Source organism: Ischnura elegans, chromosome 4, assembly GCF_921293095.1.
Source record: "Ischnura elegans chromosome 4, ioIscEleg1.1, whole genome shotgun sequence".
Lineage (NCBI taxonomy): Eukaryota > Metazoa > Arthropoda > Insecta > Odonata > Coenagrionidae > Ischnura > Ischnura elegans.
Genome location: NC_060249.1, coordinates 105,298,050 through 105,370,138, shown reverse-complemented (window position 1 = coordinate 105,370,138; position 72,089 = coordinate 105,298,050). Strand labels below are relative to the sequence as shown.

Below are 72,089 nucleotides of genomic sequence, written 5' to 3'. Positions count from 1 at the left end.
TGCAACATGGACATACATTTAGGCTGCTTGCCTGTAGCATCTGCGGTTTAAAAAAATTTAATGCCATGCGCTTAGAACTTCCATGCATGTGAATTCTCTCTTGTTGAATGATTTTTCCGAGAGAATTATTTTCGGATCGCTGTCATCTCGTTGAAATTAGTATTTTTACCGGCATAATGACCAGTATAATGACCATAATGACGATTCAGTCAGTTTGAATTCACCTCGGGTGTGTTATTTACAGCGAGGTCAAAAAAACTCAGTGAACCAATTTCTAGCCAGTTTCAACTTATAAATGGTAGATAGGATCATTCCCCTTTTTAGCGTAGAAAATTTCTGCACCAATTTCTCACCTCTCACGGGTGATTTGGTTACTTCCATTACCCTTCATAGGATATATTCAAAACTCCGATTCTAGTATGATTTTTTAGTAATTATGCATAGGATATTACTATTACAAAAACTTAGACATTTACTGACTCATTTATGACATTCCCTGCATGAAGATAAAATATATATATTCAACTGTTTTCCTGAATGTTTTCTTCCGAACGTGTCCTCTTTTCCCCTTTTCCGCAATGCTCTAATATCTCATGAGAACTTAACATAATCAATAAAATGTAACGCTTCAAAAAACGAGCGAGAATTCACTCATAAATTTCCTCCGATTCCCGACCAACACAATAGAGTTACTGATTTAAAGAATAGACGGTAGTAATTAGTACCGTCTCACACATCCTACCTTATTATTCTTACAGTCAAGAAAAATATAGCTAGATAAGTCGTTCATACAGTCGAGAGACTGAATAGCATGTAGATTTAAGTACATCATCATAACAAAATGATGAGAGGTAACAGCGCTGAGACTGGGAAATTTGATGCTCCAATTGTTTTCAGGATGTTAAGAAACAGGAGATGTACTTCTAAAAGTACACTGAAATCATGAAAGGCATCCACTTAATGAAAAGTCTTGCCGAAAGACATTTTATATTGAAGATACGTGACGTTAATAAGGATAAAGAACTAGGAACGAAAATATGTACTACAAAACTTTCTACCCGTCATTCTGACGGGTTTTTTTCCTCACAGGCATGTTGGTGTTAACATTTTAATTTATGTTTGCTCTAAATGATTCATTTTTAGGCATATATTGCATCCGTTACCTTCATTGAATAAATAAAAATTTGAGTATAATTTAAAGTCCTAAATGACGTGGAGGAAACGTTCTGTCCTTCGTGAAACATTAAGGCACTAGATACTTAATTATTTTTCGATGTCGTGATTCTTGGAAGTCGCTACGTATTTTCTTGGCATAGAAACAGTTTCAATGACTTATCGTGAATATCTAAAAGTACCTTGGGTTTTTAAAACCAATTTTATTTTGCATGAATTGCGTTACATACAATGGTTTTAGTAACTGTATTTGTTAATTTTAGGCCTATATTTTCTAAAGTTATTTGAGTTTCTGTTGGCAACCATAAATATTTTTACAGAGCTATAATAAGCCAACATTAAATCAAAAATTTCAAAGAAATACCTTTTCAAAATAAAATGACAGATACCTTTGATTAACTCTATAATCGTATATTAGCCTGAAAATTAATAAGATTTGGTGGAAAGAGAGTTTATTACAAAAAAGATTCACCGCAACAAAATCTGCAAGCATACGGAAAATAAGGAAAATTCCTTGTGCTAAATTTCCTATAACAATGTACACCCTTCTAAAATTAGAACAGAAAAGTTTACCCTTTGGAAGTCGGATGGATGAAATGTGATAGGATATGAGGTAATTGTCTTTGCCATGAAGAGGTCTAGCATACTCGCTACTTAAGGATTTTCATTATTTTTTCATATTTTCGTCAAATCCTTCTGGTTTGCAACCATGTAAATGTGTTAAAAAAGGAAACATTATTTTATCAGCTTCTTTCAGTATTTTTCTTTACTTGTATTCTTATCTGTTTCCTTGTTGGGGATAATTTAGGTCGACAACTTTCTTACCTTTACGTGAGTCGTAAGCACCTCTTTGATGATTTTCTTATATTTGATGGTAAAAAAAATTAACATGCATCTGATATTTGCGTCAAAAAGCTGAAAGCAGTCCTCATGGGTTCGCTTGTGAATTATATTTGTTGAAGACTTGTTGCTTTCCAAAAAAATTGAAATATCAGAATTATTGGCACTTTGCCCACCAACCTACATAGTTTACCTTCATCAAAACTTTTGAACATCTAAATTTACTCCTTTGTTCACACAAACCTCTCAATTGTTACTTAAATTACAGCGACTGTCAGTCACTGAATTACAGCGTTTCTTTCTTTTCAATGGATTCCCTAGAGTTATCCAGTTTTAATTAAGAATTCGTAAGCTTCCCAATACGGTTATACTGACACGTTTGAAATTTTACCGGGACTTACGGTTCCAGTAAGAAGGAAATCAAGATTACATCGAGTGTTTTGTAGCTAAAATGCTGCAGTTAACAACAACTAATTGGTCTCATTCAAAAAGCCTGTTTTGTATCCTTTATTCATAGCGAATTTTATATTGACTAAAGGAATAATTCTTGGTTCATTTGAGAGCCGTAATTTTAGTAAGTAATATAAAAATACTTGAATATAAAGGTGGATTAATTTTCATCATCATTCCAGAATTTGTATGGATTCTGCAGAATTGATTATATTTCCAAAACAAGTTATGAATCAGGTGTTTTTTCAGCTCTTGCCTGATTATTCCGTGGGGTTTAGATATTAGTTCTGCTGACATACCCAATAAGGGCGCCAGAAATAATTAATTGTTATTTATTCAAATTAGGTAGATAATGTATATTAAGGTATAAATGTTAGAAGCTATTCATAGCGTAAAGCCAATCATATATTTATACATGAATTTAGTGAACGCAATAGTGCTCATTTTTAAGATGAAAATCATCAGGGTTTAGCTGATCAAATGATATTCATCGCTCGGATAAATCCATTGGACGTATCGTGACACTTTTTTCCTATACTTGTAAAATTAGCGTTATCACTAGTTTTAATATTTTACAAAATCATGTAGGACTTGCCAGAGTTAATTATGAAAAAATGTAATAAACAATAAATTAACAAGCACTAAAGAATAAGCGCAGATAGGTACTACATGATTTAGGTAATAAATAATGAAACATCCGTAACCTTGCACTTCATCGTTCCTGGTCACAATATGTCCATAGATTGGTATAACGCAACTGTTTACTCAGTGTTATTCCTTGTTTAAAATTTCACACTTAACATAGACATTTCCGCTCGCTTCCATCATTGCCTGTACCACATATTTCTTCCAAGACGTTCATTTGCTTTACAAAATTGTCCCTTCTCGTTTATATGCTGGTTCAGATGTAGAAGATACTAATTGAAGTTTTTGAGAAATTGTGGAGGTGCACGGTAAATAACAATAATTCATTTATTTATAAAAATTAGCCGCATGCATTACATTAAATTGGCAATAATACCATTTAAGGAAAATAAAATAAATAACTATAGTTTTCACTGCAGCAATTAAAGCTCAACATTTATTGTACATATGAATTTTGCACGGGCAGAAAAACTAACCTTTCAATATATTCTAAAAATACAACCATTTCCTTTGGTCCACGAGGTAGAAAATTTGTATGCATGTAAAAATTGTTGTAAAAAAATAGTTGCTACTTAACAAAATAGTAAAAATATAGCGATCAGTCAGTTATGATTTCCCGATTCTCTAATTTTAAGATGCATTCTTAAGTCTTTTTCTGTCTTACCAGATGAGCACATAGGCAGTCATTTTATTCACAATAACTTGTTGATTGAATTGACGAGTAACCTGGATGTGACGAGGGTAGCCTTTTAAGTGTCGGTATAGAACGTATCTTATCACCTAGCCACTATAAATGGTGTTTATTAACAACGTTTTTAGTTGGTTAATGTCCATGCAGAGTTTCATTGAGATCAAACTGATAATTTTAAAACGGTGGCGTGTCAAAGTTCCCAAGTCGCTGTACGAGATGGAATTAAGTCATGAACAGTACCGATCCATAGTTTTCTACGACTTTCGACGAATCCTTACCCAGCAAGAATGCGTTGCTGAACTTTTTGTTGCTTTTGGTGAAGAAGCATCATCAAAAAACTACCGGTTATCGATGGTATGCAGAGTTTCAGCGAGGACGCTCTAGCCTCAGTGACGAAGCGCGTGAAGGGCGACCAAAGACCGCCGCGGCGGCGCGCCGTCACTCAAGAGCACGTGGATGCTGTACGTAACATGGTTATGAAAGATCGTCATGTTACATACCACGAGATTTAGGCATCATTAGAAATCTCAGGGACCTCAGTTTAAAAGATCTTTCACGAAGAGTTAGGTGTTAAAAAATGGATTCCCGCTGGATACCGCACCTCCCCACAGAGGAGCAGAAAGCAGCTAAAGTCAAATGGTGTCGAAATTCTCTACAGTGATTCAACTCAGGAGCATCAAAGCACGTCCACAACGTCTTAAGTGGTGATGAATCATGGATTTATAGGTACGAGCCTGAATAAAAATGCCAACCTTCAGTATGGGTCTTCCAAAGTGAACTTAAACCGACAAAAGTTGTTCGCTCTCGCAGCGTTTCCAAGAAAATGGTCTCATCGTTCGTACTCAAATCAGAGCATGTAGCGACGCTAGCTCATGAAAATCAAAGAACAATTAATGCTCAATGGTATACGACCATTTGTTTGCCGGAAGTGATGGCCGAGCTTCAGAAAGATAAACCAAATCGACGCATCATATCAATGCAAGCTCACGCACTGCTTGTGTCGCAAAGTCGTTTTTGGAACAGCAAAACGTCGAAATTCTTGATCATCCTCCATACAGCCCGGATTTAAGTCCCAATAATTTTTTATTATTCCCCAGAATCAAGAATATGCTACCAGGAAAGCGCTTCCAGACGTCTGAGGAAGCGGTTGATGCTTACAAAACAGCAATTTTGACTACCCCTACTTCGGAATGGAATTAATGTTATTACGACCGGTTACATCGAATGCAAAAGTGTATTAAATATCGTGGGGAGAACTTTGAAAAACAATAAGAAATTGCGATATTGTACCTCTTATAGTTTTCTTCATTCCCGAAACTTAAAAGGCTTTTAGCTTTCTTAAGGGTATATTTCCACCGTATATTATGTGTTTCTCTTGATAAATCGCCATTTATAGTATTCCTAAATATTGAAGTATAATACCGATCCAGCCACAGTGTTGGAATAAAAAAATTGCCGATACTTACTTTTACTGAGATGAGAGGGGATAGATGATAGATATTCTCTTTCTTGACATAAAATTTGATTATAATATGACTGAATAATATCCTAAACTTTTCAAGCATAAATATATGCAGGTGTTATATAAGATGAACGATCTTCTTATATTTTATATTTTATTTACTTTTCGACTATGTTTCAGTCGGAGAACAAATGCCTTCGTATGCTTTCATATTCAGCGCCATTTATATTACAATCAATGTGTTTGCGTGAATAGCCGCTTTTGGCACTCAAGGAAAAAGCTGCAGACTAACGAGCGGTTATTCTCTTAGGAGTCACTTGCTAGTTTACCGAGAGAGCGGAAAGTCCACAAAAGAAAAATATTATCTCTTCGCCGTAATTTGAACGAGCATCGCCCAAATTTTCTGAGAAAGGAGATACCTTGGCAGTCAAAGTGGTATAAATTCCTGATGGATTAGGAATATCCATTTTTGGGTCTCGATAAAGAAAAAAGATTTTTCCTCTGAAAAATTATTACACATTATGTACTTTTACAATCTAATCATTTTGGAAATTCAGTGCAAGTTACAGCTGACGAATTTAACTTTTCAGTCATCTTATAGGTTTTATTTCAAAGCAGTGAACTGTAGGAACATCTTGCAGTTTGGTGATTATATCAAATTTTGTATGCTGTCAAACACACACGACCACTGTAGGATGTGACGGAGAAAATGGACGCGTTTTTTTTGCGCGAATCTTCTTATATATAAAAATGAATCGCAAAATGTGTTGGTAAGCGCATAACTCAACAACGCCTGGACCAATTTGGCCAATTCTTTTTTTAAAATGTTCGTTGAAGTCCAAGAATGGTTCTTACGGCGAGAAAAAATCGAATAATTGCCGGGAAAACCCAATATATATATAAAAGAAAGTCGAAAATCGTGTTAGTTAGAACACTTATAACTCGAGAACAGCTGCACCGATTTTAATGAGATTTGGTTCTTTAGATTCGTCTCAGGCCCGGATAACATATAGGCCATTAAAAAAGGATAATTTCACAAAAAAATCATCTCTTTCCTATGGACATGCTGTTAGGAGTTATAGTAACACAACAATTGATAAGTCGGTCAAAACTACAAATTAAATAATTTGTTTTGTTTTTACCACTTTAATAACTGAATTTAGTAACAATATAACATTTTAATTACTAAATATATTCAAAATATTAATTAAATTGAAATAACATTTAAAAAATTTAATTCGAGCTAATTGTAAGCCCAGCCGTGGCCCAGCTCGATTTGACACTTCACTACCGTGTTTGTAAACAAATCTCCAAGCAATTGTTGACAAACGGTAATGTCCGTGTTCCTGTCGAGGAATCGAGTTTTAACTCATTTCCTTGGAGTGATTGCAAATTAGTTTCAGTGGAAGGTGAGCTCATCAACAAAGAGTTCCAGAATATGATTGATCACCAAAAGAATCAAAGATGGTTAATTTAGCGAGCAAGAACGAAGATGTGGATGACTAAAACGAGGTAAATTCAAATAGTTCGTACTCTGCATGAATTCGAATCTTTTAAATGTGTAACAAACGAAGACAAAATCACCAACTATCTATCTGAATATTTTAAGTCCTTGGACGTACCTGGCTTACCAAGGCACGATTTACAGAAAAATGTAGTTTCTGTATTCATGATCTTTCGATGCCTAAACCAACCATAACTATCCAATGGAACGTGTTTGGCGATTAAAAAAATTGGTAATGAATATGATTCACGCAACTTTACTCAAAGGAAAATTCAAAGGTGAGGAAGTCCTCATTCCGTAGATTCCATGATCTCAACTCATATTCCCTTTTGAGCTTGAACGTATTCAATTTTCAATTCGTGTTGCATTCGTGATAACGATTAAAAAATCGCATGGTCAGTATTTCAGTTTCTGTGTTGTTTGTGCTCATGTGCTAATGAAAACCCATGATTTTCTCATGGTCAATTTAACGTGCTATGTTCACGAGTCAATAAACCATCCTCTGTATTTCTTCCTTCCCTTCAAGTGCGTAGCTAGAATAGGGGGTTTTGGGCGCAGCTAATATTGCGGGTCTGTAGGGTATAGAAAACTCGCTAAGGTAAGCGGGAAGTGTGGGGGCACTTCCCCCAGACATTTTTTAAGATAAATGGTTCAAAATAGTGGGTTTTGCGGCTGTGTGAATAGTTAAATATGTTTTGTTTGTTAGTCATCCGTCCCCCTAATATTAAAAACAAAATCTTTCATAAAAACATTCTCTAAGCTCTTGGGGGGGGGGGGGGGGGTTATCCCCCAAAACCTCTCCTCGCTGCGTCACTGCTTTGCTTCGCTATTTTTATTTAGCTTCATCCGCTTCATCTTGCGCCTGATAACAAAACAAAAACTGCTGTTTATCAGAAGGTGCTTGCCGCAAGACATTAAACCCGAATGTGTAGGGCTCACCGTGGTGCGTTTACGCATGCAGTACGTTTACGGAGTGCATTTTTTCCAAACAGAGATACTAAAACTGGCGCGCCTTAAGTCATTTAATGCGAATGCTGCTTCATAGGGGCTTTTCTTGCACGATTTTGAGCATCAGTCAAGCGTCGGTCTGGTGTTATGTCAACCTGCCTCCTGAATCGGCCAAGTGTATGCAACAGACTTGGATCTAAAAACATTTTTTAAAGCTAATAACGCAAATAGCCAACAACTGAATGCGTATAATTTTTATTTCATGAACTGCTTTATTAAACCACAATGCCCAAAATTTCTTAAGCTAAAACGTAAGAAAATTTGTTGAAAAAAATCCACGTAAACGTGCTCCGATCCACCCTATGTAGATTCAATAAAGAAAATGTCTTTCTGACAAGCAATTTTGGTACTCATTTACGTAGTTTTATTGAATTTGTATCCATATTATATTATAATAAATTGAATATGATTTAAAACGATACAGCCGCTCTTGATTTATAAATGGTGTAAGTAAACTGTAAGTTCATTGATTGTTAGGCGGTACGAAGTTCGCCGGGTCAGCTAGTAGATTTATAGAATTGATGCACAATACAGTACATGTACCTACTTGGTATATCATTCTTCGACTTGACCATGTGTTTTCCGATTCTGAAGAATTGTGGTGAATCATATTTTCCTAAATGGAGAAACCTTGAATTCAGCTTAGGATCAATCAAGCTCGCCAATTTTTGGTCCCTATCATTACAGCTCCATGAGCCAACATCACTATCGACCTCGTAAATGCTTTCTATCATTGCAAGGTGTTGTGTGGTTCCTCCTGCAAATCAATCAATCGTATCCACTATTGTTCTTTACTAATAAGACTATATTAAAGTTATATAGGCTGAAAGTTTGTGAAATGGATTCAATTAATTTAATGAAAGCTATTGTAAGAATTAAAAATATTCACATTACGAATTAACCCATTGCTCTTTAGAGTGGTATCTTTACAGAAAGAAAGAAAACTATTCTCACAGTAGTTAATATTTTTAAGTTTTAGCGCACTTCGCATCCGTCTTGAGCGTTGAACAATAGAAAAGGGTTGCCCAGAAAGTAATGCACAACATTTTTTTCTTACACATTTATTTATTGCACATACTGAGAATTGCACACATAAAATAATGATGTTTCAGCTACACCCCTTATTTTTCCTCATAATCTCCGTCTCTTTCCATGGCTATCTTCCAGCGTGAAGCAGGGGCGTGTATGCCCTATTGATACCAATCCTTGTTTTGACCACGGAGCTAATTCTTCACTGAGTGAATCACCTGCTCGTCCTTAAAACGTCTTCCACGAATGGCATCCTTTAGTGGCCCAAACAAATGGATGTCTTAGGGAGCCAGGTCAGGGCTGTCGAATGGATGCGTGACCTTGTCCAACCCTGTTTTGCCATGTGTTCAGCAGTTCTCAAACTTTTACGGTGCCTAGCGTTATCGACTTGAATCATAACATCTCCTAGGATGGTAAGTGGTATTCCGGCGAAGTCGCTGGAATCATCAATTTCCTCTGCTGAATAACAGATTCAGCGGCAATTTCCGAGTCCTAATGCGTCTTTATTCGCAAATGGCAACATAAGCTCACTGCAACATGTCAGGTGTGACAGCCGTGGATGATCTCCCTGACCGCTAAAAATCTTGAAGTAGCGCCAAACCGCCTTTTGCTCTCCTCTCTCTCTCTGTCCAGTGATTAACTGTACTCTTGTGACAGCAGATAGTCCATAGACTTTGCACAAACGTGTGTGAATATTTTTCACATTTTCTTTCTCTGCATTTAGTAATTCATTGACGGCACGCTGCTTGTTACCTACATCACTTACAGACGCTATTTTGAAATGCTCCGGTAGTTAAGCTACCTGTCGGAAGACCTAGAATGTTTGCATGCGCATTCATAAAAATTCAGATAATGCATGCGTAACGTTTTGAACTCGCACCATTGTTGTCGGCTGAGAAAAAAATGTGGTGCATTTCCTCCTGGGCAGCCCTCTTATGTTTCCACAAATAGAAGAGATATCATCTCCACATCCATGTGCATTTTCTTTCTCACGTATAGCACTTTGAGAACTCGCAAAAAGTCCCACCAAATTTCCTTCAGCGAGAAAGTGCTTCCATCTCATTACCTCTTCCTTCTTTCGCCTATACGAATGGTTTCACTAGTAATACCATCGAAAGCGCTTTCTTCTATTACCCCAAACAAAGTCCAAACCATTTCTTGTCCATTGGCATATTCCAATAAATAGAGATTGCATTTACTTAGTATTTGCCAAATTGGAAAAGTGTCATGTATTAATCATTAGTGCTCTACGCTTGCTGATTATTCTTTGCGGCATAGAAGTTCTCAGGAAAAAACAAAGGATAGTGCGTCCCGCGCTGATTTTGCCCTTCTCTCTCCACACTCACTGCAACCCCCATGGCCCTGAGACTCATCAACTCCTGAAAATTCCTACCGAGATCACCGCACGTATTTTTTGGCTCTTTCCTTTTATTTCATGCTCAAGACGACTAGCCCTACCGCTCATTCCTGTCCCTTCCCTGGGTTCACAACCAAATGTGGTGTATTAACAGATTAAAATCAATTATTTTTCACAGATCTGCCAGCATGACTCATACTTACAATGCTATGCAACGGCGATTTTTGTTAGCCAATCTTCTGAATTTCAGATGCATTTTTCATCTGCAAATACCCAAAAAAGTCGGAGAGTACGAAACAATTTGGTGGCATAATAGAAATTTCTACCATTCATAATTAGAAATATTTCTTTGAAAACAACCAGATGCTCTGTTTTAGTCAACAAGAACACTTAAAATTTTGTAGAATGATCCGACTAATTTAAAGAATTTACGCAAAACAATGGCAGAAAACAGATTAGAAAGTTATGACCGCATTGATAGAAGCGTTTAACAGTGAAAAGCTTGCATATTTCGTAACGATTAAGACATGCTCAAGGAAACTAACGCCACAATTTTTATCCACACATGGTCAGCAATAACGTTTTATCAAGAATAGGAATCCAAAAATACTGCACTGTTGTAGCTCACATATACGGGTATTGAGTGGCTCGTTTATTTCTAAATTTAAAAAAATTCATTTGACTAACTTCATCTCTCTATTGTCTTTATATCAATGAATCCGCAGGAACCCCCCAAAACCCCGATATTACTACTTATTAAAATCACAAAGCTCGGAGTGGATATCACAGCAACATTTTGCGCTGTATAAGAAATTTCTAGATTATAGTAGTAGTCATTGTAGATATAACAGTAGGGGAATTTAATGCCAGATTTGTTTTCTTTGCATAATAATTTTAAACATGACCAAGTTTTTAAAATAAGGTATTTGCTTAAATCTGTGGCAATTGATTTGGAGACAGAGCAAAGGATAAATATATCACAAAAAATTGTTCCATCATCACAGCTGAGGAATAGGACGTAAGAATTTTATAAGATCACTAATAATGTATCAGATAAGTATACTATTACGTAGAATACACCTAATAGTTCACCAGAGGAGGTGAGAGAGAAAGAATGGAAATTTTGCAGCTCGAAAGAAGTATTTCATGCAAAGTAGACAATAGAGTTATTTAGTAACGATTAAATGCAAAAATTGTGAGAATTTTGCATGAAGGATTCAAAGTAATTTGTGGATTTAGTGCAAGTAAAATATACTGTAATGATATATATTTAAAGTAAAAAAAAATGTTGCAAAGGTGCACGAACCTGTAAACTTTACCTATCGATAAAGTCGCAAATTAAACTTTCTTTGGACAATTTTTAACATCTGAAATAAAGCTTTATAGCATGCTTCTTGCTAAATTTAGTCAGAGCCAAATGCCATCTTTGAGAAGCCAAGTGACTAATTGTATCGAAACAGATCGCAACTGACGAGGGTGAAACATGAGTGGAAGGAGGCAAATTTTCAGCTTTTAACGCTAAAATATTTACCTAATATGCACCAGTCCCGTAGACCCAATGAATTAGGTACATCTTTGACATTAAATCAAACCTTCTTGGTAACCGAAGTTTCTAGCATCGTACTCTTCCTATGCCTGTATTTTGATTGCTTCAGAAAAATCTTACATGCTGATGTACCTACTTCAGAAAATATTCGTACTAACTTCATGAACTTCAGCAATGCTGTTATTAAAATGTATTCGCTGCCATAACTATAACCATAATTATTAATGCTCTTATAAATCCCATTTTAGTCGTTTCTTCACTTTGATTTATTATCATGTTGGCATTTTTAAGATGGGAAAATTATCCTTATACTATTTTACTTATGATTGTATCTTTACTTTTCAAATCAATATATTTATTGACTCATTCAAATATGAAACGCGCGAGCTAGATGGCACTAATCACCAATAAGCTGTAAAAGCGGGCATAAGCTGGATAGAAATGGATTAGTAAGCCAACAAATGAGGTTGTTGATTACACCATTCCTTAAATTTAGCTTTTTTGGGATCGAGCATGTGACATGTTAAAATTAAACGTGCAAACTTCGTAACAAATTGAATTGGTAAGGATGCCGTTTCAAAATTGAGAATTAGCTTAAATATATTCCATTCATAGTTAATACGAAGCAGTGTCATTAGAGTTTTACTGTTTACTGTGATTCTGGAAACTAAATAGACATTTTAGCTTGTCATATTCAATTGCTATATGGGATAAGTTCTGCATTGAAAAGGGAAAACTATCTTGTGAGTTGTTTGCTTTGGAACTTATTTTAAATTTTGGAAAATATATTTGCATTTATCGTCCAAATTAAACATGATTATAAAATTTCAATGAAATAAAACTGTAAGTAACGCCAAAATAAGTTGTATTTAGTCTTTTATTGATAAACATATTTCAATCATTGTTATGCATAAATCTGTTGTCTATTCATGAAATCAAGTGTTCAATGAATGATTTATTGCTGTTAAAACAGTTATTCCTACTTTCATGCATTTTGTTTAACCATTCCAAAGTGGTATCTGTGAGATGCCACGCGAAGAACAGCGTTCCAAAAAGTGACGCGACTGACGTAGGGTTAAGTATTATATTGGTTAGGTTAATATTTCATGGAACATTGGAAATACTCGGGTGGTCTACTTTCCCATCATAGACCTCCCTCTTTAGTTCTTAATGAAGCTTATTCCCTTCCATCCCGTCTATAATTCATGTAAATTTCCTGACTTCAGCCCACCTGCCAAGCTATTTTCCTCTAGCACGCTTAAAACATGCATTACCCGTTCCGCACTCGTTGTTTCTAAGACTTATTTTTATGTTATCCACAAGATTTCTCTCCAATCCCACCATATCTGGCACTTGGCCATTCCTTTTATCTTCCTCTTTGCCGCTTCCTATTTGATCACTTCCTATCTGTCCACTTCGCCTTCCCAACAACCAATGTCGAACAATTCTAGTCTTCTTTCGTCGTCAACATTCACGTTCGCGCAGCGTAAATTTTTAAACTTTAGACTCTTCAGTACCCTTTTCTTCAAAATTTTACGTAACTATTCTCTCCTCATCTCTTCCTTGTTCTCGAACGCTCCCTTTACACATTGAAATCTCTTATTTATCTCCTTAATGCAGTATCTCTTTTCCTCGATTGTGCTGTATAAATAGTTGAACAGCTCCACCTATTCTAGTGCATGACCACCTACTTTTTCCCTAATTCATGGATTGCAATGCTTTACAAAGCCCCATAACTTCGGTATTCTTGTGATTAATCCTCATTACGTATTCCTCGAAACGCTAGTTCAACGCAAGCTGAAAACAGAAGTCAAGAAGCAAACGAATAAGGTGTTAGATTACGCCTATTTACATAAAATATTTATATATTTATGTACCATTATTTTTTTAATTAGCTCCACAGCCTGCAGTTGACTGGCTTACCGTCTGATCATCCGCCAAGCTGGATAATTTAAATATAAATCTCCTCATTTTAATTCCTGCTACCAAGTCATGCCACGCCTATCTTACCATTTTATCAGTGTAAAATGTAAATGCTTAAAATCAATGCAGTTAGTGGACTTATCACACTCCTCAACTAACGCCTGCCTATCCTGATTCTCCCGCGGCTACCCGTGCTTGTGCAGTCAGATAGCAGAGATTACAAACGAGTCACCCATCCTTCCAATCTACGCCTATTTTCCTGATAATATCTGTAAACTGCAACCACTCCACTACTATCAACAATCAAATGCTTTTTCAAAGTCTACCATGTAGGAATACACGTTTGCCTGTATATTCCCCACAACAGGGATTCTCATTACCGCTGTTGCATCACGCATTGAATTCCATATTATGCAACGAAACTGGTCGTCAAAATTGACATGCTCTTTAGTTTTTCTTCTGTTTATTATTTTTTTCCATGAGTCTGTTTATTGTCCTCACTGTCATTGGAAGCGATATTAGGCTAAATCTTCTGCAGTCTACGTCTTCTACGGATATCTTATTTTTCTGTGGTGGAATTTGAACTGTAATCACAAAATTCTCTGGCCAAGATCCTTCATCATTCTATTCTGCGTAATAGTGAATAAAATTTAAAATCCTACCTTTTCCTCAATTCTTCAGAAGCTCACACGGGATATTTTCACTCTCGAAACACTTTCCTAACCTCAAATCGCGAAGGGCTCTCTCGAATTACGCGTCTAGAATCCCCAGTTCAAAATTACCGTCCACCTCTACACTTTTTCCTTCCATCTACTGTGAACTTCGTCTTACTCAGTTAGCATTTTTCTTTCTTATCCTTAATTTTTGACGTGGTTTGCCTTCTTTTTCTTGCTGATACTGACTTAGCCGTCGCAGTAAACCCACGTCTCCTCCTTTGTGCAACTTTTCATTTCCATGACACTTTCTTTTTCGCCAATTGATTCCCCCGTGCCTTCTTGGTTACCCGCATTAATCGACTGCAGTACTTCAAGCACTTCCAATGCTGGAAATTTATCAATATATATATTTGGTTAGCGTACAAAAATGATAGGGAAAACAGACACCGTTTTTGCAGGATATTGCCACGAAAATCTATATTTTCCTATTACATTCCCATTTTTTAATTAATTAAATGGCGTAATATGTCGCCCCACGAGTACCTCTTTTATAAACAAGGCTAACGGAAAACAAATTCTTCACTTTTTCCGAAGACATAGCCTATTGAAGGCATATTTTTCATTTGCTGCCGTAGATGTATGCCAAAAATATGTGGGTTACAGCGACTCCATGGAGAAGTTACCTCATATGCCATAACTGGTTGCTCGATTTTCACTTATTCCCATATTTCAGTCACAAATAAAACATAATCAACATTTTTTTATTCATTTATCTTCTCAAAACATATACTACTTCAACCTCATTCAACCAAAAATTACTTGGTTAATAATGTATTGCAATATCTACTTAATGTGCATCTGTGCTTTTGATTCAATTAATAATGAATATTTTCTGCAATCATCCTTAGCTGGTCAACAGTCTCCTACATCAAAAATTTCCTATTCCGTTTGTTGTTATTGCTCGAGATAAACATATCTCTTCCTCTATTACAGCCTGAATGCTACCTGAATATATCATCATAAATTGTTCCATTGAATAAATTTATTAGTCTTGGTTTTTATAAAAGAAATCTGTTTATACTTTTGAAAATAATTTCAGGGAAACGCATGTTAAACATTATAAAGGCTTTATTGATCAATTCAAAAGCATATAAATCAACCAGTTGTATTTTGTGGGAGTATATTTTAGTTTTATTTCTGCGGGAGGCCTCATATTGCACCTGTTAGCCTAACCATAGCCATTTATGATATCTCAATTGAAGTCAATGTTTGTCAATGCTTTCATATTTTAATCTAATATGCTTCCCTTAAAGAAATCAGATATTAGGCATTTCCTTGGGCGAGTTGATTCACAAAGGTTTGAAGTGTTTTGATCATACTCAGGAATAGAGTGGATCTCGTTGTTTTGAGTCTCGGTCGTGACGATACTGCTTTCTTCACCTATTAATTCACCTGATATACCGCATTATTATTTAATTTCTCTGCGAAAATGCATTTTTAATTAGCGGCCTAATGGCGCAAATTAAACCTAGGCTAACAATATTGTCCTTAGTTGTCTCTGACAAACATGTAGCAGTCTAAATTCCTGGATTTGAAAAAGCAACCACTTTGACTTCATCGTTTCAAGTTTTACAGTATCACTATCGTAAAATATATTCACTTTTGTGTGTGGATAAAGTGAAGAAATGTGTATCTTGCATCTATGCAAATATCGCATACACTTTTACATGGTATAATCATTGATGAAAAGGCTTAGGGCTATCATGGAGAGAGGATATAATTTGTAACAAAAGGGATGTTGTTTATTTTTTTAAATTTATTACCTAGGCATTTATTTCTTAATTTGGAGAAAAAAATTTGTGAAGTTAAATAAACCAGTTTTTTAATAATGACCAGGAAGAGTCACTGCCTTCAGTCGAAATCCCTGGATGAAATTTTATTCTTTTGCCCACATACTTCGTTATTGTGTGATGCAGAAGTTTCCTTTTTCCTGTTTTGATATTCAGGGAAATTTTAATCTTAATGAAAATTTATTTTGAGGCTAAATTGTATTTTAAGGATCGTAAAAGTAAATAAACGAGAAACGATTAGGACAAAGACTTGAATGAGCCACCATATAACAATTGCACGAGAGCGTAAAAAATAAGTCATATTTACGAAGGGTTGGGTGAGACAATAAGATATAGGAGAAACGGTTTCTTAAAAAAGTTTAAGGAGGTAACTGTGCAACTATACGGAAATACTACATTTCGTCTTTTTTTCTCGCATGTTTCTACATCTTTTTCCTTTTATAATCATTCAGTTGCGGCCAGTCTTTGTGTATCACTCAAATGCTAAATAAGACAAATAATTGGCTGTGATCACGAAATTTGGTATAGTGACAGCTATCAGGGATATTTTTGGCCTAACACAGTTAACTGAGGAAGGTTAAAGAAGTAGCACTAACATTGTAGTATTTTCAACGGTCGTTCTATGCTTTATAATGAATTCACCTTTCAATATGCATTCTGACTAGTAATCAAGCAACAATCCGGCATCAATGCCGACTTTTCTTCCCCAATAACGTGATCGAAAAAAGAATAATGGTTTACTTGCATTTTCTCATGCAAATTTATGCCATCTTTTAACCCACTGTTCTCTATCTATACTGCACTCGGATTGATTGTGATATCATAACTTATCATACATTTTTTAGGAAAAAGGAAAAAAATAATAGCATGCAGATAAGTTATTCCCTAATTTAATCATTCAAAGCTACAAATATGTGATGCATACCGATTACTGTTCCTTGTCCCAGATTATTCCGATAACTTTCAATTAAAAAAAATTATTCCACATTTTCTACTCTTTTCTCTTTGCATTAATCAATCAATTTAGTAATTACAGCCGTTGACCCTTCACTGAACTTTGTATCATACATGATACACTACACTAAGTTCCTGTTATTTCTTAAAGGAACAATTCTTCCTTTCTAACGCATGGTGTATCAGGTACACCCTGTCGGTATACTTGGAGGATCTCAAAGCAGTCAGTGGGTGTTAGAAGTGGTCAGCTTCTCATTATGTAAAATGAAGTCAGCTCTCCGCGTAAAAAACGAGGAAGAGGATTTATCTGAGTAATATCATAGAATTAACTCCAAAAAGAAGGATATAAATAATGTAATTGCTACCTAAACCTTATATTATAATCTGAGAATTTATCGTGATTACTTATGCATACGTTTTAGCGTGACAAATAAAAATGCGTTTTTATCATGCATGGTGCAAAATGGCTGTGTGATCAACTGACAAGACGGTACACATGCTAGATAAATTTTTAAAAATAGAGGGAACATATTTTAGGTGTTGTCCTTCCGATGTCTATTTTACTGATTTTGTTAAAATAATTTATTCGACGTTAAATTTGCCATGAATGCATTGCATATGTTCCAATATCTAAACGTAAATAATGCTAGCCATCAATAATGTTCTGTTATAGCACTTCTTTCATCTTTTTCCGATGAAGATATTGTCATTGCATTAGGACGAATAAATTTTCTAGCTTGAAATAAAAGTAAGGCTTGTTTTCAGAAATATGAGCTCTCGTAACCCTTTGAAAAACTACATATCATCACCCCTTATGGAGTCTGACAGCGAAGTCGATGTTGATAGATGTGATGATGACAGTTTATCAGATTCTTCTCGCACTTATTATATGAGTGACTTTCCATCAGACGATGAGTGTCAGTATGCAAGATCAAGGAGAAATTATGGCGATTGTTGAAAAAAAAGAAAAATAACCAATGAAAACAAGCATATGAAAATGAAAATTGCTCGAGGTGAATTATTTCCTAAATTTATTTGCCTTTAGTTATTCTTAGCGGATAGATTTAATGCATCTTATGAAATACTATTAACAACTATTGGTGAAAATGTGTAAGGGTTTATCCTCCGTGTGTTCTGTCCAGGCGCAGAAAGAGGCGCATCTACTGAAATAGTTGGTACTGCGGACAGGTTTGAAGTTTCATGTGTGGCATGGAAAGACAATATAGTATTTGTGCTTCTGTCTACTCTGAGTGAAGAATTTTTCATTTCCGATACCATTAGATTTGATCAGACAGAAGGTTGATAGAGAATGTGCCTATAAAATGCCATAGCGTTATCAAGCGATGCAACAAACAAATTGACTTGCTTAATACCTTGCTAAGTCAGTAGTGAAGGTAATTGCTAAAGGTTTTAATAAACGTATGGGCGCCAATGAGAATAAGAATGATGATTATGTGTATCTTGTGTGAATTATCTTAAAAATTTTCTTAAAAATTGAAATGGAACAGAAAAGGTTAAATAACTGTCGTAATTGAAGCGTTTCTGGTTTCACAATTTATATATAAAACATGTTTTGGCACGTTTTCAGTAATTTTTCAAAACGTTTTTTATTTAACATGACGAGTGCCTGCGAAATCTTTACGAAGATTTTTATGCAATGGTTATAAAAATCAGTTGCATTCGAATCTACTGGAATTGGGTTTATATATTATTTATTGGAATTGTTAAGCAATTGATAGTTCTGTCTTTTTTATTTACTTTTTTAATTTATTATTGTATCCATTCTTTTCAGGTTGCAAGTAATTTCATGCCTCCAAGGCTGATAGGGGTATTCAAAAATGGTGAACTGAGATGGCTACGGTGAATCATCGTTTTGTTGGCTCCCACCCTACTGTAGCAGATGAAGGACCAGTAGCAGGTAAGCAGATATTTTAAAGGTTTACTTTTATGAGTCATCTAATCGCCTTTTAAACTTCTCCCATCTTTATTTTTTATATTTGAATATTCTGTATTTGAAAATTTCTTGAAATATTTTTCCACCTTAATATCAGATGTATTCCATACACCTTTCAGTGGGTGAAATATGCTTCCACTTTTTTATACAAAATATATCTTGAATGCCTGTCACATGTCTACTTCATGGCTGCAATTTAGTACTTTATTTTCTCTAAACATTTATCTTAATTTCGTAGATTACTCCATTTGAATTTGGCACACTATCAATGTGAGGTGAAATAATTCATACTTATAATGGAAATATGGTTAATTTTCAGATTTGGGAAATGGAAATTGTCAAGCATTTTTGCATTGAGTTGCAGATGATATATCAAATGTAAAAGCATGCAAATATGCGGTTTTGTTTTTTATAAGGAAATTTCGTAGCTTATGGCCTGGTTTTAAAATGTTTTAGCAATGTGACCCATGGAAGAAAAGGTAACGCTCTAGTGGATTTGCTTGCCTTTGACTAAATTACTCTTAGCCAAACTTGCATTTTTTTAGCATCCATTATATCTTTACCAGGTTCTATAGACAAACATTTATGAGAATAATGCGGTGCCCAAACAAAGCAATTAAAAATAGCCATTTTGCATATTAATCCATTTTTAGTCCGTGTTCATTGTCACTTATAGTGCAGTCTCTTCTTTCCTCCAAAACATATTGTTTTTTATGCAGCAAATACAAGCCTGGTGGAGAAGCCTACGTTGCAGCACGGCAGAAACTTACGCCGCGAAAATTCACCATTTTTTCGTTTTGTTTGTTTCTCCAAGAAATGGAGGGGAAATTTATAAACTTACCGCTTAGGTTTCAAACGGAGTTCTGAACTATTCCGACATTCTTCTCACCTTAGCAAAGTGAAGTTACGAAGCAAATATCTCGGTGGTGAAAGCTGCCAATTGCATATCTTAGAAGCCAAGAGGTATAAGTGCATTTTTTTATTTTTGGACATAAGAACATTTAATGGTTGGTGGGGTACACAATACTGAATGGTAAAGGGCTAAAAGTGATTCATTGATAAGCATATGCCTATAGATTTGGTGATTTACGTGTATGTCATTGTTACAAGAATACTGTGTACCCCACCAACTATGATCTGCGATTCTCTCAAAAAGAAGATATTTCACTTATCTGCCTTGGCTTCTTAGGGCCTCAATTAAATTCGAGCAGTAGAAATTATCATTTAGCCACTTAAAATTATGCACCTATGTGTATTTACCCAGGTGTACATTGCTTTGGAAAAGGCAAATGTATACCTATCCTTTCCGTTTTGCCTCAACCTTTGCTTACACTCAGTTGAGCATTATATAATTACATATCGTGAAGAAAAGAGTGTTAATATTGTGATTAATATTCAGGTAATTAATCCATCATCGGGACAATTCAGAATACTTCTGAAAAGAATATTAATGAGCAAAATTATGAAACTCTGGACTATAAAAAAGATTTATATGCTGGCATGAATCCTGCGGACAGAATGATATTTATTAATCCTCATTCACCGGTTCACCTGTTATGTAGGATTGGCTATTATTACTGTTTGAAGTTTGTGTCATGTTAATAGGTTTCAGTAAGTCTTACCGGATATGACAATTTTACTTTATTCCGAGTGCCACGGATATATGCAAATGTAAATTTCAGCTTCATTGCCGTTAGTCATTATAACTTATTTATAGCTTAGCAGAAAAAAATCTATCGTAAATTTACATTATCCGTTATTTGAGGGCTCTGTATCGGCAAATAGTGATAATGTAAAGCCTTATTTTGCGCATTAATTTTCAAAATTTACTTGCATATTAATTCTCTCACAAGGCAAAAATAAAAATTAGTCAAAGGCGGAGAGAATATGGCAAGCATTCAAACATATTACTGTCTTGTTTTCAAATACAAATCTAGAAAAAGGAGAAAATTTAAACGAAAATTAACAATTATTTATAAGCCTGAGTAAATTTGTGAATATATGAAGTCTTCCATAATTCTATCGAAGTTTCAGTCCTTACTGATTTTACAACTAGCATTAGCGTTAGTCAGTATGTGCCAGCTCAACAAACAATTTTTGGATTCAAACTTAAAAACATCGTTGGATATGCGCAAGGAAAGTATTTTTCAGTCTTATACGTATGAAAATATTTGCTTGTGCTTGCTTAATGTACTGATATATTTAACACGGTTTAGGTAATTTTATAGATGGCATTTTGTAGGCACTGCCTCTTTTTTCAAGCAAAAATTTCATTTTTTTAATTCCTCAAAGCCAAATTTTATGAAATATCAGCAATATCAATAGTAATCATCATAATAAATTTATTTTTCCGCTGGCAGTAATGTATCTGTGTGATTAATATCAAAGATAGAATTAATAATAATCACATATGTACTTATTTAAAAAAATGAACACAAAGTTCAAAATTTTCCAAAATAGTATTAATTTAAATAATACATAAGATTAAGCCGGCCACAGAGAACTTACGCGTGGAGCAACTAATTGCAGATATATTGAAAGTTAGGAAGATTCCAGTAACATAGCACAAATTTGATTGAAATGTATTATCCAAATATTCCACCCCACAATATTGTGGCATTTTTCAGATAGAAAAAGTTTGAATTTATTTTTAAAACATAGAAATTGGGGTGCTACTTTTTTATTATTTAGGAATTAAATTCTATAGGACAAAAGCATAGTGGCTGGGATATTTTCGGTAGAGAGAGCTGGAGTACTGATTTCAGTGGACATTATTTCTTGAACGGGCGAGGTGATCATGGTAGGAAATTAAATAGGATTTACTTTGACGATGCAGGCACATGTAATAACATACAAAGAAGGAAAGAAGAAAATTTTAGATTTGGAAAAAACATTTTACGTAGGGTACTAATAGAGACTTGATATATTGCTTTGATTTCTGTTTTTGAGATCAAAAAGCTGTTTTTGCTATAGAGTAGTTTCGCCCATTACAAATGCCATATGAAATATGAGGATGAATTTTTAAATGGAAAAGCATTTTTAAGGTATCAAATGAAGCTATTGGAAACAACCTCCAGAACACATGTACACCCACGGAAATTTTAATGACCACAACCTGTATTTGAGGTGGATAGAAAATAGGAATCCAAAGAACTTTTTAATCGTGTATACAGGAGTCGAGCGTCTCACATAGCAGTTTTGATTTGGAAATGTCAGCAATAAAATAATCAAAAAGGGACTAATATTTATGGGTTGTTCTTTTGGCATCAGTGTTGATAACTTCCAGACCAAAAGGCGATATCAAGTTTTTAAAAGCCAACTTAATGCAGCAGTCCGCTTAGGAATTAATATTAAGATCCCCAAATATCAGAACACCATCCAAAATTCTTGAAAACATATGTAGGTATGGGAAAATTGTTCTAAACTGAGAGAAAAATCATCAATGTTTCTACTTGCGGCTCTGTACATAGACAAAACAGCAAGTTTGTTGATTGACTTTCCATAAACCTGCAGCAAGCTCACATAGTTTATCTGATGAGTAATCAACTTTAAGCCCAGTAATATTAACCTCAGGTCGACAGTGCCTCACCACAATTTTTAACTTTTTTCTGCTGTAGGAAGACCCTAGATTGAAACCGTAATCGTACAAGTGGATACTTTTACATAAAGAACCAGTGTTTTGCAAGAATTAGCATATCATTATCTAATTCATTTAATAATATCATACATTCAAGCTGTTTGTCTCTTAGGAATTGTATGATAACAAAAAGAAACTTTATAGCTGCACAATTCATCTTTCCACCTAAGGTGAATGGAGTAATATTTTAGTTGCTGAGTCAGCATTTTTTGTGGCTTTTTTACTCGATCTACCTCAGTTACATCTAAAAACTCTATCGTTCTTGTTTAACTAAACTTATCCAATGGAAGCCTCATATGGCCATATGTTTGGGTTTCATGCACATTTTATACCATGCTTGCCACACCATGTTCGGTTTTTTAGTTTGAAAGCAAATGTAATTTTGAAGGAAATTTTCTCACCCCTGGAATTCAAAGCCTCTACTTCTGAATATGTTTCTAACTTTGTATCGACATATTTTTTCACATCTACCACCTCAATATTTAAATCAAGGTTTCATGCATGGACGTATGCCTTTCTTATTGAATCTGACCTCGCACGGGCAGCGCATACCTGGCAGTCGGAACTTCCTTTGGCCATTATCTTCTTCTTCCTAAGAAATTTTCGTGACGGGAGATCAGTAAAATTTTACCCGTTTTCTTGTTCTTTGTCCATTGCTAGATCAATTTATTTGACACTAGAAAACGGCGTGCGAAAAGAAGGGTCATGCCGAGTGAAGAAAGCGTTGTAGGAACTATAGACACGTCAAGGAAAGATTTGGGCTCGGTTACAGTTTGGCTGTTGCTAGCCAGCATCAAAGAGCTGAAATAAGCACTGGAGAGAGGGAGAGTTGTATTTTTTAAACGATTGAGTAGTTTATACGCAATATGGAAGACTAAAATTGCTGTTTTTTTCACATCGGTATATGCTCGATCGGCAAGAAAGTCACAGCTAAAAGACGCTTTCTGTACTCATCTTGTACTGGAGATAATTCAAATAAATTTGCCATAAACATGCATAAGAACTGAACATAAAGCGATTTGTGTTTTTGCAGCATTTCTCACTACATAATGGCACTATTCTGCGATTTTTAAACAATTTATGTTATTTATTTATATATGACAGTACAGTATTCCATCCACTAAACTATACTCATTTATCTTGCTATTTTGTGGAAACGATAGGAAATCACTCCAGAATGAAGAAATTCTCGGCTTTCTAAGCTAATAATTGTTGAAATGATAGACATTTCATATTGTTTGTTCCCCCTAGCTCACCAGTTTTTCGACATTTTTTGTGATGATGTAAGTCGCTGCAACTTCATGTATATATTTCTTCGAGAATTAATCGTGGCTGATTTGTAAATCATTCATATTTGCTTTCTTTGAGTCCACTATAAGGTTTTAAAACTTAAAAAAAAATCTGGACGTAAACGTGGAGAAAAAGAATTATTAGGTGAATCTAAATAAACGAAATTCTAGACAGATATGGAATAAAGCTCATACCCGAGATAAATTGACAAAATATCAATTCAAGACTCCCCTCACTCAATCTCTGCCACACAGTGAAACAGCCATTGTATCGAAGGCACTAAATTCCATTTCATGCGATCTGCTGATGCGATTGGTGGATGTACTGTTTACATAGGCACTTTATTATTGACAGTATGTTATTTTGGCAGATGGTCCGTGACCATCATTCTTTATTTCATCAGAGACGCTTTGGAAACGAAAGACTGGAATCACTCTAAGGGACTTCTCGGGGAGGGAATGGAACACTTTGGCGCGGCCATCTCGGCGCAGCCATCTCGGCGCGGCCGTTTTGGCGCGAGCTACCTTGCCAAGAGAACATCACGGCGCGGGTCGCCTTCGTGCGAGCCACCTTGCCACGAAAAAGGGCACACAGATGTTACGTTTTTGGTGGTGTACGATGGTAGCTTGTAGTTTTGGCTGATTAAAAGCAATAAAAATATATGTTAAAAGAATTTTAAGGTGTACAATGTAATGATTAACAACGCGCCAAAGACGGCCGCGCCGCTTTAGCCGCCACATGATGTCCTTGACCCCTTCGGAAAAATAAAACATTAAGTAGTCATAATGAATTTATGCTGGAATAAGATTTAATTGATTAAGTGGATTGTTTATTTTTTGTTAAAATTTATTAGTCTAAAATTGTCCCCCGAAATGTTAAAACCCTCCTTATAGGTGTATAAATATTATGTCCCTTATAGGTGTATAAATATTATGTCCCCCCTTACTCTCAGATATTGGTATGTTGAAAATAAAATATTAGGGAATAAATATAGCAGGTAACTCAGAGCCGCGGACATTCACGAATTATATCGACACCTTTCGTTATGAGTATTAGTTGCAAAACGAGGGTACATCATGAAAATTCAAAAAGAATATTTGGCAAATAAGCATGTAAAAAATTGTGAGAACTGAATGCGAATATCTTTGCCTCTACCTCACTGCTAGTGTTAATTTGGTATTTCAGGAAAAGAAAAGTAAAAATGCTTGTATGTGAGGCATATAGTCTAGTGACTATGGCTACAGACTTTTCTAACGCGTCTCCCAGGGTTCATTCAAAATTTATTATTAAGTATTTATCGATGAATAAATGAGTGTGTCATAGGGGCTACTCGTGTTTCGCCTAGAGGCATGTTAACTCTAGGTTTAATTTATCCTCATTGCCTATTAATATTTAATCATCATTAATAACCTTTGGCATACGCTTTGGCTCCCTTTCCAATAATGTTTTTAGGCTGAAATATGTCCACTTCTTTGAGTTTCTAATGATTAATATGCTTTATTACCAGCCTGACAATCACATTGAAAATACCTTACAGAGACGGCCGCGCCGCTTTAGCCGCCACATGATGTCCTTGACCACTTCGGAAAAAAAACATTTGCTTGCTGTCATTTCATTGATTTCAACGGAAAATGTTGGGAATAGTAATTTTTTTCTCAATATTCTTTTTCGTCTTATTTTGTTTCAGACGCATCATTCAGACCTTAAAATTCTATGATATGAAAAGTATTAATCCGTTCAAAATGTTGTATAAAGGAAACGAAAAAAGTTTTTTAAAATTTGATTGGAATATTATTTTCTAACACAGCGAAATGGAAAGAAAATATATTATTTTGTGAAATTTATAATTTTACCACAGTCTTAAGTCGTAGTTGATAATTCCATTGGTCTTAGGCACGGGATATTGGTCCGTTTATACCGTAAATTACAGTAGTGATCCGAATATTCATCCCGATGAACTTACTTGCCATGAATTCATTAATAACTCAAACGAGGCCCGGTTGATTTACGGTCTCCATGTATGGGCACGTGTCCACGGTAAACATTTTTGTTTCCCCAATAATGGCCGCTTTCGTGGAGCGATGTGGAGAGGTGGGAAAGGGGAGGGAGAAAGCTGTCGCATCGGGGTGAAGGGGGTATCGGCGACCGGGGGTCGTTCCGGCGGACACCGAGCGAACCCCGTCCCCGGCACATTGAAGCCGCGGGTCCGTGAAGGGTAAAAAAGGCAAAATAAAAATGTGCGCTCACGGTGTAGGTACCTATAGTAGGCGCCTGGCGCCTGCGCCTGCTTCTTCCTTCCACGCCCCCTGGCGCGCAGCCGAGTTGAGTGATGGCTTCATCGCTAGCCCGCTTTCGTTTGCCGGAATACGAGTCTACACCCCACTCCACCAATTCACCTCCTCCTCCTTCTCCTTTCTGCTTTTCTCCCCTCTACCTACAGCACTCGTAACTGCCCCTCCCATCTGTCCCTCCGACCGGTGAATTAAAACTGCACAGGATTACCTGCTGGGTAAACTGAAATATTGGTGATGCGGAGTCGGGGATAAGAGAACCGTAAACTGACGCCCTTGCACGGTTGGCCACGTTAGATACCTGCATTGTGCATGCGTAAGCTTTCACTTCCGAAAGGGGTAACAAAAGAGAAATGAAATGTTCAGCTCCGGACTAATGGCTTGGAGCTTAAATTCTGTTGCACGACCTCGTGGAAGCTCCTCACAAAAGCTGATAAAATGGTGAGCGGGAATGGAGGTGACATGTCTAATTATATTATTGAGGTGCAAGTCGTGTACCCATTATAATCTTCTCAGAATTTGCACTTGCCCAACGTGGAAGCGTTTCCTTTCACAAGGAATACATTTACCCTCTTTCCTCATTTTCCGTTGCCTTTTCCTTCATTATTTATAATACAAATATCCCATAGTAGTCACGATCCCAATTCATTAGCTATATTCAAATATTTTAAAGCATAGATATAACATCCCGCAGGGTGGATATCTGGGTATATGCAAAAGTAAGAGAAAAATTATTCTTGGTAGTTAAATTTTTTTACTGTGCGTTTTTCCCATTTATTATACCCTTCATTGTATAGACAGCTACTTATTAAATTACCGTTACAACTGTCTGAGGAAAAATAAGTATTTTCAATAGAATGTATTAATATTTTAAGCCATCATACTCATCGTATATGAGAAAATAGTTATTCCTTACATATTATTTCCGCATTAGCGTTCTTATTGGAGGACTTTCTTTCCAGAGCAAAATATTGCGGAACTGAATGGCCGTAGTCAATCCTAAGACAATTATTAATGAATTTTATATTGGGAAAAGTGTATTTATCCCTGGAGACTTTTATTTTATTTTGAATAAATAGATTTGATAAATAGTATAAGATTACAATCACGAACCATGTGAGGACTGAAATGCACAATCAAATAATTTTAAACGAATTAAATATTGTTGCACTTTATCCGGAAGTATATGGCATAATTTATTTTCATAGTAAGATTTATAATAATGTCTCAATCCCTGCGTTATTTTAGGTTTTTAGATAGTATATTCATCCACTTTCTATTATAATAGAGTCCTAAGAAGGTTAGTAATTATTTATATGTATATGTATATTATATATACATTATATGTATGTTATATATATATTATATAGGTTATCTATTGCTACCATGCAAGTTCTTTCAGAGTCTAGAAGTTCTTCCTCTTTGCGTCAAACTTAATCCGTGTTATGCGTTGGTAAAGTAGTTGATTTTGACATAGATAGACCGAGATTTTAGATGTTGATGTTGAAATGTGAATTACATAAACAATTTCTACTATTCTCTGGATCCACTTGACTTATTCTTGTCCAACTCAAAAATTGCCTTACATTGGCATTAGCCACAAATGGTGATTTCAGTCTAAGTTTCCAATATCTTAGGAAATCAGTGAGGAACTATGGAATGACACATTAGTGACCCATTAGATAAAACAGGGTTTAGAAGGCTAATATCTTTCCGATTCTTGTATAAAAATTGGGACAGGTCTCCTTTTTTCATACTTATCTTTGAGATGCACGGAATAAAAAATATATGGAAAAATATTCCCTTACGAATTAGGACAGCATGGAGGTTCATTGGAGTCTTGTATGTGATACCGATTCAGTGGAAAAAACCCTTCTTCACCGTAAAAAAAACTTCTCGGTGGGTATAGCTTTCTCCCATGCACATGTTTATCTTGAGTAGTACAAGATAACATACTAAAAAGGTAGTAATTGATTCTTCCGGGTTTCCGTCCACGTTTATCCTTTTTCCTGGGCAATATCTCTCTAACATTCCCTTTGCCTTCCACAAGTCCACTGAAGTGCTGAAGCAGAGTTAGGTCTTCTATATAAGCACTCTGTTTGGCACCTCTTTTGTGGAGATGTGTTCTAATTGGTCGAAGTCCACTGTAGAGGCGTTTCTAAGCACTGGTAAGGGGGCAGCCGTCCTCACGGTTGAAGTTACTCGGTGTTTTTGATGTTTCAATTGCCTCTCTGATGACCCTTCGGTAGTAGTGACCTTCTTTATTCTATGGAATGGCGTTGTCGAAATCAATGTCATGGGTAGATCCACTGCAACCGTGTTCAGTGGCGCCGACTCCATGGGGACTGGGAGGCCTGAGCCCCCTCAAAAATTCCTTATGGGTGTAAGGAAAAAATGGGTCAGCCTTGTCGATTTTCCCCGGAGTGTCCAGATATCGAGATTCAAGTTATCAGGGTTCAAATGTTGATCATATGACTCTTCTAAAATGCTTGAAAAACTTAAAATGTACTACTTATAAAATTTCCCGGGGCATGATCCCCGGTTGGGGCCCCCCAATATTTTTTGTAAGTCGGCATCCCTGATAGCGCTCAGTCCCCGCTAAAAGGTGGAGTTATCTCTTTATTCGGCCCTTCTGTGCCCTAAAACTTGGAATTTCAACGCTCTTGATGTCTGGCCTATGTAGGAGTTGCAGCAGCTGGTATTTTATCTGGTAGAATCAAAAAATGTCTTTATTTTTGGGGGGGGGGGCTTTATCTTTCGTATCGACGAGAATATTCACCATTTTGGTAACCCAATTGAACTTAGTAGTTATGTTATATTTCCGGAGGGCTTGCGTAATTTTGCTGTGGTTCCAGTGACGCACGGTAGGGTAGCGTGTGCTTTCGTCTTTTCCGTAATAGGGCTCTCCTCGTGTGTCTTCTCCAAAGCCATCAGCTCCATTGTTCCACCTTTTGGATTAACTTAGGGATGTTGTCCCGCCGGAAGCTATTCATCTGGAAAGTTTTTAGAGGATGCTGTTTTTCTATTCCAATGTAGGTAACGTCAGAGACAGAGAGAATGATCGGGTAATTAGGTTTCAAATACTCCGGATTTCAGTTGAGGGTGGTGATGGGTGTCTGAAAGGAGATTTCGGTCAATGGGGATCTGAATGGGTGTCCCAAAAACCTATTTTCTTTTTTCTCGACCAGGACGTCTAGGAAAGGCAGGCATTTACCCGCTTCCATCTTCATGGTGAATGTTATGGCAGCATTTTGTGCGTTCAAGTGGCGCAAAAACTTCCAGACTTTGGGGCATATCTCAAATGTTTCATCCACTTACCTCGCAAAGAGTTTTTTGTGGAAGGATTGCAAGGATTTTCCTTCAGTCTTTCATGAAAGTATCAGCGACCTACGGTGAAAGTGGGGACCCTCTTGCAGCGTCATTTCCTTTTCTGTAAAATTTTCCGTTCCACGTGGATTGATAGTTTCCAAGTGAAGTAAAAGTTCAAAATCTCCGTGAAAGCCTAATTGGAGGCTAAAATGGTGGTGCACCTTCTGAACTGCTACATTACTATAAGTTCCGTATCACTCACCAAGTTCTGGTATTTACCAAGGGTTCATCAGCTCGGATTTTTTTCCAATAACATCGTCTAAGGTCTATTTCTCAGACCATTTTGAATTGAGAAATATTTCACCGATTCCAGAGAAGTTTCAGATAAATTAACTTATTCATTTATATTGGTATACGATTCCCCATGAACACATTCGTGCAACAATGCCGGGAATAAGGTGCAACAACCGTAGTTAATTCCAGTCCACTGACAAGATATTTGGAAAGGTGTCTTCTTACAGATGTGCATGGAAGACAATAAATCCACTCCTTTAAGACGCGGCTTAGAATATAAATATATAGGGTGAAGGAATTTTATATCATGAAATTGCAACCCTAATGCACAACTGATAACAGCAGGAGCCGAAATTGCGGATGACTTTTAAGTCAAAATAGCAGCATTTTTTAACCGCAGAAAATTTATGCTCCAAATGGCCGCGAGTTAGCCCTGCTGCCGAATGGTCTAGACAAAGGCAAAAAGGAATGCTGGCAAAGCATTCAAAGCCATGAGCTGTTCTGAGCATTCGGCAAATGGACATACTTGCAGCCAATCGGAATGATTGCCTCGAAATTCCTGTGGTTAAAAAATGGTGCGTTTTTGACCTAAAAATAATTAGTCATTATTTTCTGTTATTTGGGTACAATATAATCGGCTTAGTGGAATTGTAATAAATTTATTAATCCAAAAATACATTGCTATACTATATTCCTTAAAATCTGAAATTCATGAATAAAAGGTGATTCTTATCATAATTAAGGAAAAATTATATTTTTGGCATTTAGATCATAATATAATTATTGCTGGTTGTTATCGTTGCTAACATAAAAATGTTACTACGGGAATAACGGATTTACCACCTTCGTTGCCACCATCTGAATTCTTAGTTTTCGGCTCGACAAAAGAAAAATCTATACTAATGAAATATTATATTGCCTTTACTATCTTGATGTCTAATAAAGAACTTTTCTGATAAATAGAAACAAATAGCATCCTCGGTGTTGACTTCGGATGAAATAGGAACGTAATTGCTGACCATATACCTTTCAATGCGATCTGGACCTACGACTTTTTCAACTCGATTCTTCCTTAGTGAGCTTTAATTCCCAAATAATGGTTGATTCTGTAATTTTCTCGTCATTACTTGGTATTTAGCGAAGTGAAATCGACACAAAATACAAATTGAAGAGGAGATCGCGGAGATTGTGGCGTTTATACAGAGAGGAAGTTCATTTTTTATCTGGCGAGATTTAAGTTGCTTACAAAATAAAGAAATAATATTACTAGGAATCACGTATGAGATTATTTTTAGATAATGAGCAGTTTGATATGCTAAGAAATAGAAACCAGTATTTGGTACCCACATCCATCTCACTAAGTTGCATGTGAAATGATTATGTCCGATACATTTTCGGCACATGAAATTCTTCATTAGTCGGCACTTCCAATTGTAGGTAATAATTAAACTCACTGTAAAACATGAATTTACTTTATATTATCCATTATTACAATAATTAAAGGTCTGAGGATCATCCTATCTCTAATTCTCGTGTATGTAAATTATTTCTGTTCAATTGTCACAGATATTTACACAGTTTCCCAAAAATAAGTTAATGCATTGATAATTGAAACAACACTTTTTTTGGTACAAGTGTAATTAAGTCAACGATTTAGACTTTTTTGCCAACAAGGGGTCAGGATGTTGTATATATATATTCATAAGTTACAAGGATATAAGACACATTAGAATTAAAATTTGTGGGAACTATAGAAACAGAAAATTGTTGAAAGGAATTATGTGTGAAATTTATTTTACCCTTTTACTGTTTCAGGGTGATTAATTTCTAAAGAATTATAGTACTATTAAGGGTAGATTTCTATGAAAAGATGTGTTGACTATTAGCTTCCTTTACCTTTCAATAATTTTACTTAATACATACTCGACTTTCATACGTTAAATCACATCTCACGATGGCACTAATTGTTTTTTTATGGTTAATTCTATTTTCTAGAAATGAATTTTTATGGTTCTTTGGGTACTTATTCCTTCCCATACTTTTAGGTTTTTTTAGAATGTTCCCTGATATTTTCCATAGAGTTCTACAAGTAAATTTAGATTTGTCTGGAAAGATGGGTTGACTATCATCTCTCTTTACTATTGACCGATGAACAACCGATTTGGAATTTACCAATTGGCAACATGAGCTCTAAAACTATGCGCCAGAGTCTAACCAACCAGCGACCAAAACTGGGTTCCGCCATAATTATACCAACGAAGTGCGAAGCTCTCATAAATCCGCGTTGTCACTATCTGCTATATCATTACTATTTACTAAGTGTTACTCAACGAATTCTTGGCAGTTTTCTTTTTTGTGTGACTTAACCCGGCAACGCCCGACGTCACCTACAGGTGACACACTTTTGTGAACACACAAAATGCAACAATGTAATCTTAGGGGCACGGTATGTTTTCGTTATGTTTCTTTGTGTCTTTCTGCACCACATATTGGATTATCATATTGTTTTGGCGACAGAGGAGTCTTCAGTACGCCTTTGAATAGAAGATAGTGAGGTTGTGTGTTGATTTTAGTGACCAGACCTACTGTTATGGCCTGTAAACTTCAGAAGAGGTACGTAAATGATATTATCATTTTAGTTTTGATGACTAAGTATATGTAAGTTCTTACATAAAATAAAATTCATTGAAAATTTTCATTCCTATAGCAAATGTGGTACTTCGAATTTTTGATGTCACCTACAGGTGACGTTGGGAAGTGAAGCATCTTGATAGGCTGTATTTATGGGAAAGGCTGCACGGAACATTTTCAAACTCTTCATTTCAATCAGATTGAACTTCTTAAATATTCAAGCAGATTTATTCCCTGCTAATAGTTTTGTAAACTATTTACTGTAACTATGAACTTGATGGCACATTTTCATGTCAAACATTTTTAGTGGTACTATTTATATGTACGGATTTTTTTTTATTTCTGTGCTTACTGTTGTGTGTAGTGTATTCTAAAATTGTGGGTAAAATATACGGACGTTCATGGTATTTTTCATAATTTAATATTCTGAATTTTTATTTTATAACCGTGCATATGGTATTAATCAAAAATATTTTAATCAATTTTTTATTTGCATTGATAATATTTCATGTTGCTTTTAAGCTTACAACTGCACGAAATTTTTGAAGAATTGCAGTCTGATCTCCACAATGATAATTTGGATGATGCTGATATTATTTTAATTCCTGAGGAAGATGGAGACGTTACGGAAGAAGAGAGTGGTGATGAAACAGTGGCAGATATGAATAATTTGCCGCCTAGGATACTTCGCTCACAAGTCGAAATAGGCACTCACTCGTATACTTCTGTGAATGATGTGAGATTATATTTATCTAGGGACTCTTCTGAAATACATCGGTAGTAAATTTTTATGAATGAATATTTTAGCTTACGTTGTTCATTAAATATCACCAATACAGGATTCGGGAGAATCTTCAATTGAAAGTGTACCATCCGATGTTGGTGGAACAACAGTGGAGCGAAAGCCACCAAAGAAAAAAATTAAAGGCGCACGAGTACAGAGAAATTGGACCAGCGTGGAGAAAAACTTTGTCCCAAATGGTAGAGGAGATTCAGAGCAGCAGGTGAATGAAGTTCACAAATTTGATATGTCTCCAGTTCAGTGTTTTGAATCCATGTACGGTGACGAAATCATTTCATATATTGTTAAAATGTCTAACTTGTACGCCTTGCATAGGAACCATACTTTAAACTTGACGTCAGAGGAATTGAAAGTATACATTGCTGTCTTACTACTAACAGGCTATCTAACACCGAAGTACATTCGAATGTTTTGGGAAACAAAGTCTGACACCCACAATAATCTTATTGCAAATTGTATTCGGCGCAACAGGTTTTTTGAAATCCAGAAGTATTTACATCTTTGTGATAATATGAACCTGCCATCAGGAGATAAATTCGGAAAAGTGCGTGAATATTTTAGATTCTTGAACAAAAATGTCATTGAAAATTTCAAATATGTTGCATCCTCACATATTTCTATAGACGAAACCATGGTGCCTTATTACGGACGGCATAGCACTAAACAGCATATGCATGGAAAACCGTTGCGGTTTGGCTACAAGTTGTGGTCTTGTGCAACGCGATTGGGGTATTTAGTTTCCTTTGAACCCTATCAAGGAGCAAAAGCTGCGCAGCATCCTCTGCAACCGAAATTTGGGTTGAGCGGTGCTGTAGTTCTGGAAATGCAGAGTAGATTACCTTCAGATTTCGGACCATACAATTTGTACTTTGATAATTTTTTTTCTAGCTTCCCTCTAATATCCAGGCTAACAGAGCTCAACACAGGTGGAACTGGCACTATAAGGGAGAATAGGCTAGATAAATGCCCTCTAGAACCATCTCCTATGCTAAAGAAAAAAAAGAGAGGCTCGTTCTCACTGAAAGTCACGTGTGATCTTTCTGTCGTAAAGTGGCATGACAATAGCATTGTCACCATTGCATCCAACTGCCATAGCGCAAGTCCAGTGAGTGCAGCGGACAGAGTTGGCGTTGTTCAAGGAAAAAGATGAATAATTCAAGTATCCTGCCCAAATGCGGTTAGAAAATACAATAAATATATGGGGGGAGTGGATAGATTTGATGAGAACCTACACTCCTTAAGAGTCAGCTACAGAGGAAAAAGTGGTGGTTTCCCCTGTTTGCCTTTGGGCTAGATGCTGCCTGCCAAAATGCTTGGAGAGTGTTCAAAGAAAACACAACTGAAGAATTTTCATAATGTGACTTCAGAAGAAGTATTGTGCAGGTATATTGTGGACTATACGGAAAACCACCTTCACAAAGTACAGCGCGAGGAGCCGTGGCCGCAAGAATTCCCCTTGAAGTTAGGCTTTCTGATGATGTAGATGACCATGTCAAAGAGCATTGTTCTCAACGTCGTTGTGCTACATGTCACCAGAGGACAAGGATTATGTGCAAAAAGTGTAAAGTTGGCCTTCATATTCATTGCTGGTATGAGTTCCATGGGAGAAAATAAACTCAGGGAAAAAACACTTTTCTGGTTTTTAGGTTCAAAAGTGCCTTTTTTTATTTTTTATCCACGCATTTCATGTGTGTAGCACAGAATACATGTTAAAAATGATGTAACGGTCATGATTTCTTGTTCTAAAAATATGTGTAAATAAAATTAATATAAATCTTGAAAATCCTCTCTCTTATATTTTATTCATTCAAAATTTGATGGCTATTGCCCAACGTCACCTGAGGGTGACACCCCTCCTGTTCTAAAACCAATGTAAAAAATGCTTCAAAAACAACTTTAACCACCTAATGGAGATGCTTTTAGCTCAAAATGATCAAATTAACATTAATTTACTAAAAATTCTGAGCATGGGAACTGACGGGTTAAATGTCGAGTAAAACTGGAAACTCAATGCATAAAGCTTCTTGAAGATAGCCCAGTAATACTAAAATCACCCAAAAATTAAAGGAGATTAACTGGGGGAAATACTTGAAATAAATATTCCGTTTTAGAGCCAAATTTTGATCTGTAGATACGGCTTATCCGCTACTGGTGCCAGTGGATGATATCCGTTTTGCTGCAGTCTTTACTCCTATGCTCTACCCTCTAAAGATAGACAAGTACGTCTCTCTATCACCAGAGTCGGTGAGCTCTAAATTATCTGAAAATGATAAGTATCACTACGGAGAAAATGACTGAAAAAAGATTTTCTTAAAAGGATTTGATTAGTAGTGGTAACTTATCGTAGTACCATTTGAGCAAAGTTAACTCTGGATATTTTACGCTTCTTTACTTTGTTATTTGGTGATATCCGTCCCATTACTAATAGACAATATTACTTTCTGAACTGAGTGCAGTAAAATTATTAGGGTTACGGAGTATCTCTAATGGTAATTTTTAGAAAATATAGGTTGTGTGTGGTACGCAAGACTACGATGATAAAGAATATGTATTCCTCGCAGGAATAGGGAAATATTCAGTTGGTGGCAAAAAAAGCCAATCCATATTTTTTCATAGAAAATTCAGTAACTTCGTTCTTGAATATTTTCCTCTTCAAACTACAAAAATAAATTGCAATAGATTTATCGCAGTCCAAGTATGTTATTTTTACGTTATAATTGCATCATGACTTCAATTACTTGAATCTTTGGCACTTTTCTTTCGCTAAGTCATATTTAATTGAAAGAGTTCTTTTTTTCGACAATTTAAAAATGGATTGGACCACCTTCATACATTCCAGTTAATGAAAAAAAAGAAATATCTGGATGTAAGTGGACGAAGTCGTAAGTCTTCAGAAGATGGTTATGTCACCGTTGTGAATGAAACGTAAGTCCTTTAAATGAAAATTTCTGCTTTATTGAGTAGTACATTATTTTTAATGAAATTTAGGAATTGAAGTAATAATCAAATGGGAATGAACTCACAAAGGGATTTTCCCCTGGTAACGGACAGGGCCGTTAAATGGTTTCAAAATCTCGTGCCTAATTTTGCGGATGGTAGTTGTAATTCGATAATTTCATTATTTTTTGCCTTATTATTAGCTAAAAAGAGCCGTAGAACTCCCATATTGTTCTCCATAAATATTTTGAGCCATATCCATGATATAGTCTTGTATCCTTGCATTATAGAAATTTGAAATTACCGAGAAATAAATGCATAGATTACTTATGATCAGGGAGAAAATGTTTCCGGTTTAAATTATATTAAACAACCGACTACATTGAAGGAATATAATAATAAAAGCAAGAAATAATACTGTAGTAATGCTCAACTAATTCAATTGAACTCTGCTCTGTGATACCGTGCACTTCTTATGAACGCTGGCGTAACTGGTACTAACAGCCATAAAAAATATCCTCCCAAATTTTTCTCGTGAAGAAACATCTTAAACTTAGTGAAGAATTCTCAGGATCGCCCCCGGGTCAGGAACTGCATAACTGCTGACGTTTTGATGCCCGACTCGGCCATCTTAAACGTTTGCTGATCCCATGTAACTGAAATTGAATTTTTATTCCCGGAATTTTAGGCCGCAAGAATTTGCACTTTAAATGATTTTTAATTTGATATACTAATGTTTTTCTCTACTGAAAGAGTCGGAAGGCGTGCATTTGTACAGAAAAAGCTCAACAATGCCAGCAAATCTCTCAAATTTTAACTCTGAAGTGAAATTATTCCCGAATTATTTGTCTATGATTTTTCAAATTTCTTTAATTTTGGAATTAATTTAATTAATGACTTCTATATTTCTACTGATACTTCTATATTTTGGTGGAAAGGTGGAAACTCAATGGGCAAACATTCAACACCACCAGCATGGGCTCTTGATGAAGTGTTTAACAGAATCCCATTCCAAAATACCTTGCGCAAATTAATATGCAATTCGATGCTTTGTAAAGTATTATGTGCGCAATTAAGTTCCCGCTGTTTGTTATAAAATGGCACTAGCAGAGATTACAGGTCAAGTTGGACTAATCGGAAACGTCAATAAACAAGATTAGACAATTGGTAAACAAACCGCTTCACGTTAATTGTGAGTTTGTGACGTCGTCAAATCCTTATTTTTGCGTGAAAATGTTCGAGTTATTGCCAATTAACCGCCATTTGCGGGAGGAGTTGATTTTCTTCTTTAATTCGAATAAAACGGCGGTGAAAGCGCATCGAGGGCTCCAATAAATTTTTGGAGATGCTGTTAGAAGTTAAACAACATGCCGTGATTGGTTCCGTCACTTCAAAGACGGTGATTTCAACGTTGACAACCGTCCGCGTGAAGGAAGACCAAAAACCTTCGAAGACACTGAAATGGAGGCATTGATCTATGAAGACCCAGGCCAAACTCTAGAAGATCTTGCTTCAGCATTAGTAGTTACTTGCCTTGCCATTTCCAAGCGGTTGCATGCGATAGGAATGATTCAAAATTAACTAACTGGGGTTTTCTTATGATTTGAAGCCAAAGGACGTTGAGCGACGTTTTGTCACCTATGAAAAAAAGCTCCATCGTCAAAAAAGAAAGTTTTTCTTCATCGCATCATGAAAAGTGATGATAAATGGATTTATTACCGCAACAGTAAAAAGCCTTCGGGACTGCGTGGCCATAGTTCTATGTCGTCGGCTCGGCCGATATTCATGCCGCGAAGGTTATGCTGTGTGTTTAGTGGGGCCAGGTCGGTACCATTTGCTATGAACTATCGACACCAAACAAAAACATTACTGGGGAACCGCTTGGACTCCAATTAATGCGATTTTGCTGAGTACCGTGCGAAAAACGGCCACAATACGAGCAGAGGGACGACAAAATGGTTCTACAGCATGACATCACCCGACCTCATGTTGCAAAACCCGTTAAAACCTATCTCGAAACACTCAAATGGGAATTCACCAGATATTACACCGACCGATTATCACTTGTTCAGTTTGATGGCACATGGATAGGCTGATCATCAGTTTCACTCTCGTCAAGGCCTCAAAAAATAAGATGAACATCTTTTCCCGTAACGGTATTCAAGCTCTGATGGGAAAAAGGTGTAGCTAGCGATAGAAAACACTTTGAATGATTCATTTGTAGCGTTTTTTTGGAATAAAGTTGTGAGTTCATTAATGAAACAGCGAGAACTTACTTGCGAAACTAATATAATGACCTTATCTTTCACCCTGTCCTAGTGTGTAGGCCAGTAATCGCTGGTGGTGCTCATAGAATTTTGATCATGTAAGAGTGATACCACTAAATTGCCTTTCTATTTTTTTCAAACGGCATTGACCCAAAAGAATTATTATTGTTGTCACTATTACCAAAATTAAAGAATGGATGTGTTTTAGAGGTTAATATTGATACAAGATTGGAAAACCTTTGGCTTAAAACATAATTAATACAGCCTACATTGCGTACCACTATTACTATTATTTTACGTTTATCTACATCTAATACATGCATTATCATTCTATCAGAGTGGGATAGAGTTTTTTTGGCATGTGAATTAAAACAAGTTGTTCAATTTGAGAAATTTTCCAAATTTTTGAGTCTGTTCATTTTATTATTTGTTGTCTTACAATGGCCGATAATAAGGAAAATCTGAAATAAATCAGAGGGGGAGTATGTATTACATACTATTTATTACATATTATCCTCCTCTGAAACATACTTTGTAACCCCCGAGCGGGCGTGCTGGCGTATAAAGTTCGCCAATCTTCGTAAAATCAAATATTTTAACACTGTATGTAGATTATGGTCTATAATGTCCTTGTGCATTCTTACAATGTACTTTGAATATCTATAGTGCAAGTTTTCAAATCTCGAAGTATTGTAGCTAACTTATTTTTAGATATGCAAGTGGAATCGACACCCGTGGCGAACCAAGAACGCCGCGTGACCGGCCTCGTGTATTCCATTTAGTACACTGCCATTTTGACTGTCTATGGCGTGAGTTTTTAAAGCACTAAGTATTGTAGCATTTTTTTTAGGTCGGCAAGAGGAACCCGACACACATGGCGTATAAATTACACCGCGTGACCTGCCGTTTACCACCTGTATATCTGTATCACCTATAAACGTGCAAGTATGAACTAATTTCTAAAAATAAAGATAAATTTTAGCGAAAATCGAGTGTTATCATCTAAATGCGTATATCGTGGACAAAGTACGTCATGCGCCCGGTCGTGTAAAAATATTAGGCGCGCCCGTTCGAGTGTTAAAAGGTGTATTCACCCAAACCTTATTAACCCAATTGCCAGAGAGACTACTTCATTCTTACCTGTTTCATCTCAGTTCATGTATCTCGAGAAGAAAAGAAATAGCAAAATTTCTGAATATTGGAAGGCCTAGGGAAAATCTCAAAGGTTTTGTTCTTAATCAAATGTTAGAAATGGCTGACAACGGAAATGGCGTGAGTTTTGCAGGGGTGTTGTATAATATACATAAAACCATTCAAGCTTTTGTTGGCATTGTAAGTTAAGTAAGCAAATTAACGTGGGGGATTTTGTTTATTTTTTTGCTTTAGCATAGCAAGTGGGTCTCAATTTGTATATTTGTGCAGGTAGTGACTTGATGAAGTATTTTACAGAGATCTCCTCATCATATGCCATCGGTTGAAGTCATATTTTACGATTTTTCCCAATTTTGTTGTCTAGTGACTTTATTATTTTTTGTCTTACAATGGCCTCAAAATGTGCCAAACGTGGAGTAAATCAGAGGTGTACTTAAATGGTGTGCTCACCTCGTTTTGCCACTTTTTTTAGGAGCGAATCGTAATACCTGGCAAAAGTTGCGTACCAGGATGGGTATTACAAATGTGATTTTTTTCCAAATAGGTTAATATCTTCTGTTCTCTATTTTGCCTTAAAATTTTTCAATTTTTAACTAGAAAAGTTAAGAATATAAATAATTTAAATTTGGTTTGAGCGAGCACTATTTTTTTGCGATGGGATATAATTTTGAACTTAAATTGATATTTTAGAACAAATGTGTCAGCTATGTTGCTGCTGATTATCGAGAAAGTGACATTTCATCGAGTCCCGAATGCCCTTTTGTGGGGTAGATAACCCATAACACGCGTTATTTTACTCTATGTATGCATTAAATAACGAAAAAAGAGATATTTTCTATCATTATCGTAAAAATTATAGAAAAAAATATCAATGGTAGTCATTACGGTGGAAGAACGCTCTTTTATGCCATTGCACAACATATTGAATATATTTTTGGGTTAGAAGACATCACCAAGGATGGATGTTAACATTCGGGATTCGGTAGGACGGTTATTTGTCCCTCAAAGGTCAAAGTTACCTCCCCTGGGGTCAGAAAAGGAGTTCATTTTATTACGGCTAGGCAAATGTTTAGCTTTTCACTCACCTTGACAGCGAAGCTATCCAAGCAACCCAGACCCAGAAATTCATCTGGGGAACAATTTTGTATGAAATGCAGTGATGTATATTATGAACTTTGCCTTCTCTAGCGCTAAGAAGTTTATTTAGAGCATCCCAACGGACAGTGAGTCGACGATCAGTCACTATCGCAAGAAGAATATTTGAGTATGAAAAACGCATTTTTTGGATGCAAGGATAAACAAAATGTTGGTATTTCCTTGGCAAGTGCCTACATCTAGTCGTGACAAGCTCCATAGTCGATGGAAGAATAAGTTCTGATCCTGCATTGCATCACTACATACACGAGCGTGGTTTGAAAAGTTCTCGGAATGGAATAGAAAAAGTGTCCTTACATCACTGAAACTTATTTTATTTTTCAATAAAGTCTCCTTATAGATTACTAAATTCGGTCCAACGATATTCTAGTGCTTCGATCCTATCTAGAAAATGGTATTTCTCTAGGCCTGCAAAATAATTGTCAACTCCGGCTATCAGCTCTTCATTTGAAGTAAATCATTTTATCCACCGGGTCCACCATAAAAAATTTCAGTTTTGGGAAGAGATGGAAGTCTGACGGAGGCACGTCAGGTGAATAAAGCGGAAGTGGCAACAATTAATACCAGAGTTCGTGTTATTTTGCCATGGCGACAGCACATGTGTGCAGGCGCGCATTGTATTGATGAGAGATGACATTCTTCCTGGCTAAACATGGCCTTTTTTCGCGTATATTTTGTTGCAATTAGTCCAAGAGGTTAGAATAGTATCCTCTAGTAATCGTTTGCCTAGTGGGGAGACAATCTATAAACAGAATCCCCTTCACATCCTAAAAACACTGATGCCATGACCTTTCCAGTCGAAAGAATTGTCTTAACTTTCTTTGGTGATGGGTAATCATCATGTTTCCGCAGCTTTGGCTGTGTTTTTGTCTCTGGGGAATAGTAATGGACCCAAGTTTCATCTTTGGTCACAAACCGGTGCAAAAAAACTTGTTCGTTTTAGGGGTTCGTTCGCTGGGGGCCACAGAATTGTAGCTCTTAGTCTCCTTGTCTCTTTATCACTAAAAAAATCTTGAATTGGATTTCTGGCGCTAAAAAGTTTCCCTTTATTTTACTATTCCTTGAATATATTAACCGCTTTAAAATACCTTTTATTTAACCAATTACTTTTAATTTATGACTGTGGGACCTCGTCCAATCGCAATTTTTAATGAATTCTTGGAGTCTAATATCATTTGCTCTAATATTATATTACCTATCTTATGGTCTATAAAGCAGGACATTGTAACACTCCATATTTTATTCATGAATGGTGATAAACTGGCCGAGAAAATATATGTAGCTGTGAATTATGTGTATAATTTTAGTAATTACATTCACATTCCATAAATGGGTCCTATATGAATTGTTCCCTATAAGCTGAACTAAGTGTGGAGTTATATGGTGTACTAGCCTCGAATTTCAAAGAATATCAGTTGGTTTCAACTCCATGGATAGAAGATCCAAAAGGCTCATTACATCTGTTCGTAAAAATCCTCTCATTCCTAACTCGACCAAATGTCTTTATACTGGCCTTTTGCCCAAATATCGGGTGAATGAAAGTGGCATTGCGACAAATTCGACTGGAATTTCTTCGGTGTTTTACACTAAAGTTAGAAAAAATGGAGGGAATGTTACCCTTCAACGCCCGCGGGAACCATACGGCACCACAGTGTAGAATTATGTTCTTGTCTACCAATAGGAGCGGGAAGTCAATGGCGCCAATAACTGTGAATCATCTTTGTATATCATTATTAGAGAGCTCATGAAGGCCGTGTGTAATCGTATACAATGATGTAATATTCGTGTTTGCTTGTCATGGATCATTTCCCCTTATAATTTTCATCCATAATTCCTTTGTGATTTTTTATCAAGAGAATAACACAATACGAGTTACCTGAATTCTCGAATTCCTATTTCTCCAATGGTATTAACATTTTTTGATCAGCAGCAGGGTGACAACAGCTAATTTAGGAAGGATGAAATATTTATATTTAGTTCTATGGCTTCGTTGTCGCTTCTTCTAGCTATAAAGGTTCTTACCATGTGAACAGGTCCAACTTACCAAAAGGGTAATTAGATGAAAATTATAAGGGGATATTTTCGTTTTCAAAATTCTGGAGGAAATGAGAAGCGACTATATATGGATTGAGGAAAAATGGTTTTGAGTTTTAAAAGCCGCAAGGAATTTATTTGTATTTTTAGAGCGGTTTTCTAATAGCTGTGCCAATGTTTAATTTTTGACGTAAAAAAACTTAATGATTAATCAAAATCACCTTCAAATCGGTCATCTTAAGTGCATGAGCGTTACTTTTTGATGGAAAGATACACTGCAATACACCACATTATTATTAGGAAAGGTTTACTTAAAATATTGAAGAAAAGGATAATATCTACACCGAGTACTGCTCAGCATATATACGTATCATGCTGAAATCTCATATGTAGTTTTGGACATGTTAAAGGAAATTTCATATGATACAACTTATAGTCCAATGAATTCCAATGCACTGTATTAGACCTGTAATTGGGTTGGTATGACCTAGGTTGCAACATATCTCATTAATGTGTTAAGACTTAGCTGAGAGGTACGTTGAATCGATATTTACCACTGCTGAATTCTTTTCGCGGAGGCTTTTTTACCTTATTTTTCTAAGAAATACTGTAGAAGTAGTTCATTCAAGTGAAAATAGCAAAAAGAAAAGACTTAACGTTGATACTCATTAAATCAAAGACTGATTCTTTCTTAACACATTTTCTTTTGGATTCATCGCATGTAATCATTTAAAATGTGATGGATTCTTTTTTTCCCCGCTAAAAATTGAAAATTTCAGATTCCATTTTTCTGGTGGATCCACCAACCCCAACCTGTAATCTCGTGCTCACATTAATAGAAAATCATCACTCTTTCTCCTTTCCTTACAATTTTATGTATCACACAATTTCATAGACTAATAAACATACATGCTTTGTCAGTTAATAGGATTCAAAATGTTTTCTCACGAATTTATTTATTTCGCGTAATTTTTGTGATCTCGCGAGATTGATTCATCAGAATGTCTTACAAGAATATAGCTATGAACACTATGAAGGCGTTGCTGCCTTTTCTTGAGTTTAACCGTTGAACCATTCTTCTCTTTACCAGAGAATTTCGGTCTCAAAGTATTGCTAACACTGAAACATAATTTACATGTCTATTTTATCCACGATTGGTAGCACCAAATTTTATGTCCCTGACACCCATAAAAAAAGGAAAATTGTGCCACAGTAAGTTACCCGCAAGAAATACTTAAGATTGTTCTTGTATTTAGCCAACAGCCACGGGGATTACGTAATAGATTTTATATTAACTAATTTCAAGTAATTCTTCGTCATTTTTAATCCCTATAAATTCTTTAACTACCACTTATAAAAAGTAATCAATGGAAGACACACGAAGCATATATTTCACTTCCTATGAGGCGAGCAGAGCGAGGACACGCGATCGGCTCGCCACGACCCTCCCTGGCGCTATAACCTAGCGCGATATCACTGTAATCGTGCAATTACCTACCTCCTTGTAATTTTGGTAACCATCGTTTTTTTAATTAAATCAATGGATAGAAGTTAAACTTTCTAAGTTTCTAATTATATTTTGTATTTGGTGAAAGGGCATCGTTCGATCTGTACGAATATTCTTCATGCATAGGGAGATTTATTCAGGGCCTACGGAAATATCTAGCTAAACGCACAGACTTCTGTGCAAGTCTTAGATGCAATTGAGAGCAGCTTTAAATTTTGATATTTCGTTGTTTTCAATAATATCATGCATTCGTTTTCAACGAAATGAGCGAGTTTGATGGCAGCGAGATACATTGAGTCATTGCAATTCAATTGAAAATGTTCCAAAATCCTTACAGGTTTAGGGATATAAATGCGTTATTAACTTCATTCAAAATATAGTTCTGAACACGTACGTAAATGTCAGCTTCAGCATGTGGATAATGAATTTTACCACACTGTAAAAGAGTACGTTGAATCAAAAATTATGATGCAAATATACATCTCCGCAAATTATTTTGACATGGTCAACCAAATTACTTCCATTGTAAGCCAATATATTTTGACTCGTGTCATAAGGAGGGAAAAATTGGCTTTCTGTTTGATGTGCAGCCCAATATGTGTTGAATTATTGTATCACTGATCTACGTCAAATGAAATTTGTCTTTGGATGACGGCTTGTAAAAACCATGGGAAGAAATGGTATCATTATTTCTCGGTTTCGGTTGGTACCAGCATCGGCGGCCATTCCATAAACTCAGGAGCTGCCTAAGCAGTAAAAAATCTAAAAGGGGGTATTTTATATGATCATGCTTTATATTTAATGCATTTTTAAGCCCAAAATGGTGATCTATTAAGTGAACCTGCCTTAAGGTAAAATCCTTGCACATTGAATATCAAATGTTTTTCTTTCATTTGATTTCTTTTATTTTTACGATGGTTAGATATCCTTTGGAGGTAAACTTGTCGAAATAACTTTCTCTGTACTACCAGTTTTTGCAGCTATTAATTTGACTATTTTTTATTTCCCTGAGTTAAGATGTGAACATTAGACAGCGATTCCTACCATCAAGAGATAATAAAAGGAAACAATGTGGAGTTTATAGGTTTTGGAGCTCGTTCACTACTTTTTCGTAAGTTTTTGAAATGATTGCAGGAGTATTGAATTTTACGCCTCAAATAAACTGTAGAACAATATTTTTATTTGTAGGATTGACAGTGGGATAAAAAGGGAATCAGAGTGGTCAGTTTTTTAATACGAGTTCTTGAGTGAATTATAAATCATCATAAAATATTCTCAGAGAATGCACGTCGTCTTGCGGATGTCCATTTGAACTTGACCTTATTAAAAGGTAAATTTACCAGTTCATAATACGCAAGCTTGCTATTTTTCAGGTGAAATCCGTTGGAAAAAGATATTTTTCTACAGGACATAAACAACAATGATTTTTTTAAATCGATTAATTAAACTAGCTATGGTAAGACTAGTCTCAAAAAAGTAGTTCAGTCAAGGTTCTAATAAACATATTGAGGGTGCACGTACAAGTAACCTATTGTAAAGGGTATTATGGCAAAACGTTCCAAAGACCGGTATTCGAAATCGCTATCAAAAAAGCCGCGTAGTTGTGATAACTTGGATTCAAGATATGGAATCAGCCTTAGAATAAGGAAGCTCTAAGTAGATTAAATGAAACTTAAATGGCAAAGAATATCTTTAGAGAACTAAACGCAAGGCTAAAATTTATGGAAGTAATGTACCTAAAATGTATTGAAATTTTAAAAAATTTCATTTAGTAATTTTCCCAACCTTATTTCAATTTGAGCTGAGGCTGATCGGAGATTAGTGTTTCAATCGTTTTTTTATTTTTACTTTAAATATTTTTATGATAAATTTGAGGGTTAAATAAAATTTTACGTTGAATTAATTTGATGTGGGCACTAATTTTACATATATTACCCCAATGATTAAAAAATTGTCCTCGACAGCGAGACTCTTTGGAGACAAAACTATTTGGAAAATATATAAAATAGACAGTTGGTATGTAATAGGCGAGTCTATTCGTATGTTAAGAAATTGATATAAAATATTAAGAGAGAAATTCATTGTTACCTGTGGGCCGGGTGACTTTTCTATTTTATGCACAGAGGCTCACCAATGTAAGATCTGGGCATCATTATCGGTGATTTTAACGAAAACTATTATGGAAGTAAGAATAAATTTTTGCGGTGAAACAACGTTGAACACGAATCATCCGATTACCGATAAAGACCGATAGCATTAAGAGCTTTTCAGAAAATCTCCTCGGAAATGCCATTCATATAACTTGGTGGTAAAACTGGGACTGTATCTCATCGGATATCTATGTATTTTAGATCTCGCCCCGTTCTTATTTTTACGCTGCCAATTTCTCCTTCTATGCTTCTAACTTTGACCCCTGCACGTCACTGAGTAATAAAATAAGGTAGAAGAAACACTTACTTTGGTGGAGACAGGCAATAAAAGGCGCAGAAAAGGTTTTTATTAACTTCTAGTGTTTAATGTTTAGGAATAGGATGATATGAAAATTCAGATTTCATTAGTAATTTCACTATTTTGAATCACCGTGGTTTTGCCATATTTTCTATTAGTACTTAGCTGGAAAATGGTGGTAGCCGCCGCATATTATTGTATATAAACAGGTAAATTTCTCGCAAATGTGAATGAGGTAAAATTTTATGTTAATTTTTCATTAACTACAATGATCTCAAGTACCTACTATTCCTTTGAAAAGTCGGTCCACAAGACCGGTTAAGTGGTTCCTGTATTTTTCCTTCAAGTTAACTTTTGCTCATTTTTATGCGTAGCTACAACGGGTGCTGAAAATTCTACTCGATTGGACTGTACAAATGGTGCATATTGGTTACTTCTTCCAAGAGAACCAAACATGAATTCAGAAAAGAAAACCTTCATAAGTCCCTCTTTCACTCCCAGCATATTTCGAGGGACGCTGAGAAGCACTTGAGGTTATCCTGGGAGGTGCGCGTTACGCGAGGAACTTTTTTGTGTCATCGTTAGCTCATAGGGTACAAAATAAAACGCATAATTTTAGATATAATTTTCAGCGCTTCACGATAGCGACTACTTAATCCAAAATTTTTTAATCTCGATATCTTCTGGTGAAAAAGTGTAATTATGTACACTAGGAGAAGTATTGTTATGGCCAGCTGTGATGTAAATGTGGATAACATCCGTGTCCTCGTTCACTTTTTTCGGCCATGAAGGATTTTTCACTTTTCACGTAAATTACTCATACGCCAGAGATATTTTCCTGCTATTTACTTTCTTGACTGCAAATATTACCTAAACTGGAAATTCCCAAATGCTAAGCAGAAAATTGGAGACAAAAGTCACAAATCATGTAATTTTATGGCAGAAATAAAATGTTATAATGATTGTTTAATTATTTTTTAAATTTCTTTCATATATACTCCCAAGAAAATATTATTTACTATTGGCTGTAAGGCATTATAACGGATTTTACATCGCAAAGGATCTTAGTGCCTTTCTATTTATCAAACCATGAGATTTTTTCCAAAACGTCGAAATGTTTGGGCATGAATTAAACTAGTATTTAGAAATAACAATAGATGGCCATCAAGATTGAGCATCAGTTTTCTGATCCGGGGTTATTTGTTCATCGGCGAGCGGATTTCCATGCATCTGCGAATAATGCTGAATTAAAACGATAGAACATTAGTTACGTTAAGGTAAATAGCATTCGCTTCTTGTATCTGAGATAATTTATAGACTCACATGTGTGAACAGTGCGACAAATCATGCTATCAAATTCGAGTTGAAGAAACACCTCCTTGGTAACTATTCACAGGAAAAAGTTTCCTGTGAAAAGTTACCAAGGTTTTATATTTTCATTTCAACATGGATTTTCACAAAGCTAAAGCCGAATCAATTGAGTTAAAACACCTCCTGTTTATAAATTATTTTTTTTCTCATGATACCACGGTATGAAGTCAAAATTACTTACGCAAATGTGTATAGCACCCATGATAAATGCTAACTATGGTGATGAGAAATGGAACACAATTTCCTTGAAGTCAGGAAGAAGCCAAAAGCAGGCCCTTCCGAAGAGCAGGAGAACACATTGCTCTAGGAAAACCAAGAATCCAAACTGACAATCGTTTCTATTTTACAAGAAAGAGCTAAGGGTAAAATCCCAACGTTAACAGAGATTAAAGAAATGAGAGAATAAGGAGACGGGACCTATGGAGTAGTACTACGGGGTACATTTGGAGTGTTTTAGGTAATACAAAATTGTCCTCGCAACATCAACCAGGCCGTATGAGTGTAATTATACTGAATATGATGGCCTAGGAACCACCTAAAGTTTTGTTTTTAAAATCTATTACAAAATTTCCACTATCAACATTGATATTTCTTATAATGAGTCAATAAATTGACTTCTTTTGACTGGTATTATAGCATATTTTGGAGGTTAACCGAAATGAAAGAGGAGAAAGGCTACTTGAATTCTGCACGGAGCACAGGCTAGTGGTTGCCAAAACTTTATTCAAAAATCCCCTGCGAAGAAGATAAACGTGGAAGATGCCAGGAGACCGTAGAAGATTCCAAATCGACTACATTCTAGTGAAACAAAGATTCGGGAACCAGGTGAAGGACTGCAAAAGTTATCCAGGGGCAGATATCGATAGTGACCATAACTTAGTTATGATGAAATGCCACCTTAAATTTAAAAAGATGAAGAAAGCCGTGAAAAAACATATGGCAGGTTGAAAAATTGAGGGAGGTTCAGCATCAACTGGCTTTTAAAGAGGCTGTAGAAAATAAAATAGGGGAGGATACGACCAACAAACCAATGGAAGAGAGTTGGAAAACCATTAGAAGTGGTCTGCAGGCGGCAGCTGAGGAAGTTCTTGGTAAAAGAAGAGTCGTTATGAAAAAAAACCATGGATCACGCAGGAAGTATTAGATCTCATTGAAGAAATAATAAAATACAAGGCTGCGAAAACAAAGGAAGGACAGAATCGTTACAAGAGAATAAGGAACGAAATATGTCGTAAAGCGCGGAAGGCTAGAGAAACGTGGATGAAAAGCATTTGCGAAGACGTGCAAAACAATCTTAAACATGGAAAAGTAGAGGCCGCTTATAGGATAGTGAGGAACCACTTTAAGGAAAGGGGCGTAAGATGTAATACCCTTAGGGACAAAAACGGAGAACTATTGATTGAAAACGAAGAAAAAGGTAAGAGATGGAAGGAATATCTGGAAGAGATGTACAAAGGAAGCAGCCTCAGAACAAATGCTATCGAAAACGAGAGGGAAGTGGATGCCGATGACATGGGAGCCCCAATATCAAGATCGGAATCTGATGCGGCGGTAAGAGACCTCAGGATAAATGAAGCGTCTGGTATAGATGACATTCCTGCAGAACTAATTAAAAATTTAGGAGAGAAGACGTTGAACCATATATACAAAATCATTAGTGAAATGTATTCCACAGGTGAGATACCAAAGGACTTCGAGAGAAACATTATAATCCCTATTCCTAAGAAGAAAAGAGCGGAGAACTGCGAATATTTTAGGACCATAAGCCTTACTGCACATGAGTCGAAGATACTGACAAGAATCATCTATCGAAGAATAAAACGTAAAGCAGAAGAGTACTTGGATAAGGACCAATTTGGATTCAGAAAAAAACAAAGGCACAAGGGAAGCAATATTGGACCTAAGACTGCTCATAGAGAAGAGAATGGAAAAGAACAAACCAACATTCGTTGCGTTTGTGGACTTAGAGAAAGCATTTGACAACGTGGATTGGAGCACAATGCTTGGAATCCTAACGGAAGTTGGGGTTCTTTATAATGACAGAAGAATCATCCACAGTTTATACAAAAACCAAGTAGCCGTGATAAAATCAGAGCCCAGCTGTGAAGAAGCAAGAATTCAGAAAGGAGTGCGACAAGGCTGTACATTCTCACCCGTAATTTTCAACGTTTACATTGAAAAAGCCATTAATGAAATCAAAGAAAAGGAATTGGGAGTGAATATCCATGGAGAAAAAAATTAGAATGATAAGATTTTCCGATGGCATAGCCGTTATAGCAGAAACAGAGAAGGATTTGAAAAATATTCTGGTTAGGTAATGAGTAGATATCAACTGAAAATAAGCACGAAGAAAACATAGATCTTAGTATGCAGCAGAAGAGAAGAATTCAAGACCAACATTAAAATAGGGAGGCAAAAACTGATAGAGGTGGATGAATTCTGTTATTTGGGAAGCAAGATAACTAGTGACGGGAGAAGCAAGAAAGAAATTATCAACAGAATAGCCCAGGCGAAGAGAGCATTCCACCAAAAGAGAGACCTGCTTACAGCGGGAAACTTAAATATGGAAGTAAAGAAACAATTTATAAGAACCTACATCTGGAGTACGCTCCTATACGGAAGTGAGGCATGGACAATGACCGCAGCGGAGAAAGCAAGGATAGAGGCCTTTGAAATGTGGTGCTACAGAAGAATGATGAAAATCAAATGGATCGACCGAGTCAGTAACGAGGAAGTCCTAAGAAGGGTAGGAGAGAAGAGAAGCCTCATGAAAACCTTAATAAGAAGACGGAACAACCTTAAAGGCCACATCTTGAGACATGATGGCCTGATGAAGACAATCGTCGAAAGAAAAGTGGAAGGCATGAATGGAAAAGGAAGACCCCGAACAAAATATATGGAACAAGTGAAGAGAGATATGAAAGAGAAGAAATACGTAGGTGTGAAAAGATAAGCTGATAGGAGAACTGAGTGGAGAGCTGCGTCAAACCAATCCTAGGATTGTTGACCGGTGAGATGATGATGATGATGATTTTAGAGGTTCTTCATTGAAAATTTTTTTAGTGCCACTAAAACTTTACGCTTTTTAAAAATGTATATGAATTCCGTTAAAATAAGATTATTTGCTTATAAATGACGGCTAGAACTTCTTGGGAAGGTTTCATAATTAATAATATAAGCCATTTTTCGAAAAGCAATGAATGTGTCAAAAAAAATTTCATTGGAGGCACCGTGGGTCTTCGATTAGTTTTATGCACCGCATGAACAAACTCCGCAAACCAACTATTCAAATAATATGACTTATTTGGTATGACTCAGACAAACAATATGAAATATATCTTCGAGAGTGCCTACAAGCGAAAAAGGCTCCAAGGCATATATTTGGATGAATATTTTATTCCGTCAGTGTTACATGCGCATCAGACTAGAACGGTATTTTTCAGTCTGATTCTTAGAGAAACTTGCCCTTCTACCTTGGAAAAGGAATAATAGGCGGGGTGAAATGATGTCATAAAACGTTGTGGCGGAAGAGCGTGGAGGATGGGTCACGGGAGGAAGAGGGAGCCGCCTATTTCTCTATTCTTCCCTCTCTATGGATACTTTTCTATGCAACTCGACTATGTTCCCCACTTTTCAGTTTCCGAGTCGCCTTCATCCTAAGCGGGTTCGCGAAGTGAAATTAGTGTATTTCTCGATAGAAGCGGAGTTAATTACGCGGATTTTACTTTTTACTCGTTTGGATCATTTATATAATGATACGTGCTCATCTCTGATGTTGTTGGTAGGCCAGCAGCAAACACTAAGGATATTATTTGGACCAGATGAAACACGATAAGGTAGGTATACATTGTGATTTTCCATCGAGGTCCAATACTATACTCCGCATTAGCTGTGATTGATAGAAGACCACTGCTGGATTCATTTAAGTAAGATCGTTGAGAAGTATATATTAATTTGCAGTTAAAATTTTAACGCTCCGTAGATATTCACTGTTGTTTTACCAATAATTTATTTATTTTTGGTCAATAGCCTTTGATGGCTAGGAAAGGTGCCTTCCATAAAATGAAATGGGTTATGTACTTTTTGTGACAATAATTTACGCAGAAAATTATCAGGTATTTTCCAATAATAATATTATAACTTACGGCATTAGGAGTGTGCACAGAGTTACATATCTTTCGCATTTGAAGATACTCAATTCCACGGTGAATACTTTCAACGTATGTTTTTCGGAGCTGCGTCGTGGATATCATACAAATCCTGGTCAAAAATAACTCTGGGAAAATAATCGAATATTAGGTTGTTATCAAATTAAAATATTCTACTTGGTAGAGAATTGGTTGACGTAATTCCTAAGAGATGATACTACTCGCAAAAATAGCATTAATTTTATTTGGAAAATTTTTTAATGGTTATTTTGGTAGTGATGCTCATTGGTTACTTGTTTTTAATAATCGTTTACTACTTGCAATGATCTGACATCGGGATTCTTAGTTAAGTGTTTATATTTCTTTCAAAATCTATTAATACCTTTATTCCAAATCCATGAAATACCTGTGGAATCGTTATTTTCAATCTTTATCTACAGGTTTCATGTTCGAGTCTAACTGCGAATCTAACCTTTGATACTTTTTGCTGATATTAGGAACTCATTATAGGCACTCCACAATACGGATGCCCACACTTTGCCAGTAATTAGAAACCGTGTTTCTGCAGAATTTGATGGCTATATTCAGCATTTTTCGTATGCTTACCTTTAATGCCATGGACATGACAAGATTTTTCCTATGGATATTAATTCTAAATAAGTATGTGTTTTTTTTTTAAAAGTTTTAAAATTTTTAGCCATAAGAATAACTTGTGAAAATATGGGTACGCCTCAATTAAGTTGACATGACAATAGTAATGGTTATTTAACGACGCTGAAAGAAAGGCAAGAAGGAGAGGTGGAAGAAGATATTAGGATCCATGAATATAATGAAAGGCAAAAATGCCTTAGTGCGAATAGAAGAGGGAAATTTCTAACGAAATGGGGGACAGTCTACAGTTATGTATAAAATCTTCCATGTATATCCAGCATGACCTTTAGAAAATCTCTAATACAACTGCTATGTCGATCGTCTTAACACGACTAAGATTTAAAAAGAAAATGACGCACGTGCAACATTTATACACTCAATTCCCAATATGTCTATTCCCAATACAGTTTTTAAAAGCGGCTAAATGGATTTAAATATCTTTCATTTACTTTCCAAATTTCCCATGCAAAGCATTTTTGCGAAATGAGTTTTGTTACACATGTATATTTGGGAAAAAATTCATATACGCTCTACCTAGAATACATGCTGCCTTGTAGTCACGGCAAAGCAATGTATAAAATTAAAAAAACGGTAGGACCAACAATTTAGGTATTTAGGGATATTTAGGAATAAGAAGTCCCCCTTGTGAAGTAAGCAATGTATCCGCGATAGGAAGATCGTATCGGTATTTAAAAAAAATACACTTACGGGAGAATGCGGAAAGGATGAATGATGTCATTATAAAAATATAATTTAATAGGGAAAAAAAAAACATCAGATCGTTTTCAGGATAAATTGATAATCCTAAAATTTTTCCAATGTTAGAGTAGTGGATACTCCACACATCATTATACGTTTTTTTGCATCATTTGTGCCCAATATTTCAGTTGTAACGTCTGGAATCAAGCTTTCGTGAATTGGCGATCCACAGTACTCACTAAAATGCACGTGATTCAAATATTAATAGTTCATCTATTGATGGATGAAAACAGCCTGATGTTAGTATTGTTTTTTATATTGGAGAGCTATTTAATAACATGCACAATCATTTAACCTGATAATAAAGGACGCTCGCGGCTTAGGGCCTGAACAAGGTAGTAGCTCTTCTTAATAAGAGTGAAGGTAGAGACCACAGTGGTCAGTACAGCGGCCTTCCTTTCACTGAAGCCTTGGTAAAATTAAATGTAACGTAGTACTGCCATGTAGGAGGAAAGGGGAAATCCCCACATTTTTATCCCGAGAAGTCACAGGTACTCAATTTTTTTAAATATAATACACGATGGAACACTCTCTGATAAAATATTCCATGGGTAAAATATTGCCCCATTTAGATCACCGAACGGAAAGCTCCCGAGAGTTATCGGTCTGCTCTGATAAAGTTATGAGAATAAGGATATGTAGCGTTAAATCGTTAAGAACCTCAGGTAGGCAAGAAAAACCTTAGCGTGGAAATGTAAAGATTAAGGAGCTAAGAATCAGCGAAATGAAGTGGTCTGAAGAGGCGGCTTTCAAAGTGGAAGCTGTAGGATTATACTTGCTGTATCTGTAAACGTTATTGTAGAGTTAGGATAATACTCCAAAAGAGCGCCGGAATACGCGTCGTATGAAAACCTTTCTGCAGTTCTATGGTACATTCAGAGACGGAACCGGTAGATTCTGTAGTGGTACAATTTTTTATGCCTATGATGGATTTCGAGAATGAGAAAAAATTAAAAAACCTTGCTGATTTTGGTGATTGGGACGCTGTTAGCGAAGATCTTATAGATACCTGGATGAACTGAAAAATATAGATTTTGAACTCGGAATAAAAGAGGGGGCTCCTAAAATTCTGCATATGGCAGAAAATAGAGGTACAAACGCTTTTTTCCAGAATAAAATGCGAAAAAAATATGCGTGAAAAATGCCAGGAGACAAAATTAGATTCCAGCTAAAGAAGGAAAAAAGGAAGGAATTTTAGGGAAGGAGTGTTATAGGTACTAGATGGAGGACTTCAAAAGCTACCCGGGGGTAGATGTAGGATATAGACAGAGATCATCATCCTGTGATGATGAATTGGCATTGGAAATAGAATAAATTAAAAGTGGAATTTACGAGGGGTCGAGAGAAGATCCACGGAGAAGAAAATTTTGCCATGTATCACGGATGACGTCCTAAACCTCATCGAAGAGCGAAGAAAGCGTAATGTGCGACAATACTTATGCGAAAACTGAGAATGGACGGCATTGCTACATGAGAAAAAGGAAAGAGGAGTGTCGCTAATCCAAGAGAGTTAGAGATGGGTATTTGATGACACTATGTGAGCACAAAATGACCTCGTACAATGGAAAGTGGAGGAAGTGTATAGAATAGTAAGGAACCATTTTAAGGAACGGTGCGTTAGATTCAACACAATGAGGGACACTGAAGGTAATACATATTTTGATTGGAAGCAAAGTGAAGAGAATGAACGAATACTAGGAAAGGTGCACTAAACAACGCATGCAAACTCAGCGCAAAAGTTATTGAGGACGAAAAAGAGGTGGAAAAGAATGACGTTGGAACCATCATCTTAAGGTTGGATTTTGACGAAGCGCCGGGATTAGATGATATTTCAGCAGAGCTGCATAAAATACAGGAGAGAAGACTTAAAACTAGCTTTACGAAACCATATACGACATGTTCTCCATCGGTGATATTTAAAGTGATTTCAAGAAGTTCATCTTTCCCATATGCAAAACGGAGAGCGGTGATTTGTGAAGATTTTTGTGTCTGACAACGCATGCGTTGAAGATACTGACCAAAATCATCCACAGAGGAATAGAAAAAAGAGTAGAACAATTCTCGGATGAAGACCAATCCAAATTCAGGAAAATCAGCATACAAGAGATACAGTTTTAGCTCTTAGACTGATCATAGAGAAGATAATGGAGAAGAACAAAGTAACTTTCATCTGTCGACTTGGAGGAGGCATTTGAAAATGAAAGCTAGAATCAATGCTTAGAATTCTCAAAAAAAAATAGAGATTTGTAATTGGATCATAGAATGATGCACAGTTTATATAAAAACCAGCCTACATGAGATAAAATCTCGACCAACTGTGAATAATCGAAAATAGGAAAAGGAGAGAGCCAAGCGTGCGCAGTGCCCCCGTAATTATTTATGTGTAAATCGAAAAACCGTCACAGAAATCATAGAGGAGGCTTTCGTTGTCATTAATTAGTATGCATGTTCCGCGGAGGAATAATTAGTATTCTACGATTTGCTGACAAATTGTCGTAGCCGAGTCAGATTGATTTGAAGAAGACTTTGAAAATATAGGGAGGGCAATTGCCAGATTTCAGCAAAATCATCGGCTAAAAATCAACAAAATAATATTAGTACGCAGAAGAGGAGAGGAAAAAACTTGGAATTGGAGAGGTGAAAGAGTTTTATTACCGAGGAAACCGAATTACCAACGGAGGATGAAGCAACAAAAATATTAATAGAACAGCAAGAGTGAAGAGTGATTTGTTAAAAAGGTGGAACATTTCACTGCTAAGAATATAAGCATAGAAATCAGGAAACAATTCATCAGATTCTATATATGATGCATATTTCTCTATAAAAGCGGTGCTTGTACATTGACAGCAGTGGAGAAATCAAGAGTGGAAGCATTACAAATGTGGTGCTCCCGAAGATTTATTAACCCTTTGAAGACCGAACTAACTTACCAACTTATTTTTATTGTTTTTGAATATCCTATTTATTTTACAGCTAATTAAGAGATATTATGAAATAAAACCCGATCAAAAATTATTGAATGGGTCTTCAAGCATGTTCCCAAATCGAAACATGCCACAACATTTTGCTCATAGAGTTTACATTACTATTTGAGTGTAGAGTATTTATGATTTTGCTATTGCTTGAAAATATATATACACTTGACGAAAAAGCTAAGTTTAACAATGTAATATACGTGGATATTTTGAATAAATAAGTATTTGTTACTGGAGAGTGAGCGTTGGGAATAAAATCGAATAAACCTCATACAGGGGTGATGAAAATAACCAATTTTGGAAAGGTACAATTAACGGCCAATGTATACATAAGTCATGCGATTCACTTTAAAAATACTTTCATACTTTATTAACATAAGAAAAGCTATAAATGTAATCACAGATACGAAATATAGTTTTCATAAATTTTTATGAAACTGTTCCCAAAAGGGAACATTGGAATGAGAACGGTTAAGATAAAATGAATCGACAGAGTGAGTAATGAGTAAATGCTTAGAAGAGTGAGAAAAAAGAAAATTATTCCAGAAAACGTAAGAAAAAGACAGGTCGTTTTCCACATTGTGAGGCCTGATGGCCACATGAAAGCTTAATTAAAAGGGCAGGTGTATGAGAAGAAGAGCAAGGGACGGCCGCGAATGAGCTACATGGAACTAGATACAAAAGATGTAAAAGATCAGAAATACGTCTCTATGAATAGACCAGAGGATAGGAGCGCGGAATGGAGAGCTGCGTGAAACCAATCACAGGTTTTTCACGTATGATAGTGATGAGTGACGATCGATGACTCTTCATGATTATAAAAATGAAATAGCATAACTTACTATTTTATGAAAATGAATGTCGAACAAATGGATACAAAATACGTTTTCAAAACTTAGAACCAAGTTTTATAAAGTGCGTATTATCCTGTGCAGGTGAATATCCACGGTTCATAAGGTTTTTTTTTTTACTGAGACAGATTTGCCTCCAATTTACGTCTATTTGAGCTGTTTATGATATTTTCGATATGCAGAGACTATCCAGTTTTACGCAGCACATTGAGTTAAATTAACAAATTAAAAAATTTGTTTTTAGGGATTGAATTAAGTGAAAATTATTTGGTAATTTTCAGTTTATTAGCCTCTAAATTTGGAGTGGTAAACTTCGAAAACAGGGTCGAGAGAAAAAATAATTTTTTCGCGTATTTTCCGTGTACAAAATTTTCATTCTAACTGTTTTATTTTCAAGTTCATTCATTCTCATCCATTTTCGTTTTATAATGTACTGCATCTTGCATTATCATCAAGTTCACAAGTGATATTAAATCCCTGAAATAAATTACTGAGAAAAAAGGCAAAAGTGAAGCTACATGTCCATCAAATTTTCCAGCCACCAAACTCCGACATCTGTTTCCTATTAATATTGTTATCATCATCAGTCTATATAATTGATTAAAATATTGCTTCTAACGTAATATGTTTTTTTGTTGGATTTTCGTATTTTTCTCATTAGTTTTTTCCAAGCACAGTCTAAATAAGAAAAAGCTGCTTTTCGTTACTGAATACTTTTCTTCTCATAAAGTTCAGCACTTATTCTTCTTTTAAATATGTGTTTTGTTCCACTATAATTATTCGCGATTATCTTGTTTAATCCTGCAGCACTTAAGTGAGATACTGAATCACGAATACAGCTGTAGCCCAATGTAATTTTTTTTACATACTAACGACTTTTTTACGTACTTACACTCCTCCCCACCCCTTACAACACTTGGTGAAAACACGAAGTAAACAAAGTACCTGGGCTACAACTATATCCCGTGCCTTAACTTAATGGTTAAATTTCACTTGAGTATCTCGTTTTTTCTCTGTCGGTTATTATTTCTGAGATTACTTAGTCTATTATAAGATCTGATTTAATTTTAGATTTCTCATTTTCTTGTGTGAAATTTAACGCTTTGTCATCCTGTTGAGTTTTGACTTTCCGTGCTCTTTACTGTGCGTTGAATATGCCTGAGTAAATTAAATACTAGTGTCAGCGGACGTTCATCCACATTTTAATTTGAAAGATATTTTACTATGACGAGTGTAAATAATTTCAGGAAGAACCAGTCATTCTCAATAATTGATCCATTCAGGATTTTTCTTTTTTCTCTTTCTTAGATATATCCTCTTAGAAGTGAGGCATGTATGGAATATTATTCCCTAGCGAAGGCTTATCCTTGTTCGGGTTTATGGTGGCAAATTTTGGCACAACTAGATTTAAGTTTTCCCAACTTTTTGTTTATCTCGCCAAACTTTTAATGTAATTTGATATGCTAATTGGTACAATATTCAAAGGGACAACAGAAGGTCATGCAGGCAAAGGTCTCGGGCACCTAAATTTACATGGAATATTATGGATCGCCTTTGTGAAATTCCTTTAATTAAAATTTCTCTAATGAGAAACTTTACGAGTTTTTAAGTATCTTGGAATCACATTTAATTTTGCCACCATCAAAGTGAGTACAAAGTATGTATGTTTTAAGTTTAAATACACTAAATAAATAAGCAGGGAATTCATCTCCCTTTATGAAGGATTTTTCAGGATTACTTGTCTTAACCAAATGCTTGTTTTTGGGGAAAAAGCCTCTCATTTATGTTGTAGTCTTCCTATTTAAATATTGTTATTTCTTCCATAAGTATTATAGTTAACTTGTAGTTTAAGTGTAAACTTGATAACTTGTGAACGGATGAGAGTAATAATTAGTAAATAGAATCTCAGTATTTTTTTAACCAGAGCAGAATATTCTTAAAGGAGGTTCGACTTTCTTGTGCATCTTTTTTATGAAATTATTTCTTCAGATGGTAAACGAAGAAGGTTTCAATGTTTCTTTTTTCTGTTGGTACTTCTAGTTTTTATGCGTTTCAACACTTGGATGCAGAGACATATCAATGTCTAAAATTTTTATTCAAAAGGGCATAGCCGGATAAGAATGTGAAAATTCCCCCCTACTGTATTTGTCTCGTACTTAGGGCATGCGATTTGGGATCAAATAGAACAAATCTCCTCACATTTCCAGCCCACCAGATGCCCACCAGGGCCGGCTAGATCGAAAATACGATTTTCACTCTTTTTTAAATATCTCGGTCATAAATGCATACTTTTTAATGCGGTTTGCGGCATTTGAAACCTCATTTAATGGAGCAAATTTTCAATTGTTTTCAAGAACTTTGAGCGGGATAAGAAGATATGGCGTCGATTTGAAAATTTCTAATGCATTTTTTCATAGAATATGCTTTAGAGGGCCAAAAAGAAAAAAACGTTTTCTGGGGGTGCTTTTTAATACCGTTCGGCTGGCGTATTGAAAATATAACTTTTAGGTGGTGGAACATCGCGATAAATGCGATTAAAAATATGCGATTTTGGCCATTTGGCTCTATGCTCAGGGCCTCCATAACACCCCTTTTCATTTATTATAGTATTATATCGATTAATTATAAAATATACCGATTAGTGCCCACCAAAGGGACAGAATTGCATGGATACTTAAATAAGGTTTCAAATGCCGCAAACCGCATTAAAAAGATTTAATATCAAATATCATTATATGCATATTTCACTTTTGTGGGTCACATGAGTTTCACTACATTAATATTATGTTCATTTCTCGTTTTTTTATTCTCGGGAAACTTCAACAAGCTTTTCACATCGATTCAGCATGATATATGGGGAATTACGATAGGTAATAGTTTGTATTCGTAATTATAGCTCTGGGCAGTTGCTATTTTTTCCTGCTCTCTGGTGACTCGATATACCCTTGTCCAATGTGGAGGAAATTGCGAGATAACTTGCACAGTGAGCCATTTCCAAGCAATGTAAATGCACAGAGTGCCTTGTATTGCGTGACGAGAGGCTTGATGTGAGTAAACCCAGTAATGTAACTTAGGAAAGGAAACCCACTTAGGATGTCGTTTGTAATGCTGCGAGGTCTCAATTAACGGACGCTTATGCAAATATTCTCTCACAACTGGAGATAATTCTCCAAGCGAGTGTAGGTACTTAACGGTGATGCACAGGTATCGTTGTAATCACAGGATAGCTGTTTCAGTGACCATGGTAAAGAGATTGGAATGGCTTCCTTCGGTAATAGACACTCCTAATTTCGAAGTCTATTTAGTATGGTCTTCAGCTCTTCAGATCTGAGGGGAATAGTAAGGACTTTCCGACATTGCTTGAAGATCGGTATAAAACTATAAGAAGATAAGAGCTCGAATTATTTAACTATGAATCGTCGTTAAATTTATAGTTCACAGACTGCATATGGTTAACATTTAAAGAATCACTCCAGCACTCTTGAATGTATTGCCAATCGTATTGTCCAGGCAGGAAATAAAAATAATTTCTATAGCATTTCTGATTCACCGCTTCTCTAAAATTCATCACTTAGTTGCATGGGCCTGATGGTTACGGATGTAAACTATACTCTTCTTGAAAATTACTTCTCTAAATGAAGGGTGAACCCTTTCTAGTTTGATGAATTTGAAATATAATAGCATTACCAACAAATGAAAGTTGGACGGGAAGGTTTGCGAGTTTACATTATAAATTCACGATAAAATAAAGAATGGGGCAGAATATTTTCTCTGCTCTTATATTTTATATCCAACTTCCGAATTGCTTTGATAAATTGATACGGGGGTCGTTAAATAAGTCCTTAGAATTTGTATGAGATCGCTGCCTTAGAATGAAATACTTATTTTTCCTAGGAAGTGGCACTCTTGACAAGTCAGTTCATAGAGTTTCAATTGCTTGAACACCATATTATTATTGTTGCTGCCGATTGTAGTAAACAACTGTCTTTTTTTGTAAGTAAAGTAAGGAAAAAAGTGAGTTTTGTGCAGTCATCAAACATTTGTTTTTCAAACGATCAACGCCAACAAAAAATCAAAGCAATTTTGAATTAAGTTCATGGAAGATCTTCTCTTACGTTTTCAAATATCGAAAATTGTGTAAATTAATTTAAACGCCGCCCAACATGAAAAAATGAATGTCTTCGTACGCCCTGTGGAAGTGTCTAACCATTGGCAAAGTCCTATTTTTATAAGTGATCGAAAAATCAAATTGTGGGATGTAGTAGATACTACAGGCATATTGTAAGGCAAAACCGTTTTCACTTTGCACAAAACTTGGATGTGATAAAAATTGTGGCTAGATAGCTGCCACGTTTGCTCAGTAGAGAATACATCCAATAGTGTGGTCAATTCTGAGGATCTTTTGGCGGTTTTGCATCGCAATACTGAGGACTTTTTGCGTCAATACATAACTGCTGATGATATATGGATTCATCGCTAGACTATAGAGACAAAAGAACAGTTGAAGAAATGAGTTTTTTAAGGTGAAAGGGCTCCAAAGCAAGCGACAATAGGGAAATGGGCCGGTCAAATTATGGTCTCGATCATTTGAGATCCAATCGGAATAATCTACAATGATTACTTGTGAAAGGTAAAAACGATAACAGGAGAGTATTAGGCATCGTTATTGGACCGGTTGGTGGGAGAAAACCAGAAAAGCGCCCTTCTTTAAAGCAGAAAAATTTCCTCTTTCAACAAAACAATGCACGAATAATTCCGGGTTTACCTGTGCTGTTTCGACCACCAAATACTCATCTCATTATAATTTCCGAACTAAAAGAAAGGGTTTCGCGGACAATGGTTTGCGTTAAATGAGGCCATTGCCCAAGAAAATGCCTATTTGGAGGGGATTCCGAAATTTTACTTTTTACGCGGCTAAAAGTGTTTTGAAAAATGCCTAGAAAAATTTAAAGTGCTGACTTAGAATAGTGTTGAAAAATAAAAACAAAGTACTACCCCAAAATGATTTCTCTTTATACCTTTTTCTAAAGACTCATTGAACGAGCCTCGTATTCGGAGTCCAAGCGTATGTCTACACTGATGCAGTGAGTGATTGGTCATAAAACCATGTCAAACTCAAATCTTCAGTCATAGATTGCCTATCACTTCAGAGAATGTGTTACTGATTTCTGTAATTGGACTGAACTTTAGGGAATAACGAAACAATGAAGAACCTAATTCCTATCGGAGACTTATGCCATTTTAATTATCTAATTTTGTAAAACTCATTTATAGCTTATATAAAATGATTCTACCGGAGATGCCGTTGAAGAAAGGGTACAAAAAACAATGAAAATTCGAAATATGATATCTTTTGCTTTTGCTCCTAAAAAGTGCCAGCATAGATCGTTCCATTCGTTAAGATCTCTTCAGCGACTATGCCTGTCCGATGTAATGGATTTAAAAAATATGTTGAGGCTTGTATAGTGAAATATAATGGATTGATATGTTATGAATGCTCGTGTAGGTTACTTTTTGATGAACTATGTTTCTTTCTCGACGTTCAATTATTGAATTCCATCACTAGTATCTTATCCAAAATACGTGTTGTTTTCCTATTGCTTTTGTGAGATTCCATTGTAATTTTATTTACCAATAAGTTGGAAACTGAATCTCTTCAGAATTTTTTTCTAATTAAGAAGGAAATTTTCGTAAAAAATTACATTATATGTGCTGAAAGTTACGGCTTGTTTAAATAATTTCCTCCACCGTATTCACCAATAAAACTGTTCTTAAATATCTAATCCGACTCAGTAACGTGAGAATAACAGCATGGAAAATATTCAATGACTAAGGCATATATCCATTAAAAGAGGAACCATTTCCGTCCAGCTTTATTCATAGCCAAAAAAAGTGGTAAGGAAGATATTTAGTGTCTATGAAGAATATGAACAGGTAATAATAAATGCATTGTTATACAAGTTGGTAATTTGAAATTTTGTATAATGTTTTCACAATTAGGCGAGGATAAGTATGCCTAAATGATCGTGATGAATGAATCTTATCATAGGCCATCTGGTCCCAGAAGATTATTTCTTTTCCATTAGCATTTTTGATAAACTATAGCAAACGTCGTATAGCTCAATGTGTGGAATGAGAGCTATAAAATCGAAGGGCTAATTCCGATAAAACTCAAATTTGTGGCCTCAGAGCGCTGAGTAGGAGCAGTTACGGAGGCGGCCCACTCACTTGGAATTCCTCCCCCCTCTCCTCATCGGTACCGCTGTAGCTCCCAATTTATTTATTTATATTAAGCATTAAGTTTAAGTGGTCATAAAATAATACAATATTCGATTGGTACATATCCATTTCAGTACCCGAAATATTAATATCCGCGTTCGACTGCTTTTCTTAATTTATCAATAAGAGCTTCCTGATATTTTTCTCGGATGATTTCTGTATTCCGTCGTACGGGCCCTGCTATCTAAGTAGCGTGTCTAGTAGGAGTTTTCTTTGTTCCTCTAGCATGAGGGCGTTGAAAGTTTGAACAATTTGGATATCATTTGGCTTCTACCTATTTCCTCTTCGACCAGTGCGTAACTTCATGTACGGGAGACTAAATTTGGTTTTCATTAAGCCTCTGTGTGTGACAGGTATTCTCTTCAAACTGCAACTTTATTTTCAGCTGATTTTTTTTATTTCTTAGAATTATCTCCTCATCCTAATCATATTTTTCCTGTATTAATTGGATTTAATTTTGAGAAACATCTGTTATTTCTCTGTGCCTCCAAATATCCGCTATTTAATACTGACTCTTTATCTGCAAGAATGTATGTATTAGCTCTATGATAACATTTTCTTTGTTGGTTCTTAGCTGATAATTTGCTTGTGGTTTTAAATTACTCTTTTCACTCCGGATTGTTTACCAGTGGGAGATTACTTTCCAATCGCTCGTAATCTAATCATTGATTGAGTTCTTTTCATGTACACGTATGGTATTATTTATTATTTTTATGAAAAGCTATTCCTGATTATCGTCTTCTTCTCAGTAAATATTTAGTGATGCAGCTCAAGTTAGGGCTTTTTCGATGAGTTTTAATATCGTAATGATGATATTGTTTCAATTACCTCTATTTTCGCAATTTTTGAGAGCTAATTCTAGCATAACTTTGACAAGCATTTGTGCGGCCCTAATGATCTTTCAGCTTTGTAATCCAGTTTTGTCAGATATTTTTTCTATTTTCACTCTTTATTGCACGTGGAAATCAATTTGATGTTACCTGAGCACTTACTCTCTCTGTGTCTAGCCAAATATTCCGCTGAGTCTAAGAGTGTTTTACTGCATATATAGTTTCTTGAAGTTCAAAAAATGCCATATTTTCGTGTCAACATGCTAAAGGGCATAGCCGGATAAAGAGGGTGAAAAGTCCCCCCTCCCGGATTTTTCCCGTACTTGGGGTATGCAATTTGGGATCAAATAGGACAAACCTCCCCACAATTCCTGCCCGCTAGAGGCCCACCAGGGCCGGCTAGATCGAAAATACGATTTTCACTCTTTTTTTAATATCTCGGTCAAGAATGCATATTTTTTAATGCGGTTTGCGGCATTTGAAACCTTATTTAATGGCACATATTTTCAATGTTTTTCAAGAACTTCGGGCCGGAAAAGAAGATATGGCGTTGATTTGAAATTTTCTAATGCAAGTTTTCATAAAATTTTCTTGAGAGGGCCAAAAAGAAAAAGCGTTTTCTGGAAGTGTTTTTTAATACCTTTCGGCTGGCGTATTGAAAATATAACCTTTAGGTGGTGGAACATCGCGAAAAATGCGATTAAAAATATGCGATTTTGGCCATTTGGCTCTACGCTCTGACCCTCCATAACACCCATTTTTAGTTATTATAGTATTGTACCGATTAAGGTGCTCACCACAGAGACAGAATGGTATTGATACTGGTTCCAAAAACGCCTTCATGGCCCTTGAAAACTGCCGGAATGTGAGAATTTAGATTAAGAAAATGAGCTCGATTTGAGTTTTCCCCGCGTTGTATCTACGCGCAAGTGTTGTTTCATTTGTGGATATACCGCTACAAATTACCTCCATCCTGTTCCCGTGTAAGCTAGATTGAAGGGGGTGGAGGTTGATCATTTCTTTCAAAAATGTGGTCTGTAAAGGTTATCTACATGATAAGCGGTTTTTACCAATGAAATTCCCACTTTCCGTATCTACTGCATAAGTATTTCCTTGCATGTTTCTAAAATTCGTCTATTTGTGGACATAGTCGAATATTTATCTAACCGCAGTTTGACGGCGAAACTTAGTGACTTCCTTTTTTAGAGAACTGATTGTCCGCGAACTTTTACTGGTTTGTCATGGGACTAATTAACACAGTTACTTAGTGTGTTAACGTCGGCGAGATATTCGAATATTAGGTCAGTCAATCAAGGGCTGATAGTTTTTCTTTTTAAACTCCAAACCGGAAACATGAACAGTACTAGCTCCTCTTTGTAAACCATTCCCTATTTTTACCCTTGATGGGTTGTGATTGTTATGCCCGGACCCTTTTTGGCCAATCAAAATGATGCCGATTTTCTAAAATCAATCTAGCAATCGGCATATCCACTAATAATTTCATGAATAAAGGTGACATTTTGATTCTGGATAGAGGATTTCGGGATGTTGTGTCATATTTAGAAGATGATTTAGAGTTAAGCGTGCTGATGCCGACGCTGAAAGGCATGCGAGCTCAGTTAACGACTAAAGAATTGAGTAAATTGTGATTTCGTGGCTAAATTAAGACGGGTAGGTATTGTTAGTATTAAGGAAAAATATCATTAAAATATAAGGAACTATAATTTTTATTTAGAATATAATTACAGCGAATGGCATCGTATGGGGCAGCATAATGAGATATTTCTGTGACTGTGGTAATGGAATAGAAGAATAGGGTGTTGCGCTCATATAGCAGCAACAATTTATTATTTATCCTACGGGAAGTACCAAGATAAAATCGCAAGACCTTGATTTTATTAAGTAATATTAAATAAGATTTAAACTATCATTTGTTTTGACGGACAACGTAATAACATGCATCAATGAATATTCAGAGGATGACGAATAACCTTTCAAGAGCGATTTTCATTGACATCCTGGAGTCAATATAAAATTGTATGGTGAAAATTCATCTTTTCGGCTAGTTACTGTTCACCAGATTTTTTTTATTTGTATGCCAACTGGGAAAAAGTTGAAACCCATATTTTTTTCATTTCAGCAAACAGCTATCATAAAGTTATAATGATATCCACATAGTTTAGCATAGGTGAGGTAATTTCAATGAATTTATATCTGATAAGGACATTGAGGAAGTTCAATAAATTCTCATTGAAAGGAATGACGGAGGGATTGGAAGCAGGGAAATTCTTTTTAGCTTACTCGGGCGTTTTCAAGGGCCATGAAGGCGTTTTTGGAACCAGTATCAATACCATTCTGTCTCTGTGGTGAGCACCTTAATCGGTACAATACTATAATAACTAAAAATGGGTGTTATGGAAGGTCAGAGCGTAGAGCCAAATGGCCAAAATCGCATATTTTCAATCGCATTTTTCGCGATGTTCCACCACCCAAAAGTTATATTTTCAATACGCCAGCCGAAAGGTATTAAAAAACACTTCCAGAAAACGCTTTTTCTTTTTGGCCCTCTCAAGAAAATTTTATGAAAACTTGCATTAGAAAATTTCAAATCAACGCCATATCTTCTTTTCCGGCCCGAAGTTCTTGAAAAACATTGAAAATATGTGCCATTAAATAAGGTTTCAAATGCTGCAAACCGCATTAAAAAATATGCATTCTTGACCGAGATATTAAAAAAAGAGTGAAAATCGTATTTTCGATCTAGCCGGCCCTGGTGGGCACATAGCGGGCTGGAAATATGGGGAGGTTTGTCCTATTTGATCCCCAATTGCATACCCCAAGTACGGGAAAAATCCGGGAGGGGGGACTTTTCACCTTCTTATCCGGCTATGCCCTTTATTGATTTATTTGTACAGCTTATAGTCTTACTTCCTGCAAAACCTACTAAGTGAAGACAATTGTCATTTTATTTTTCATGCAGTTCAGAAAGTGAAACAGTGTTTTGGAGCCTCTTTCCTGTCATCAGTATGTAGATCTATTTGCAGCAGTCATATTTGTTTTTCCCAGTCAAGAGCCATATTATTCAACTCCAAGTATGTGCAGCGTTCGATTATTCTCCATAATATGGTGTTCGTATTGTTTTTCCTACTCCTTCTCATAATTTGGCCCAGAACTAAGGTTGCTATAATTGCTACTAATTTTCCCTTTGTAATTACTTTGTGTCATACGGCGAGGCTTATTAATGTGATTTGTCTCTGTTTTGTTCTGTTTCACAGACGAAAGTCCTCACCAGCTCTTCTTCATTATTCCATACTTCTCTTTTGATTTTTATTATTTTAAGTATTCCCTGGAAACAATAAAATCAAAGGCATGTGCCAATCTCTCTTGCGATTTTCATGACTTGCGAAGTGTCACCACCAAAAAAACTCCATATAAATGTCTAATTCAGAAGTGCAAAACTGAATGCTGCAGGAAGATAGGAGACCTGCCTTCTTTATGAAAGTTAATATGGCCTGGTTAATTCTGCTGATGAGATCTTCGGTACTATCTCCGTCAGTTGTGATTTTGCTTCCGAGGAATTGCAACTCTTACAATGTGTAAATTGTTATTCTACATAGCATGACTTCTTCCTTAGTTTTCATCTAGCTCTTTAGAAAGTCCTTTCTCTGTTTATGATAGGGTTGAATCCGTTACTGAATGCCCCTAAGCTTTCAAAATATTTGATAGCTGTTTCACTCATGTAGCTGGTACCGCTGAGTCATCAGAATATCTCTCGGTAATATTGAATGTCAGTTTTCGACACTTATTTTTTAACTTTCTCCTTAACTCTACCTTGCGTCATCTATTGCTTTCTCTAATAATTATCAAACAACAGTGGACGTGAGGGCCATATTTGATCACTACCTGTATTATAATCTTAGCTTCACTCTGAAGCTAACAATGTATTGTAAAAGCTACCTCCTTTAAATTCATATGGGATATTTTTCTGTGATCGCAGTGATTCGATCGTATCTCCCTCTGAATATGAAATGGTATGTACCATCTCACGAGACAAATATATTTCTCATTTTTTTATATAAATAAAGATATCCTTACGGTTTAGGGGGAGAAATGTTTGATTATAGTTTCAATTCGTAAGACCTATTGGAATCTTCTGTGCCACAATGTTTTCCTAGTGCAGCTGAACAGGCCTACTAATAATTGCCGAGACCAACTGAAATAATAATATGCACTCGCAATTTGTAGTGAATTAATAAATGCCTTCGAAAAAATGGAAATTATAAAAATTATTACAATAATTTGAATAACCATATTAAACTTCAAAATGCATTCTCAAATTCGGTAAAAACGATGCATTCTTCGGGCCATCTCTGATACAAGGAATCTAGAGATTACTGTTTTTTATGTGACGGGAATTCTCTTTCCTGAAGAAAAAGAAAGACTTTCTGGCTTATAGTTGAAATAACTGTAACAAAAGGATTTCTTGAGATTGTATAAAATATGAAAAAGTAATGACAAATTGATCTAAATTAGCTCTTATGCCTACAAAATGAGGCACAATTATACGAAATTAGTTTTGACAGTAACCTATGCGTCGCAGAAATTAAAATTTCCGACATTTTCTCTTTCCTCCAATCAAATGGAGTGACGGTTGTCAACATCCAAATTACACAGTACTTCTGCAAATTATCCAAATGAAAATTACTCGGGGATAAATTTTAAGAGCATAAAAATATTATTTTACGTTTTTTTACTAGAAAGTTGGAAACTTGTTTTTCATTGCATGCTTTTACATTATAGTCTTGAATTTAAGGCGAATAGGACTTTTTAACACGCCAATTCATTGTAAGCACTCAGCAGTCGCTTCTAGTTTTGCATTTTCTCCTGCTTGTTCGATTTTCCTATTTTACTATTTTTGGCAATACGCTGTTATATAAATATCATTTATCACTGCTTATGTGTATTATCTCTCTCATAGCTCGGCCATCTGGGCGATGGGAGTGCTTCCATAGCTCCAATCTGGATAAGTTTGAACTCACATCCCATGATGTCTCAAAACCTGCATGAAAACTGTCCCACCGGTTTATACAAATACTTTCAGAGGAGTGATAAGCGCAATATTGCCACAAACGGTTGAGAAATTTTGAGAGAAGTTGAGAAATTCACCTATGAGAGAATATTCACCGTTAATTTTGGCAAACTATCGATAAACTTTGAAGGTTATTGTGGTAAATATTTATTTTTTACAAATTTTGAATTGAATTTTTCATTTAAAACATTTTTTACTAGAAATATATGAATAATATATTATTTTGCTCCCTGAGTATTTTATTCTAAAGTATATCTATAAACCAAAATTACAATTTCGCATATAAATTACACGGAGAAACGGAAAACGAGTAGTTGGCTAGTTTTTAATTAAGATTCCAAAAGGAAATAGCAATTGAAGAATAGATTTATAGTGCATAATTCAATAATTTTGGTTACAAATATCAAAGGTATTTATAATTTCGGACTGAATTTTGCGGAAATAACAAATTGGAAAAGAAATTTTTCTGAGCACTCACCGAATTTTTTTGTTGCCTCTGGCCACGGTCTCTACACAATTTGCGGTAAACACATGGTCTCACCAAAACTTAGATAATTACCTACGCATTGCGTTGAAGCTATAGCTGGAAAAAAACAAGGAGTTTAGAATTTACGAAATGGCTCTAGTTTCCTAATGAAAAACCTATTTTTCGATGCGCAATTATGATCACATGCGTAGCAAGAAAGAAGTTTTTTTTTTACTTTGCAGTAATATATTTACTGGTTTCCCGTGAATAGGAATTATTTCCCAAACATTGCTACGATAATTGTATTTTTATTTTTGTTTAAAAATTACGTTTAAGTATAAAAAAACAGCTAGGATATGTAAATTTTAATGAGTAATTTACAAAATTAGAAGCGAGGACTTAAAAAAATTGAAATTACAATATGGCCCTAGTTAGTACATTGTCTCAACCTTCCCTAGGAATGAGTTCATTTTTTAGAATTCTACAGTGAGTAGAGTGAGATAGTTATAAAATCGACTAGAATATTTGATACTTGAATTTAGAAATATAAGAATATTCTTAGTCCAAACTATGCATGGTCATCAGGCATGACGAAACTTGAGAAGGAATGGTAATTAGCCAAAGGATAGAGTACCTGCCAGTGCATAAAGCAAATTCCTACCACCGAAGTGGCCCTTGGCAAGCAAAAAATATCCGCATGGGGGTGAGAACTTAACAGTGTTTGAAGGAGGGAGGCAAGGGAAGCTGGCGAATTGCGATGAGAGAAAGCGGCCCGAAATCCTGATTGGTCAGTCTAGGCCGAAGGAGAAACTGCAGTGGCTCCCGATTGGCCCAAGAATGCATTTATCGATCTAGCGCAAGAGGGACGCATGCATCTGAATTAATTTTATCGCTTTTCCCTCCACGGGGCCACGGCCGATAAAAATAGTTAATGGAGCCGAACCATCTCGTGGTATTTAGGCCCAGTAATTTATCGCCGACGAATAGGTTACGGGATAGCAATCCAAGGCAGAGAGCGTCCGGAATTTGAGCGCGCGATTTCTGCAACATTTACATGCAATCGAGGCGATCGCGCATGCTGTCCGTGTGTGCGATGCACGAATGGTGGAAAGGGCTCACGAATATGCAATGGATTACAGTCACGCTGGGCAGCAGGATGATGTTTGTGCTTGAGGAACACGGCGAGATAGAGAGAGAGAGAGGGAGAATGAGACATTTTAATTAAGAGTAAAGGTTATTTGATTAATAGGGATGGGGGAGGGGGTTGAGGTCCAACATGGGAAGGTAGTGGCGGATTTGTTCATGGTCCGCCCTTCGTTTGATGGGAGTGAAGGGCCTTTATCGAGAGGGGTGGGTGGTCAAATGGTGTGACCTCCTCCCACCCTCATCTTCCAGAGTGATTGTTCTCATGTTTGTCGAGGGCCTACGTAAAACAAGAGATAGGATGTACCTTCTCGAAAAAGCTGTATCACCTTGTTTCCTCATTGCATGCGGCTGATCAAATGGCAATTGCGTTGTATCGTGAAAAACTGGAGGGTGGGGGAATGGAAATGAACTTTCGCAAATATTCATTGCAAATGCGTGCGGAATTTTTTAAAAAGAAATAGATTCATAAAAGAGACTGTGGACATTGAAAATATGCATAGATTTAAATCACTTTGGTTATGTTTATATACATGATATTTATCCCCTAGATTCACATATTACTCAATGAATTATCACATATTTTAAGTATCACCATTCCGCAGGTGAGTAAAATGCAGTTTAAGTAAATAGATTATTTTAAAATTGCCATGATATCTGTTGCAATTCAATTCTTAAGAATAATTTCAAGTCTTTCATAATGAATAATGCTGGATATCGTTAAAATCTAT

General features: G+C 35.9%; 1 protein-coding gene across 1 annotated transcript; it reads left to right on the top strand.

Moving 5' to 3' along the window:
• The first annotated feature begins 18,939 nt into the window (after positions 1 to 18,939).
• LOC124158212 (piggyBac transposable element-derived protein 3-like) lies at positions 18,940 to 35,201 on the top strand. Its single transcript, XM_046533401.1, has 3 exons — positions 18,940 to 19,006; positions 33,043 to 33,230; positions 33,334 to 35,201. Exons 1-3 carry the CDS (start codon positions 18,940 to 18,942, stop codon positions 34,444 to 34,446), a joined length of 1,368 nt encoding a protein of 455 aa, XP_046389357.1. The 3' UTR covers positions 34,447 to 35,201.
• The last annotated feature ends 36,888 nt before the right edge of the window (positions 35,202 to 72,089 follow it).

Bases quoted from the DNA above. Each gene is read 5' to 3' on its own strand.
- LOC124158212 (XM_046533401.1), top strand. From the start codon at position 18,940: ATGGCTACGGTGAATCATCGTTTTGTTGGCTCCCACCCTACTGTAGCA. The intron at 19,007-33,042 runs GTAAGCAGATAT...AAATTTTTGAAG, and splicing joins AGATGAAGGACCAGTAGCAG to AATTGCAGTCTGATCTCCAC. The intron at 33,231-33,333 runs GTGAGATTATAT...TCACCAATACAG, and splicing joins CGTATACTTCTGTGAATGAT to GATTCGGGAGAATCTTCAAT.